Source organism: Patiria miniata, unplaced genomic scaffold (assembly GCF_015706575.1).
Source record: "Patiria miniata isolate m_02_andy unplaced genomic scaffold, ASM1570657v1 HiC_scaffold_8, whole genome shotgun sequence".
NCBI classification, from domain to species: Eukaryota; Metazoa; Echinodermata; class Asteroidea; order Valvatida; family Asterinidae; genus Patiria; species Patiria miniata.
Genome location: NW_024037075.1, coordinates 13,697,312 through 13,769,400, shown reverse-complemented (window position 1 = coordinate 13,769,400; position 72,089 = coordinate 13,697,312). Strand labels below are relative to the sequence as shown.

Sequence of the window (72,089 nt, the reverse complement as noted above, 5' to 3'; positions counted from 1 at the left end):
GATAAACTGACTAGGGGTATTATAACAATTTTTGAAAAGTTGGACAAAGAAACTGACTGGAGTGTGGCTTGAACCCACGACCTCCGAATAATTATTCCGGTGCTCTACCAACTGAGCTATCCAGCCCTATGTTGGCGGTGCCCCAATTTGTCAACATCTTTGTTCAAGGGACGCTAGTCAGAAGCCATAAACCGGTCGCAGCCAGGGATCACATCCAAAGTCATGAAACAGACCCAGGAATGGTTATCTGGATATCGCAGGTTTAAACCCTGCTCAAGTCAATTTCTCTGTTCAACTTTTCAAAAGTATAGTATAAAAGAAAAAAAAGTGTTTTTCCTAATAATTGTAATTTCCATCATACGAAAAGTAAGCAAATGTCCAAACAATGACTGACACCTCTAGTGCAAGAATGTGGTCCAAAGCGACATTTACTGAGTTCAGCTGAGTTGAGTTGAGCATATGTAGCTTGTGAAGAGATCACATGCTGTGCATCGCAAAATGTGTGCATGTGTGACATTACGTCTCTCGCTGAGCTATGTGTATTTATTAATTTGGTGTACGTAAACGATATGTGTCATCACTTTTCGTGATATTGTTGACTAGAGAGTAGGCCAATAGAAAAAAAATCATCTTTTTCAGATCACTTGCTGTTTCAAATTAGTGCAGGCAGGCCAGGATTTGTAACTTATATACAAAGACAAAACCAGAAAAGACAAACCCAGCAAAGTGAGATCAAGCTTTGTGAATTGATCACACAGAAACCTGTTTTCTAAAGATGTTTTCGTGACCTTTTCATGATGAAAAGATTTGACTTATGTTCAGTGCTGTAAGCTGCTCCTACTTCTTCCAGCATTGGCTATTATCTTTACAGTGGCAGGAACCATACATCCTGCATGTACTGGTACGGAACATGCTTTCACCTAGGCAAAGGAAAGCTTGCAAGTCTTGTCAGAAAACTGAGTTTCAAGTAAACAAACCGGAAAGTCAACATACGGGCGGCAGAAGTGTTGTCTTTTTGTGGTTACTGAGAAGCATGCTTGTTGAGACGAAATGGACATAAAGGATTTTTATGTCGGTTTTAACTTTTTTTTGCAATGTGCATCAGCCCGATACGCAATTGTACGGCAAGAACTTGCAACATACGGTAGTTTGCAAATATATATATTGAATATAATCCAATTATTAGCTTTCAAAACGACATACATCGAAAATCAAAATTGAATGACCCTAGGAGTCAATTTATTTAGAACAATTCAATCAATTTCACTCATAAACTGTACTTCAAATTCATTACTTCAAATAATGCCGTGTCTTTCTCGAGCATTGATGGTACTCACCATGTAACGATGTATTGCAAGTGTTCATTTCGCAGGGTGACCTTTGTTTGACCTCCAACTGGACCTCCAGGTACGTCACATGCTGGAATGATAAAACCAACAAATCCACAGGAAAATTAGATGCAAGATTCTAGAAGAAATGAACAAAAGATATGGAAATGTTTCCACTGTGTTATTATCGTACAGCTTATCAAACAAGAAAGATAATGTTGGTCCTCACTTTTCACACCTTTGTTCATTTGCAAACCTACTATGCCCCAACTTGGTCGTCGGACCCAGCTTATGTTGGGACTGTCCCAACTTGAGCCAAACTAGATCACTCAAGTTGCAATGGGCAGGCCTAACTTGGGTTGGGCACTGCTACTCATACATGGATGCTATAGAGGGCGCGCATTTACCAACGAGCGTACGTGATGAGCACATCCACGGCCATGTGCTACAAAGTGTCATCAGACAAACCGAGTCATTTTCTACAAGGCTACCCTGGAAGTTGCTACAAAAAGACGACATGTTTGATCTGCCTCTGAGCTCCCAGGCCCAGCCTGAGCAAGTGCCCTTGGTCCTCCCGTCTGAATGGTACAGGACCAAGCACCTTAGCCCTGTCCCACCAAACTTTACTTTTATCATGATCGTTTTGATGGGAATAAGGTTCCTGCACAAGTTGGGCCCTCCCAACTGATCACCCATGTTGATGAGACAGTCCCAGCATGTGTTTGGACTGATAACCAAGTTGGAATGTTTAACACGTATCAGTTGGCTAAGCAAACTGATGCGGCTATTGTAAATGCTATTGAAGATCAAAACACCCTTTACTTTCATAACCTTCATTTGTTCCTAACAATTTACACAATTTATTTTGATCATGTAATTTTTTTTTTCAAAGTTCTCCCAGTAATTCAAAAGTCATGCATGGATAATGCAATTTATGAATATAATGTTGCAGATAAAGTATTGTAACAGGTTCAGCTCCTGTGACCTTTGACATTTCTTAAAGGTCAGATTACCACAAAATATGTTCCTCAGTGAAACTCACTTCATGGACCCTCCCAACCTTCATGATTTGAAGGTCAGCATTAATTTAGCACGAGTAGGCGGACAATTTACGTAATCAGCATGCAAGGGTGAGATGGGCCATGGGAGATATGCACCATCACTGAGGACTTTATATTTATATTATTATATTTATTTACTTCGACATTTCTGTCGCGGGTTGTGGAAAAGGTTATATAACCCAAATAAAATCCATTAATCGCGTTAAAAAATTAAAACAGGATTAAAAATTAAAACTCTGTGTTGAAAGGCAGGTGGATACATGTACATGTATGCATGGTGTTGAATCCTGCATGATTATGATTATCAAGTGGCAGTTATTGTGATTTGTTCATGTCTTCTCAAAGTAAAACATTCTGGATGTGCTTCTATGCAAACATACATTGTTCCAAGATGTCCTTCAGTCAAAATCAATCAAGTGACTGTTTTCAACAGTTAAGAAATCCCAGCCTACATATTAAAAGCAGGATTGACTGGCTGGGACTGTTTATGTAACTTGATACAGCTATGCCTTCACTGTAGGTGATTGATAAGCCAGCTGTGCCTACTTCCTGCCTGTTTATGCTGTTGACTGGATTTGACAAGTCAGAGTGCTTGCTTGAAATATGATCTGAATATTATTGACTAGCAACGCATGTAAAACGCATGGCATACATGTAGGAAGATAAAACAGTATGTCTGGATGTGCTCTTTACACCCGAAACTGTCCCAAGAGGGTTTTCACATATACCATTTATAGAACAATGGAACTCATCAGTGGAGTATGCATGATCACAGGAATGCATCCAAGATGACAATTTTGAAGCTAACTGGTCCTAGTTCATGATAAACCAACAGTCATAAGGCCACAAAAAAAAAAGTCGGTCTCTGGTCAGCGCGTGCGTTGATTTTAATCATGCGCGTCGATTTTTTTCCCCCCAAAATGTTCTGCGGTAGCTCCAACAGCGCCCTCTATTTCCTCACCTCCTCAATTTTTTTTACCAAAGAGCACCAAGGAATGGGAAATTGCACCAAGGCAAATGATCGAAAGCACCAAGGCAAATTATGGAGGACACCAATGTACATGAGGACACCAAAAAAGCAAAATAGTACCCCACCTTGTCTGTACAATTCAAGCTTGAAGAAAAAAAAAAAAGCGAAAAAAAAAGGCCGCGTGGCCGCGTCAATTCCGGAACTTTAGTCTGACCAGAGACCGAATATTTTTTTTTGGCTTAAAATACCCGAGACAGTTCACCCTTTCCTAGGCTACAGACCTTCTTTACAAGAAGACCACTTTGATCGTTCCCTGAATGTGTTTTAATCAATTGTACATTGTGGAATGAATGGTGAAAGACTATCACTTTCAATTGTTTTTTTTTTAAATGTGGCTTTTAACATTAGGACCTGTTCAATCACAAATTTTAAATTATTCATCAGAGCAGACTAATAATTTGTGATTTACTTTAAGTCATTGCTTTCATTTCTGTTTGCAAGTTAAAAACATGAGGATTTGACCTCACTTTCAATTTAATATGGCCGACTCATGAATAAAGCCTATTGGTCGAGAAATGTCATGTGGGTGGTTTAAGCTACTGACAACACATCAGTTAACACAATTCCTGTGTTCTGCACCACATCACCTAGTATGCGCAGCGTGCGCGCCAATTTCCATAGGAGATTCTGAGCACTGCATGGACAAGGCAAGTACACAGACATGGCCAAGGGGGTGTTTCACTAAACAGGAAGTAATTTGCTGAACAAAATAGTTGGACATTCGTGAATTTTTGAATTCTTATGACTTTTTGACCAAAAGTTATTTATGAATGGGAATAAATAATGTGCTTGGCAGGTATGAAACAAGTATGTTTAAAACCGGCTACGTGGGCCTGGTGGAGAATAATGGCCTTAGTCGATTGGCAACCAGGTCCCTAGCTGGTTTTAAACACACCGGTACTCGTTTAAAACCGGCTAAGCACATATTTATTCCCTTAATAATGGTTATTAAGTTCACTCCTTGTTCATAATTTCCTTTTGTTTGTGGGTGACCTCTTTTTTGGGGGGGGGGACACACCCTCAAAATAAATATTGGAGAGATACCTACAATGAAGGTACTTTTTTTTTCAACCATTTTGGTCCAACATGTAAAAGTCAAAAAGAAAGTGCTGAAACAAAACAAGATTGTTGAAGGCAATAAACTATGACCCATCTTCATTGAAGTAGGGCTGTGAATTTACAGATAATACGGTAATCGGGTATCAGATAAACACATGGGCTGGATTGTGTTTGTTTGAATATCCGTAAAAGAGGACAGGGACGATGGTGGGTTTGAACCATTCAATTCTGAGCAAACCAGAAAGTCACACACTATACACTCTTCCTCACATACTCATCTTAAGGTAAAATGCAATACAACAGAATGTGACTGACACAAAATGATCACACCAGAAACAATTGTGAGATACTAACATCATGTATTTTAATATGGAACCTGAATGCAATCCATATGTCTACTCCATCAGGCTATTACTGGGCAAGTCCAAGAATTTGCACACGTTACGTCCCAGGAACGTTTAACCCTCTTGAAAGCAATTAGATCAGTGGGTTTTTGTATTCTACTGTCGAGCATCTGAAAAGAAAATACCGTACCCACAAGATTTTGTGTTTTGAGTCTTTGGGATAAAGATGGTAGGTTACATATGGAACCTTTTCTTGGATTTGCCTACTTGCACAAAAATGAGAATTTTCTAGTTATGTTTAAGAGAGTGGGTCTATTAATGTATGATTACAGATTTAAATGTAAGAAAAATTGTGTAATCGACAGTGAATTGACATCACACTCTATCAACTTCCAAATATGTCCTAATATTCTTTGGTTTGAAATATTTCTGAAAACAATTCTAATGCACCTTGTGAGTTGCCCTTGTGGATTATTTGAAAAAAACAAAAACAATTTGTCTTCATTTGTCATTGAGTAGTTTTGATTTTCAAGGAATACAATCCCAAAAACAATTGCTCAGGTACCCCCCCCCCCCTTTCAATGTTGAGTCAAATCAGTTATATCATCTTTTGCAGTTTTTAAAACTGATCTTCCCACCAACCTCTGCACCAAAGTTTAAACAAAATATAAATAAAATATAACATAAACATTCTTTTCAAAACAAATATTTACCAAAAAAGTCATTAATTGGTGGATGGAATAATCCCAAAACTACTTTTGGTAATACTTAATTGTTTTTAACCGTATTATAAGTCACACATGCAACTGGGAATTTAGAACCCCAAAAAACGAGGACATTCCAAACCACACGAGACTTTGTGCAGTGTTTTTCAATTTGTTACGGCATTCGTGAGAAGTAGTAAAAAACAAGGAAATCAGTGGATCCGAGGAAAAGTCACATGCCTGTTAAGTACAATAAAGCAACTTGGCTAATGAGTCTCCAAAAATATAATTTTATTTACAAAATGTACATGGATTTTCCATCTTAGGTTGAATTAATCACAGCAAACATCATTGTTTTAACGTGATGCATAAATACAACTGTTGTCAGGCCAACAAGTCTCAACTTGGAAATGGACCAAACCACCCATACAGCCTCAGAAATCAACAAATACCATATATCCACTGGGTTTTCAAATTAGTGATGTTTCCATGCACACGCGTAGAGATTTGAGGTCTACAGTCATTGTTTGTTGCCACTTCAAAAGTTTCCAGATGTGGAATCTACACTTATTGAACATGAGATTGTGGTCAACCAGGGATCCTATTTGCATAAACTGTTGTTTTAAGAAATAGTTTAAGTCAGAGGATATAGACTTGGAACTGTAGATTTGTGCCAGATTCGCCCCGTCCATTCTTAGCATGAATCTACAGTTCCTTGTCCATTCTCATTGACCCAATCGGCAAATCATAGACACTCTAAAAAGTCTGGGGTCAAATTCAACCCAAATCTGGGTCAGATTTGACCTGACAATTTTCCGGGTCAACATAACACTTCTCTTGAGTCACCTTTCTTGCCATTTGACCAAGAAATATGTCATTTTGACCCAGAAGAGTGTGAGGTTCAATCTGACCCGGATGCAGGGTTATATCTGTCCCAGGGCTTTAAAAGTGTCAGTTTGACTTTGATGACAAACTACGGTGTTATATGTACAGTAGAGGGTGAACAGCTAATTGTCTTAAACGCAGTGCAACGCTAATGATGATCTGAATCGAGAATGTGTTATATGATGTTCATGTTTCAATAGACCTAAGACCTAGTGTAATGGCTTTGTTTACATATATGCGCTTTCCTATGGGAGCGAAGTCGGGACGCCAGACGAAGTAAGGACGGTCTACCACATAGGAAAGTGCACATGTAAACAAAGCGTGACGTCATTAGGTCTCAAGCCTATTTGCAAACAGCCATCCTGGAATGACACATTTTTAATTATCTGTTTTGTTTTGTTCAATGGTTATTTTTGGATTTTGCACAAGTACCGGTATCCGATATCAGGGTATTTATTATTGTTTTATGTAGATGTTGAACAGCTAATTGTCTTACATGCATGGTGACCCTACTGATGATCTAAATTGAGAATGTATTACAATGTTTTGCCTTTCAGAATCGTCCTGCTTAGGATTGAAACATTAGACCCTCTAATTTCGTTGATTTTCTTGTAAAAGTTCATTTCCTTTTATTGAGAATGTTATCATTTTCATTTTGTTATACCTTGTGCAAATACCTACTGTAATTCTGAACGGCCTTAAGAGAGAATGACATCCATGTATAACTCTAAGTGATGGGAAGAGGGACTTTAACTTATCCCATCCATCCAATGCCTCGTTGCCAATTAGCTTCAACTTAGTCAGTCTTGGCATGTTACCTACAGCCGAGGCAATGGGTGGAATGTCTGATCGTGTCAATTCGCAATCCCCCAGGCTCAGCTCATTCAAATGCGTCATTTTTGGCAATTCCTTGGCCCAAAATGCAGCACATCCACCCAATGGATCGTTGCCATGAAGATTTAACTCAGTCAGTTTGGGCATGTTACCTACAGCCGAGGCAACATGCGGAATGTCTGACTGTGTTAAATCACAAAAGCTCAGGCTCAGCTTATTTAAGTGCCTCATTTTGGGCAATTCCTCGGCCCACAAGTCATTAGATCTGCCCAGTGTCCAGTTGCAAGCAAGCATCAAGTAAGTCAGTTTGGGCATGTCATGTACAGCCGAGGCAATGAGTTCAATGTCTGTGCTCTGAAGTTTGCACCAGCTTACTTCAAGTTTCTCAAGGCTTGTCAATTGTTTGATATGAGGGGCCCATTCTACAGCTCCACCTTCCAATGTATTGCAACCACATATGTCAAGACTGGTCAAGAGATAGTTGCATTTCAGTGATGACAGGATTTTCTCAAGCTCACCCTTCACTAAAGGACACCAGTAGAGCCTCAGAACCCTGAGGTTTTCCATGTAACCCAGGGCAAAGGCTAAACCACTGACTGAAGACACAGAATGAATCCAAATGGTTTCAATGCGTGACAGTTGTGGCACCTGGACTTGTGGCACCTGGACTTGTGGCACCTGGACTTGTGGCACCTGGACTTCTGACCTACAGATGATTTCAAAAAGGTATATGAGAATGCGGAATTCATTATTGCAAGCCACCATGATATCTGATGGGATGAGTGAGTTGCTGGTGAGACACACTGGGACCTTATGGCATTGGCTTTCAAAAAAACATTCTTTACTAATCGCTAGTGTAACAGCTTTTCGGCACATTTTTCCGGGCTTATCTCGCTTCTTGAACTTACCAACAAGCAATTTTACGATGTCAGTCATACACTTTTCATTGTCACCACAACAAAAACGCAAAAGGAAATCATTTGAAACAACACCCTCAATTGTCTGACATAGTTGCCTTAAATTGTTTTGAAATTCTCCGAATGGAACAACTGTGTGCACTGAACGCTTTACAAATCCCTGGTTTGACATATGTACACTTTGTAAGTATTTACCAGCACAGTATTCCTGAATAGTCTTGTGCATGAATTGTATGTTGTTGTGGCATTTGAGGTTTTTGATAACTCTCTGCTGGGTTAGGATGCCTGCTTTCAGTGCCAGGTCCAGCGCATTTTGTTCAAACTCATCTTTTTGAAATGAGAAATTCTGGTCGGCACTTACGAAACCACTCAGTGCAGTTTTTCCTATAGCAATCACTGTTTTTGATGCATCTTCGGAGCTATATCCTTTTCTTGTGAACATGTAATCAACTGCCTCAGTAAAGAGGCGTGAAGTTGTTTCAGGGAGTTGTTTTTTCTCCCTCCACAACAAACACATGAGAAGGAGAAGCATCGGATTTGTTGCAATATCACTCAATGTGTTGGACTTCGCAATCTTTTGGATTAGTGCATTGCCACTATCAGGATCTTTGTAACAGAATTTCAGAATGTATTCATTAACATCTTCCTTGGTAAACCCCAGAACCTCTACGTGTGTGCAAGGATTTTGGACAAGTGATTTTGACATCAGTGTCTCAAGATGAGAGGGGCGGGTTGAGACAAACATGCAACACTTCCTGTAATCTGTTCTATTGAGCGCTTTTAGGATAGAGCCGAATGAGGCTGCATCAAGTGTTTTGGTCCTCATTTCATCAAAACCATCCAAAAGTATCAAGACCTTATTTGAGTTGTCCTGAATATATTGATCAAGTTCATCTTTGGCTACTCCTGATTTTACGCCTAAAAGTTGATCAAAAATGGAATCAACAAGATCAGATTCTTGGAACAGGGCATACATCTTTAAAAGAAAAACAAGCTTGAATCTTTTCAGGATTTCACATACCTCATCAGCCCAGTCATATGCAATTTTGTCAAAAGTGGTTGACTTCCCGACACCCCCAATGCCAAATAAAATAGCACGATTGAACTCAGTCTCAGGCCAATCTTTCAATATTTTCTCATACTCTGTGGAATCTACAGTTGCCTCAGAGTACTCTTCCTCTAAAGTACCTTTCTTTGTTCTAACCCGCAATTTAGTGTAAATGCCAACAATGGGTCTTTGATCACTAGGAGCCCCAGGGTTCAACTGAACATAACTCCCCGTTGTCTTGTAATATGTCCTCAAAATGTCCCTGGTCTTGTTACCGACTTCTGGGTTGAGATCCCGCACTCTTGGATCTTGGTCTGGTCTCTGACTCTGCAGAGGTACTCCTATTGAGGTAAACAACAAGCAACATGTACATGTTAAAGCAGGAGGTCATAGGTTCAAGTCCCACAGGAGTGATTTTTTTCTCATTATCACTCAGGAAAACACTGAGTATATAGTGTTTATATAATATGTCGGTTGAGGGTAAAACCCAATATTGAATGTACATGTATTACTTCCACTAAACATTGTTTCTGAAACGGATTGCATATATTCTTCCTCTATGGCGGCAAAACAAAAATGATGGCTCGGGATTTACAGTTTGTTAGTAAGGCAGTGTGCAAATACATTTGCCCCCCCCCCCCCAAAATGAAAAAAAATAAATGAATGTGTGGCTTTTGAACTTTGTTTGTTTGGCTTTTGTACTGTTTGACTTTTCAGATGTTGGTTGATAGTACTTTTACACGGACTATCTGGTAACGGCAGGTGTAGGCCTAAAACAATTGATTCCATTATTCCAGTCATTAAGATATCAATGCAAAAATTAATGTGTGACTTCAATAAAGCTATCCTCACTTTTTTTTCTTCAAATGTGTCACACATAATGGGGGTGCCATTTGTGAATCGTACTCTCTCGCATTACCAGCAATCTGCCTATTGTGTCCATGTTTGTGTAGTATATCACCTACAACCCCCAACCCCACTCCACCCTAAATGAAAATACATTTAACATTTGATCTAAGATATCAATTAGTGTGATGAACAAGATTATATTTACCTGCTGCATCCGACGGCAAGCTGTGAGTGAAACTAACTTCACTTGAACCTGCAATGATAGGGCAGTGGCTACCGCTGACTGTGCCTACATGTATGTTGACAATGGCTCCAGTTCGTTGTGGGGAATCTAAAATCAGAAGAATTCAAATATCCTTTTAAAAGATACTGATAAAATGATTCATGTACTGGATTTCTTCATGTCGTCTGTGCTTTGAAAACTGTGACTTTTAATGAAGATATATAAGGCCAAACAAAAACCACATTGATGTGTTTACGGTAACCCCACCGACCTGGACTTTGCAGCCAAACTGCCGACCTCAAACTTTTTGCAAGTTGATAATTTAAAATGAGAACTATTTTCAATGATTTGCCATGACAATATTCCACACTTGAAACTGCATGGCCATGATCTGACACACACACATAAACGTGCGAAAATCATGATGACGTCAAAACTTGAATAACGCTAGGCCTACAAAAGTACATATGTTTTTGATTTCACGTACAAGCTGATATGTATCCTTTTATAGGAAGCTGGTGCGCGCAGAACTCATGTGAACCTACATGATGAATGAGAAGCGTGCGACACCAGCCAATGGAAAGGCCGGCGTACACTTTATTACGCTTTAAGAGCATCACATTTCGATGGTGTATTTTTGTCCATGATATATTCTTCTTCTGTTTTTTTTTAGACGAACACAGATTGATCCAGTGTATAGCGCTAGCTGGTCCTAGCTTGGGCTTGATGTACGTGACGATGTCATATTGACAGCTAGCTAGCTAGCTGGCAGCGCAGGCACGCAGTCCGTGATGGTGATGGCCGGGTTCACTGTATCTGTATGGATAAATAGTTCGCTGTTTGGGTCTGAGTCGACAAAGCAGAACACTTGCAGCAGCTGTGAGCAGTGCTGTTAGAATTATTGATTCACGATCCCTCATAGATACATGTAGATGTGATTCGGGTTTTTCCGTTGACTGATCCGACTGACTGGATACGATGGAGCTTTGATATGATCAGCATTTTTGCGCAAAAAACTTGATGAGCACAGAAAAGGGTACTAATTTTATTTTAAGGTATTAATAATTTTTTTAAATTAAAAGAACTTAGCAGATTCGAACCTGCAATATTTGAATTTGAAAGCACCCTTTTTCAAACTTCCCCACACTAACTGAAACTCCTGGTGAGACTGCTGTTTGTTTTACCTCCACAGTTACACAGAACCTAAATTGGGTCTATGATCATATCCTTGCCTGAATGTCAAGTTTTTATATATTGAATGTAAACCTACAAAATATAACACTGGATGGCATATTTCCTATATTTCTTTTTAAAGAGGAATTAATTGTAATTTATTGTATTGAAAATAAATCCTTGAATAATTATTTCCTTTTCTTTTGGGTATGGAGTACTGTGGCCTGTGTGGAGTACTGTGGCCTCGTGGTTAAGGGCACTGATTTGTTGTCTGCGGGTAAAGCTGCAGGTTGTGGGTTCGAGTCCTGGCGGGGTCATGGTGTGTGTGTGCCCTTGGGCAAGGCACTTTGTCACTCATTGCTTCTCTCCACCCAGGAGTAAATGGGTACCTGTGAGGGCAGAGATGGTTATTGTGATTGAATTAGCTTCCTTGGGCCTAACAGGCTGCATCGAGCTGTATACTCCCCAGGGAGCTGAGATGGTATTTGGAATGTTTCATGTGCCCAATGAGCAGGGATAATGATGTAGCGCCTTGAGCACCAGTCTTGGTGGATACGTGCACTTTATAAATATCCACTATTATTATTATTAAATAATTCTTTGGGTATTCGTAAAAACAGTATTATTGGGTACACCACCCATACGGAACCCCTGGCCAATTTGTTTTGTTTAAATGCACAATTTTAATTTGTATTATTGTGAGGAATTCATTGAATTTAATCAATGATTCTGATGTCGAAATAAAATTAAAATCAGTGCCAACTTCCAATTCTAAATTTTAAGGTGTTTTATTATTGAACTGTTATGCTGTGTATCTTGAAGACTGAATAGATGAACTTCAACTCTGGGTCAGTCTGAAGTTTTCTTTGGAGTATGATCACCCATTATGCACTAGCTCGACTTGGAATCAGGAAGCTCTTTTTTTCTCAATACATTTCTAATACCCAGAGACTCACAATACACTCCGACAGGCTGGCATTATTCAAAACAGATTAACCTTGCGCAAACACTTTTATTTATTTTCTAGTTTTGTTTTTTGGTTTTTTTTAAACATGAATTGTGAGTTTGGGCTCTGTTGTTAATGTTATGGAACACCTTGCAACACTGAGCCTACTGAGTGAAAAAAACATTGACCCAGCAACCCGGAAGGTTCATCAGTCTGGGTAAAATGCAAGTAAATGTAAAACAACTGAATGCAAGATGAACATACATGCAATAGGCCTATACCGTCTCAATTTGAAAATTGCTGAAATACATGCACTGATCTATGGAGGTCAAAATTGTGCCTGCTCTTGAGGGGGGGGGGGGGGGGTCACCTCTGACAAGTGAAGTGTGGGAGATTTGACCCCCTGATCTGTATTGCCATGTTATGATATTTAAAATTATTTTTAGAATCAGTACAACTCTGATTTCACCAGTTTACAGCTTGAGTCTTTTATGAATTATGAACAGAACAGAAATCAGAACATGTACATGTTTAGCATGGGCATCGCGGGATGTACCCGATGTTCCCCAATACCGATGTTCCCCACTACCGATGTTCCCCGAAATCCTTAGGATTAGGGTTAGGGGTAGGGCTAGGGTTAGATTGGTAGGGTTTTTTGGGAACATCGGTATTGGGGAACATCGGTATTGGGGAACATAGGTATGCACACGGCGTTGCGAGGGGGGGGCAAGGGGGGCAAATGTTGGGGGGAATGTCCCTGCCTACCTCAAAAAATGATCAATCGGGAAAATGCTGGAAAATATAGGGACTTTGGGGAAAAAAATGTGCTTTGTCCCCCTCTAGAAAAAATCCTTGAGACGCCCATGATGTTTAGTGAGTTTCAAACATTGCAAAAAAACACACAAATTCAAGAACTGAAATGAAAAAAAGAAGAAGACAAAATAACATTATTTTCGCACCTACCTATCTGGCATTTTTTTTTTAGGCTGTTACCGTAAACAGGCCATTTATTTTGTTTGGCCTAACATGTATAATTATGAAAAATCTGACTGTCCCCAAAACAAGTTGAAACCTGTCGACATACAAACAATTTATCCTGGAGTGAGGTGAGGTACGTAGGTGAGGTAGGATTGGGGGGGGGGGAGGGGGGTTGAGTTGGAAGGGACGAGGGGGACTTCATGCCCCTCCCTCCTTCATAGATCCCATGCAAATGCTCTAGCTACTAAATGTACTCACCTGTTGTAGCTGAGGGGGTGGGTACCTGTGCCTCCTGTTGCATCATGGTAGGGACATCAGTCTGGCAGGCTGCTTCAGATTGTGCAGCCATGGTACTTTGGATCACCCAGCCACAAATGGAAGTCCTGTTTGTCAATGATAAATGAAAAGCTGTAACACACTGGTCTTCATATTCCAGCTTCAATCTCATTCTTCAGCATGAAAACTTGTACCTACAATGTCGTTTATGTTTAGAATAAAGACTATAAGTTTGTATGTAATTCAGCTTGCACATGAATAAAGCCATGCGTACATGGTACATTTTGTGGTCTCGATGGATCACGAGGGTAAAATCTGCGACCTTGGCATCCGAGACCGAGACCAGCACTTTCAAGACTGAGACCAGCCCATTCGAGACCAAGACTCTGATAGGATGAGACAGAGACAAGATCAAGACAAGACCGAGACCGAAAAAAGTGGTCTTGAGTCGCTGGTAGAAACTGCTCCAGACTAATGCACAGTTGACCATCAGTCAGTGAGAGAGGTAAAATGCGACAGTGAAACCTCTTAATTATAGGTTACCCTGATGTTTAGTATAATCCATGAAACCAACAAATTAAGAACCCAAAACGAAAGAAATGAACCATTGCTGTGGCAAAACTTACAGTTAAGTTTGAAGCAGGTTGATTCAGAGACATCCAAGGCGACACTGAAGCACTGCAGCTGCCACACCCAACAATCGCATGACCAATTGACGGAACTACATTATGCAAATTAATCTCTCGATAAGTGTCCATATATGGCATTGACTCAAACCTTACAAGTAAATGATTCACAGCTAACATTGATATTCTGTCACATGCAAGCAGGTTGCACCCAATGAAACAAAACATGCACTTTCCATATTTGTATCTTGTCCTTATAAGTCTATTTTCGTACTTTCAAAAAAATAAAAGGATGTTTTAAATTCTGGCAAATCGCGCATTGATATTTTATATTTAATATATATAAAAACTACATTTGTACCAGTAGGCCTACAGAAACACACATGGGTTTTTCCAAAATATTCTTAGTCAACACTGAAGTCTGTTTACATGTAGTTTGGTCTGCTGTCATGGAATAGGCCTAATACAAAGTTAATAGGTCAATGGATAACTTTCTCTATCAAATGACGCACTTTCATGTGTTTACAAGTGTTATTCTTAGCTCAGCATCATTCAATGCAAATTGATTAACCTTTGAGCCTTTAGTCAACACGTATCGGTACATGTTATGCCTACACAGCTTGGTACACGTATTATAAAACATGTGATACAGCAAATACATTTCGAGTGACATATTTAAATACCAGCATTATGAGAAACTATAAGAAAATGCAATTACAAACTGCTGAAATGATTATTTGAAAGTAGGCCTACATCCTAACACTGGCACTAATGTCTGGACCAACTCTACAAAGGCATCAAGCCTTTCACTTATTAGGAACCATTTTAATTAATAGCCAATCTAACGGTCCAATTAAATTGTTACATATATGTTGAAAAAAAAACTTACCTAAAATTCATCTTCAACCTGTCACTTCCCTGCACAAAGCTCTGATGCTTTCACCAAGAAATCCAGCCACAAATTAAAGAGGGACAACAGTTTTAAAACGTAGATTTCAATTCCTCAAGTTGGAGAATCCAGCGGTTGAATAGCAGGAGGTCGTGGGTTCGAGTCCCACTCTAATCAGCTTGCTGGCAAAGTTTTTTTTTTTAGAATTCTTTATTTTACTGACAGTTTGCGAAGATTTTTTTTTAATTGAGAAAGGTAGAGGAAAATGGGCCTTTCATGAATTGTGTCTTTTGGTTTCCTGCTCAGAGCCAGGTTTCAAGAAATCAGGAAGGCCCCTTATGAATAAACTAAGACATTAGGGTTCAATGACTGCAAACTGCAAGCCTGAAATGTCACCTGGGTGATTGCTGATGTCTATCAGGAAAGATTAAAGGGCCCATGTAATGTAGTTTGTTTTAATGCAATCCTTGAAAATCCACCTTTGTGTCCAATTTAACCTTACTTTCAATTTTTGTTTCGACATATTCCAGGGTATTTTTGTGTCTTTTTTTGTTTTTATGCTATTGCGAATTTCCATAGGGCCTATAGATTAAAACTGTGATATCATACTGGGCAGAAAACTCAATGTTACAGCTACAGTTGCTGGAATTTTGGATTTTGCTGGGGTAAATTTTCTTTCGTGATTCGTTGTTGTATCATACATGGCAGTAAGCCAATGAGCAAATTTTGGGATTCGTAATTTGAACAGAAAACCCATTTAGTTTAGAAACTGAAAAGTGTCTTCCAGAAATGACATCACAGCAAAAGCGCCCTCAGTTGTCCAAAAATATGGACAATTTTAAATGTTTAAAGAAGCGCACTTTTCAAAAGAATTAACCAAAAAGGGATGTCAAATTGTATTCATACATTTAAGTGAAGTAGAAAGTTGCACAAAATGTGTCCCCAAGAAAAGTCATTGTGTGGACCCTTTAAAGTACATGTATAATATTGAAACAAGATTTAATTAATTACACTGAACATTACTTGCCAGTGACGATTTCAGAACCAATTTGGAATCTACTTTGGAGTCAATATTACTCAAGTGCCCAAAATCAATGTGATATTGACCACTGTTATCGTTACAGTGGAGTCTCAATAAGTCAAACCTCGGGGGAACTGGCTCACATTTTGAGGTAAGCAGAGTTTTGAGTTATCCAATGGATTTTCTATTCAACAAAAATTGATGGGAATAAGTTTGTATTTTGAGTTATAGAAGGGTTTTTGAGTTAACAGGTTTGAATTATTGAGATTTCACTGTATTTTAAAAAAAGTGTCTCTGTGTAAGGGAGTGTGGTTGGGCTGCTGAATGAAGCTTTGTGTCAACAAATGACAAAGTGAAAATAACTTTGTCCAAAAAAATAAATTACACACAAAAGAGCTTCCTTGACATGGCAAGGTTGTTTAAACTAATTCCTTTCAGTAGTTTGTGATGTCAAAATATGTGTTTATTGCAACATCAACTTATTCAGTTCAAAAGGCACCGCCATTTTGATTGTGTGGAAAGTCCAATTAAAAAAAAAAAAATTAGGGGGGTAGGGGAGCTGAACAAATCTTGCATGGACCAAAAGCGTAGTTTAAGCAAGTATTATTGTGATACGTCAATGTCAGGCATTCTGGCAAAATGAGACAGAACTGGGCAGAGGTCGAAATGAGGGTTTGGGGGCAGTAGAAAAGAGAATACAATTCTGCTTACAATATTGTTTGCTGCACTCCAATCGGATATTATGTTGACAAGTTATGACTGTTTAAAATTCACGTTTCTCGACACGTCAAAAAAGTAAAATACTGAGAAAAGGCCTTAAAAGTTTCAAGTTTTGTATTCGTGAAAATAAAACATGCCAATTTGTGTTGGTTTCTTTGCTATTCCACAATATTTATACTATTTCTTTAATATCTGTGTAGCAGACATATAAGGGATTACAACTGTGCCCACTTCCGTTGCATTTTGCCAGAATGCCTCACAAAAATTTTAAATGTTACGAACAGTAAGCAAATGTCCCAATGACTGACACCCCTCGTGCCATGTGGTCCAAAGAGGCATAACTGGGCTGAGCTGAGCATGTGTAGCTTGTGAAGAGATCACTTGCAGTGCAACACAAAATGTGTGCATGTGTCTCTATGTGAACCATGTGAACTCATCAATTTGGTGTACGTAAAATGTAATACATTTGATAACTTTTCATAACATTGTTGACTACCGGTAGGCCAAGAGTAAATATTCCCCCGTTTCAGATTACTTCCTGTTTTAAAATGGCGTAGGCAGGCCAGGATTTGTAAAGACAGCACCAGACAAGACAAACCCAGAAAATTGAAATCAAGCTTTGTGCATCAACACACAAAAACACCCATACTGAAATTTGTATCCTTGTGGGGACATTTCTTTGTTCTCATGTAGTAAGGTTTTCGAGTTTGAAAGTGCAGTTTCAAAATGCTCTTATTTTAACCAGAATTAATTTCCTTGGCTGAAATTTGGACTTAATATCACTTTTCTAAAATTCTTCCATTTGCGACACATCAACCCACCTTGAAAATTCCTAGTTTTTGAGTAAAATCCATATATCTATTTCGTGAAAACCTTGTGGAGACGTATTCATCTAGATAGAATTTGCCCTATGGAGACGTATACAATCTTTTGTTCCCTATTGTGCACACGTCTCCAGAGGGCACGGTGTATCAGATCCTGTTTTCCAAAGGTGTTTTCGTGACCTTTTTATGATGTAGAGATTTGACTTTATGTTCAGTGCTGTAAACTGCTCCTACTTCTTCCAGCATTGGCTATTATCTTTACAGTGGCAAGAACCATACATCCTGCATGTACTGGTACGGTGCATGCTTTCACCTAGGCAAAGGAAAGCTTGCAAGTCTCGTCAGAAAACTGAGTTTGAAGGTAACAACCAGAAAGTAAACATACGGACGACAGAAATGTTGTCTTTTTTTGTGGTGAGAAAGTTGCTGAGAAGCATGTTCTTTGAGACGAAATGGACATAAACGATTTTTTACGTAGGTTTTAACTTCTTTTGCGACGTGCACCAGCCAGATACGCGATTGTATTGCAAGAAATTGCAAAATTATTTTAACTGAACAATATATAAAGTGCATCGATAATCAAACATTCTGATATCGAACAACCCTGGGAGTCAACTTATTCAGAATTTAAATCAATTTCACTTATACATTGTACTTCAAATTCATTACTTCAAATAGTGCCGTGATTGATGGTACTCACCATGTAACGATGTATCGCCAGTGTTCGGTTCGCAGGGTGACCTTTGTTTGACCTCCAACAGGACCTCCAGGTGTGTCACATGCTGGAATGATGAAAAACAACAAATCCACAGGAAAATTAGATGGATGATTCTAGAAGAAATGAACAAAAGATATGGAAATGTTTCCATTGTGAATTATCGTACAGCTTATCAAACAAGAAAAATAATGTTGGTCCTCACTTTTCACACCTTTGTCGATTTGGAAACATTAAGAGATTAGACCACAAAATGACTTCACGAATCCTCATTCATGTTATGCCCCAACTTGCAATGGTCGTCAGACCCAGCTTATGTTGTGACTGTCCCAACTTGAGCCAAACTAGATCATTCAAGTAGCAGCAATGGGCAGGCCTAACTTGGGTTGGGCACTGCTACTCATACATGGATGTTAGAGGGCGCCATTTACCAACGAGCGTAGGTGCCGGTGATGAGCACATCCACGGCCATGTGCTGCACAGTGTCATCAGACAAACTGAGCCATTTTCTACACAGCTTTCCTGGAAGTTGCTACAAAAAGATGACATGTTTGATCTGCCTCTGAGCTCCCAGGCCCGGCCTGAGCGTGTGCCCTTGGTCCTACTGTCCTGGCGGTAGGACCATGAAGGCATCCTGGCCCTATCCCGACAATCCTCATCCCAAGGGCCAACTTTACTTTTGTCATCGTTTTGCTGGACAAAATCATGGGAAAAATGTTGCTGGATCAACCAAGTTGGGACAGTCCCAACACAATTGGGACCGACGAGAAGTTGGGGCGTAACACACGTGTCAGTATAGGCTAAGCAAACTGATGCGGCTATTGTAATCCATTAAACATCAAAAAGTCATTAACTTTCATAACCTTCATATTTTCCTAACAAATCAACTCTATATACACAATTCATTTCGATTGTGTAAACATTTTCAAAATTCTTCCAGCAATTCAAGTCATGCATGGATAATTCAATTTATAAATACAATGTTGCAGATGTATCATAGCAGGTTCAGTGAACTTTGATGTTTCTTAAAAATAAAAAAAATATGTTCCTCAATAAAATTCACTTCATGGACCCTGCCAACGTTCAGGATTTGCAGGTCAGCATTTGAGCGTGAGGTAGGCAATTCGTTACCAACACCGTGACCACGAAGTAATCCTCAGTTCTGCATGGGTGCCAAGCACGCATGCTTTTTTTTTTTTTTTTACAGAACCACGTTATTTTCGTTTTCACGAAGTAACAGCCGGCACATTGTGGCACCGGATGCGTGCAATCCATACATTTTCGTTTTCACAAACTAACACTGATTTGTGATTTGTTGACTTGTTTTGCAGATTTTTTGATTACAAGGTATTTATGAGTGGGAATTTCTTGGTGCTTGGCTGTATGTTTCAAACCGGCTAGGGGCATGGCATGGCCCTCGCCTTCGGCCGGGTCATTATTGGCAACCAGACCCTAGCTGGTTTCAACGTACTTGTTTCAAACCGGCCAAATACATATTTATTCCATTAAAATGGTCATTAAGTTCAAGGCTTGTTCATATTATCCCTTTATTTGTGCGTGCCTTTTTTTGGGGGGGGGGGGGAGGAGGAGGGCGGGGAATGAATAATTGAGAGTGACCTACAATAAAGGCATTTTCATTAAACTGATCCAGTCCAACGTGTAAAAATCAAAACATATACATGTAGTGTAAGGTCAGAAACAAAACAGGTTTGTTGAAGGCAACTGCTAAACTAAGGCCGCTTCTTGACTGGCCTTTTACTTGTGCCGTGAATGAACAAGCCTTGGTCAAGGTGTTCTTCAATAGTGCTTTATACAGTGCATAGCGCATGCCCAGCGCATGTCGGATACCATCACGGACAATGTCAACAAACGGCTTGACCAAGGCTACATGTAGTTCCGTCGCGGCGCAAGCAAATCGCAGGTCCACCGAGAGGCCGGCCTATGACCCATCTCCCTCATTGAAGTACTGGGCTGTGAGTTTACTGATAGTAGGGTAATCGGGTATCTGATAAACACATGGGCCGGATTGTGTTTGAATATCTGTCAAAGAGGACAGATACATACTCACATACTCATCTTAAGGTAAAATGGAGTACAACAGAATGTGACTGACACAAAATGATCACACCACAAACAATTGTGAGATACTAACATCATGTATTTTAATATGAAACCTGAATGCAATCCATTTATATGTCTACTTCATCAGGCTATTACTGGGAAAGGAGAATATACCATACTCAAACAAATTATTTGTTAGTCTGAGAGATAAAGCAGACATGGTACGTTACGTATGGGTCCATAAGGGGACATTTTCTTGGACCTGCCCTACTTGCAAAAAGGAGAATTTTCTAGTTATTTTTAAAAGTAGGTCCATTAATGTGTAAATAAAGATGTTAATAAATAAAGAGAAATTTGCAGCATTTTCAGCCACTGCAAAATACAGACAGTGAATTTGACATTACACTCATTTACATGCAAATATTTCAAATTATTCTTTGGGTTTTTTAATAATAAAAAAAAGAAAAAAAAATGAAAACAATGTAAAGCACCTTGTCAGTTGCCCTTTGTGGTTCATTTGATAATTTGAAGAAAACAGAAGCATATCCTTTATTTTCATATTTCATTGAGCAGTTTTAATTTTTAATGAATACAATCCCGAAAACTATCAAAATTTGCACCAAACTTTGTTTAAAATATAAGCAAAATATAACATAAACTTTCTTTGAAAAAAATTATGTACAAAACCGTTACTAATTTGTAGTTGGAATAATCCCCAAAACTACTCCGGGTAAAACTTCAATTGTTAACGTTTGACATATTGTACAATAGTCTTCAGACCATCCGGCCAATGAGGCTCCAAAAATATAATTTTCTTTACAAAATGTACATGTATTTACCATCTTAGACTGGAACGATCACAGAACTTCTCATTGTTTTAACGTGATGCATAAATACAACTGTGGTCAGGCCAACAAGTCTCAACTTGGAAATGGACCGAACCATCCATACAGCCTCAGAAATCAACGACATGGGCGTCGCCATGATTTTTTCTAAAGGGGGGCAAAACATGTTTTTCCCAAAAAAATCCTGTATTTCTCAACATATTCTCGATTTCTCAGTATAAGGGGGGCAGGGACATTTTGCCCCCCCCCCAAACTCATTAAATTAACACCACATGACTTCGCGCCTCTTTTTTTTTTTTTTTCCTGCAGTCAGTTGAATATTGTCAGTGCAGAGTGCAGTATAGGCTGCACATAGTTTTGCAAGAAATTGTAGAAAGCATGGACATTACCTTATGGCATGAATGCTTGTGGATATAATTTCATGTTCACATGCATGCACTCAACCTGTACATTGTTGTACATGTACATGACAAAATACACTGGATGACTGGCTGAAAGTCTTTGGAATTGACAACTTAAAAGCAACAGTTGAACCAAGCAATATGGAGCCTCCATGCCATACACATGTATGCAACACACTCACAAACTGCTTGTATTTGGTAAGTCTACAGCTTGTACTACCAATGGGTCTATATTCCTACATGGTGGGTATTCAGTTTTTGGCTAGATAAAGACAATTTTATTCTGGCTTTGAGTATGTTAGTGTTCATGGTGTATGTGATGTTGAACATTCCTTCATCCAATTGATTGAATTTTTGAATCAGCTGGATATCGGATGATAACTGTTTTTAATTGTGATGCCAACTGGCATAAAAGTGACTAATGGTTGCTTCAAAGATAATTCAAATTATAAACAGAGAATTGTTGCATTAAATTTCTGGCCATTGCTTTTAAAAGCATAACAATGTTAAACAAAAACAAAGAGTGTCCCCATGTTTGTACAGCAATTCTGAGGCTGATAAAGTCTTAAAGAACAATTTTCTTATTTCATATATTTTGATCACAGTCTGTATGTACATAGGTCTATTAAATTTCAAAATGGTGTTAGCTGTGTTAAATATGGTTCAATACATGAAATTATTAAAGCTGATATAACATAAGTAATTTTTGGTATAAATTGTGACATTGAAAATGTATGTTGTAGGATGCCCGTGTCCATGTCACGATAAAGCAGTCATGATAGCATTCACATAGCATGCATCATAGCATGCGAATGCTCTTCTCATAGCATGCGAATGCTATTCTCATAGCATGCGAATGCTATTCTCATAGCATGCGAATGCTATTCTCATAGCATGCAAATGCTATTCTCATAGCATGTGAATGCTGTTATAGCATTCACATTTGCATGCCTAAATAGCATTCTCCATAGCATGCGAATGCTATAGCTCATTTACATAATTCGGGCTTCTGACATGCTATAAAACTGCTATCTGATTGCTATCCTCAAGGAATGCTATGAAAAATGCTTTAGGAAGTACAGACATGGCTTTTTGTGAATGCTATCAAATGGCAGTTCTCATAGCATTCGCATGTTAATTGCATGCTAAAGGAATGCTAAATGACTGCAGTCAAGTTTGGTAAGGGATATAACCCTGAATGATGGGAAGAAGGACCATACCTTATCCCGTCTACCCGATGCCTTGTTGCCATATAGGCTCAACTTAAATTTCAAACAGGCATCCTGGAATGACACATTTTTTAATTATCTGGTTTTTTGTTTTTTGTTAGGTTTCTTGGGGTGTTTGTTTGTTTGTTTGTTGGTGTTTTTTTTTTCATTGCACAATTCCTGAATATTTCACATTCTTCGTTATTGATTTATGTAGATAGTGAACAGCTAATTGTCTTACATGTTGTGCGACCCTACTGACCTACATCAAGAATGTCTTACAATGTTTGCCCTTGAGAATTAGGATTGAAACATTAGGCTCTCTAAGTTTGTTGATTTTCTTGTAAATTTCATTTCCTTTTATGGAGAATGTTATCATATTGATATTGTTATGCCTAGCACATGTAATTCAAGAGTGGGCTTGGCAAGAGAGAATTACAATGTAACCCTAAGTGATGGGAAGAGGGACTGTAACTCATCCCATCCATTCAATGCCTTGTTGCTACCAAGATCCAAGTCAGTAAGTCTGGGCATGTTACCTACAGCTGAGGCAATGTGTGGAATGTCTGACCGTGTCAAATCGCAATAGCCCAGCTCCAGCTTATTTAAGTGCATCATTTTGGGCAATTCCTTGGCCCACAATGCAGCACATCCACCCAATGACTTGTTGCTACCAAGATCCAAGTCAGTCAGTCTGGGCATGTTACCTACAGCCGAGGCAATGTGTGGAATGTCTGACTGTGTCAAATCGCAATAGATCAGGTTCAGCTTATTTAAGTGCATCATTTTGGGCAATTCCTTGGCCCACAAGTCAGCAGATCCGCTCAATGTCCTGTTGCCATCAAGGATCAAGTCAGTCAGTTTGGGCATGTCATGTACAGCTGAGGCAATGTGTTCAATGTCTGTGCTCTGAAGTTTGCACCTGCTTACTTCAAGTTTCTCAAGGCTTGTCAAGTGTTTGATATGAGGGGCCCATTCTACAGCTCTACCTCCCAATGTACATGTATTGCAATCAAGTATGTCAAGACTGGTCAAGAGATAGTTGCATTTCAGTGATGACAGGATTTTCTCAAGCTCACCCTTCACTAAAGGACACCAGTAGAGCCTCAGCCACCAGAGGTTTTCCATGTAACCCAGGGCAAAGGCTAAAACACTGACTGAAGACACCTTAGAGACCTTCATGGTTTCAATGCATGCCAGTTGTGACACCTGGAATTCTGACCTACAGATGATTTCAAGAAGGTATATGAGAATGCGGAAATCAGTATTGTTATTCACCTCGATATCTGATGGGATGAGTGAGTAGCTGGTGAGACACCGTGGGACCTTTCTGGATTGGCTTTCAAAAAAACATTGTCTACTGATAGCTTGTGTAACAGCTTTTTGGTACATGCACCCGGGCTTATTTTGCTCCTTGAATTTACATTCAAGAAAGGTTACAATGTCTGTCATACACTTTTCATTGTCACCACAACAAAAACGTAAAAGGAACTCATTTGAAACAATGCCCTCAACTGACCCGCAAAGTTGCCTTAATTGTTTTTGAAATTTTCTCAGTGGTACAACTTTGTACACTGTACTCTGTACAAATCCCTGCCTTGACAAACGTACACTTTGCAAGTATTTCCCAGCACAGTATTCCTGAATAGTCTTGTGCATGAATTGTATGTTGTTGTGGCATTTGAGGTTTTTGATAACTCTCTGCTGGGTTAGGATGCCTGCTTTCAGTGCCAGGTCCAGCGCATTTGGTTCAAACTCATCTTTTTGAAATGAGAAATTCTGGTCAGCACTTACAAATCCACTCAGTGCAGTTTTCCCTATAGCAATCACTGTTTTTGATGCATCATTGGAGCTATATCCTTTTCTTGTGAACATGTAATCAACTGCCTCAGTGAAGAGGCGTGAAGTTGTTTCGGGGAGTTGTTTTTTCTCCCTCCACAACAAACACATGAGAAGGAGAAGCATTGGATTTGTGGAGAAATCGAGCAGTGTGTTGGACTTTTCAATGTTTTGGATCAGTGCACTGCCACTATCAGGATCTTCATAATAGAATTTCCGAATGTATTCATTAACATCTTCCTTGGTAAACCCCAGAACCTCTATGTGTGTGCAAGGATTTTGGACAAGTGATTTTGACATCAGTGTCTCAAGATGAGAGGGGCGGGTCGAGACAAAAATGCAACACTTCCTGTAATCTGTTCTATTGAGCGCTTTTAGGATAGAGCCGAATGAGGCTGCATCAAGTGTTTTGGTCCTCATTTCATCAAAACCATCCAAAAGTATCAAGACCTTATTTGAGTTGTCCTGAATATATTGATCAAGTTCATCTTTGACTACTCCTGACTTTACGCCTAAAAGTTGATCAAAAATGGAATCAACAAGATCAGATTCTTGGAACAGGGCATACATCTTTAAAAGAAAAAGAAGCTTGAATCTTTTCAGGATTTCACATACCTCATCGGCCCAGTCATATGCAATCTTGTCAAAAATGGTTGACTTCCCGACACCACCAATGCCAAATAAAATACCACGATTGAACTCTGTCTCAGGCCAATTTTTCAATATTTTCTCGTACTCTGTGGAATATACAGTCTCGTCAGAGTATTCTTTTTCTAAAGTACCTTTCTTTGTTCTAACCCGCAATTTCGTGTAAATGCCAACAATGGGTCTTTGATCATCAGGAGCCCCAGGGTTCAACTGAACATAACTCCCCGTTGTCTTGTAACATGTCCTCAAAATGTCCCTGGTCTTGTTACCAACTTCTTGGTGGAGATCCCCCACTCTTGGTTCTTGGTCTGGTTTCTGACTCTGTGGAGGTACTCCTATTGAGGTCAAAGAAGCAACATGTACATGTTATAGTAAGCAGAAGGTCATGGGTTCGAGTCCCACCAGAGTACTTTTTTCTCATAATCATGAGACAACACTAAGTATGCAATGTTTAAAACCCAATAATAAATGTACATGTACATGTATTACTTAAACACTGTTTCTGAAACAATTGAAAAATCTTCTTCAACAGAGGCAAATATGTAAAACAAATGGTGACTTGAGATTTACATTTCGTAAGTAAGGCAGCGTACAAATAAATTTGCCAAAAACAAAATTAATTGAATGAATGTTTTGGCTTTTGTACTTCTGTTGGACACAAAATGTCAGATGTTGGTTTATAGTACTTCCACATATTTTTGTTACACCAACAAAAAAAAATCAGACAAAAAACAGGTAACTGCAGGTGTAAGCCTAAAAATGATTCCATTATTCCATTAAGGGCTGTCCATTTTCGAGTAACTTAGTATCTGATTACTGGAAACTGCGTTTGACCGAATATTCAGATATTTGGAACTGCCAGCTGCAACTGTGTGCTGTACCGGCACAAAGTTGCATGTGCCAGTTAATGGCGTGCAGCGATCAATATGGGGCGCTGGAGTGTTTTGCAGACTTGCAGTAAGTGTTTTATAACTATCTAAGGGCTTTAACCTGCTAAAAGGATGTTAACAATAATCCGCCGTCGACAAAAAGTGGCACCTGACAATGAAGCACCAGTATAATGAAATAACAAAACAGTCGTTATAATGTGCATAGTTTGTTTGTTTACGAATACCCCAACTGGCAAAAAGCTATTTCGAATATACAGTTGATGACCAATTGAAAATGGAGTACTCGATGTTTTCGGACAGCCCTAATTCCATTCATTCAAGTATAAATGCAAAATTAATGTGTCACTTCAATGCTACATGTATATTCACCGTTTTTCACCTTTTAAAAAAAAATGTGCACACACAATAAGGGGCGTCATTTGGCGTGGGTACAAATTACAAGACTTTTTACCCGCTATAAAATAGCGCCCTTCTAATGTGCTCACCATTATATTCTATTACAAACTGGTTTATAGTTGTAGCAAAGAAATTGGAGACTCTCTCACAGAATTGGCAATCTGCCTTTTGTGTCCATGTTTGTGTAATAGATCACCTCCCCCCCAAAAAAATACATTAACATCTGATCTAAGATATCAATTAGTGTAACAAACAAGATAATATTTGCCTGCTCCATCCGACGGCCAGCTGTAAGTGATACTAACTCCACTTGAACCAACAATGGTATGGCAGTGGCTACCACTGACTGTGCCCATGTTTCCAATGGCTCCAGTTCGTTGTGGGGAATCTAAAATCAGAGGAATTAAACTATCCTTTAAAGGATACCGACAAAACGATTCATGTACATGTACTTGATTTCATCTCTCGTTGTCATCTGTTTTTGCAAAACTTTGACTTTTAAAGGTAGAGTACCAGTAGATCATTTGTCATTTTTGCATTTGTTTCTTTTGAAGTAACAAAAGTCCTCAAAATCTAAAGACAGGTGCTTAACAAAAATAACAACTAACCTGATGAACTTTTAGCTCTGTGAATGCTGTATATTCTGAGAAAACAAACTGGTAGGATCTCATTTTCAATTCAAGAGTTGCAGTGCCATGTCATGAATTGATTGCAGCCGATTGCAGCCACGTTACATCATGAACTGAACCAACAAATCATAGCAACCGCATGCGCATGTGCAGCCATTCACGGATTCGCCCAATTATATACATGTACCAACTACTAACAGAAATTTCCAAAAATGCATCAATTCACCATCTTTGGTAATGACCTTCTTTTAGTGTTTTCTTCAAAATGACAGCATGCCACAAGGAATTTCACAGGGAGTTTAGTGCCATTACTATCTTTAAACTACCGGTAAGTAAGCTTTCAAAAAGATTTGGTCAGTTACATTTTGGATAGCTGCAAATGATCTATTCTACCTTTAATGAAGATATATAATTAAGAGAAATCTGATTGTCCAAAGTTGAAACCTGCAACTTCAATAAAAATCTTGGGGTGTGTGTGAGTGTGTGAGTTGAGTGGGTAGGGGGAGTTAACGCCCCTCCCTCCCTTCCTCATTGACCCCATTCAAATAATCTAGCTACTAAATGTACTCACCTGTTGTAGCTGAGGGGGTGGGTACCTGTGCTTCCTGTTGCATCGTGGTAGGGACATCAGTCTGGCAGGCTGCTTCAGATTGTGCAGCCATGGTACTTTGGATCACCCAGCCACAAATGGAGGTCCTGTTTGTCAATAACAAATGAAACGCTGTAACACACTGGCCTTCATTCCAACTTCAATCTCATTCGTCAGCATGAAAATGTGTACTATAAAAGTTTCAGTGTTTAGAAAGCGAGTAGCAGTAGTTGTCTCAATGTACCATTTATTTGTTAATAAATTCGTGTTTGTCACTCTAATGCTTGGAACTGTCCTCCACAAGTTTGTATGTTATTCAGCTTGCACATGAATAAACCCATACATAATAGGGACATTTTGTTGTGGTCTCGACGAGTCTACCAAGACCGACACCGGCGCTTTCAAGACTGGACCAGCCCACCCGGGACCGAGACTTTAGGGCCAGGCTGAAACAAGACCAAGACCAAAAAAAAAGTGGTCTCGTGTCACTTATAGCAACTGCACCAGACTAATGCACAGTTCACTGTCATTCAGTGAGATCAGTAAAATGGGACTGCAAAACTTATTAACCCTAACAATCCCATACTAAACTAGTAAATTGGGTTAGGCATACCTATATAATCAGAGTCCAAAAGTTTGGGTGTAGGGTTTGCCATATAGTGTTGGAATTTGCAAGAGTGACATAGGTTCCTAGTAAATCACTCAAGGGGGTTAGGGCTAATAGGCTACCCCTGACATTTAATACAATCCATGAAACAAAAACAAGAAACCAAAAAACAAAAAGAAATGAACCTTTGTTACGGCAAAACTTACCGGTACAGTTAAGATTGTAGCAGGTTGATTCAGAGACGTCCAAGCATTACAGCACTGTACATGAAGCTGCCGCACCCAACAATCCCATGACCACTTGACGGAACTATATTATGCAAATCAATCCCTCAATAAACTTCCATATATGGCACTGACTCAAACTTTACAAAAGTTACAAGGTCATGATTCACAAGTGCTTTGAAATTCTGCCACATGCAAGCAGGTTGCATCCAATGAAACAAAACATTGCACTATCCATATTTGCATGCTGTCCTACTTTGTCTGTAGAATATCTTAATAAAAAATAAAGGCTATTTATATAATCCTGGAAACCCGCACATCGATACAAACATATATACTACATTTGTCCCAGAAGGCATACAGAAAAGGTGTACATCTGGGTTTTCCCAAAATGTTTTATTGTCACCACTAGCCTGGAGTCAAGAATGGAAAGTTTTGTGTGGTCTGCTGTTATGCAAAGATCTACAAAGTTGACGGGTCAATGGGTGACCTTTCTTTTCAAATAACCTGATTTTGAACGTTCACAAGTGTTATTTTTAGCTCAGCATCTTTTCAATGCGACTAATTCACTTTTGAGGCTTCAGTCAACACGTAGGTGTATATTGACCTCAACAGCTTGGTATACAGCAAATGTATATCTAGTGACATATTTGTAATACCCGCATTATGAGGAACTACACTCAACCAAAAAAGAAAGACCTCCCTAATATTTTGTTGTCTTACTCAAAAACTACTGAGCACATCTTGCTCAAATTACAACTAATCAGTACAGAAGATCCTTAGCAATCCAGCCATACTCTTTGTTTGGCCAAAACAGTGATAATGGGTACACAATTATGCAATTTATGACAAATGCTACCGCACAAACGTTGCATTTTTGTATAGGTGCAAGGTGAGTGTGAACCACAACTTGCACGTATACAAAAGTGCAACTGTTTTCGGTATCATTAAAAAAAAAATTTTGTCATAAATTGCATCATGTCGTACACATTATCACTGTTTTGAGCCAAAAAAAGAGTATGGCTGGATTGCTAAGGAATTTCTTTGCTGATTAGTTGTTATTAAAAAGTATTGGAAGGGGGGGGGGACTTTCCTTTTTTGGTTGAGTGCATGATACAATGCAATTCGAAAGTGCTTGAATAAGTATTTGCAAGTAGGCCTACATCCTAAAGCTGGCACTAATGTATAGCCCGATTCTATAAAAGCATCAGGCCTTTTCAATAGCCAATCCAACAGTCCAATTAATTGTTACAAATATATTGAAAAAAAAAAACTTAGCTAAAGTTCATCTTCAACCTGTCAATTCCTGCACAGAGCCCTGATGCTTTCACCAAGAAATCCAGCCGCAAATTAAAGACAGAGAACAGTTTTAAGACGCAGATTTCAATTCCTCAAGTTGGAGAATCCAGCGGTTGAATAGCAGGAGGTCTTGGGTTCGAGTCCCATAAGCTTGCTTGCCAAGGGTTTTTTGATAGAATTCTTTATGTCACTAGCAGTTTTTTTTCTTTTTTCTTTCTTTAATGGGTCATTTCTTTACGCCGTCTCGATTCTTCATAAGAATAACTACGCAAATCGTAAACGAACAAGAAATTAAGGGGAGCCGATGGTGTAGGATCATCATTTCTTAACCCTAAAAGGGCCTGCAACTGTTTTCGGTATCATTAAAAAAAAAATTTTGTCATAAATTGCATCATGTCGTACACATTATCACTGTTTTGAGCCAAAAAAAGAGTATGGCTGGATTGCTAAGGAATTTCTTTGCTGATTAGTTGTTATTAAAAAGTATTGGAAAGGGGGGGGGGGACTTTCCTTTTTTGGTTGAGTGCATGATACAATGCAATTCGAAAGTGCTTGAATAAGTATTTGCAAGTAGGCCTACATCCTAAAGCTGGCACTAATGTATAGCCCGATTCTATAAAAGCATCAGGCCTTTTCAATAGCCAATCCAACAGTCCAATTAATTGTTACAAATATATTGAAAAAAAAAAACTTAGCTAAAGTTCATCTTCAACCTGTCAATTCCTGCACAGAGCCCTGATGCTTTCACCAAGAAATCCAGCCGCAAATTAAAGACAGAGAACAGTTTTAAGACGCAGATTTCAATTCCTCAAGTTGGAGAATCCAGCGGTTGAATAGCAGGAGGTCTTGGGTTCGAGTCCCATAAGCTTGCTTGCCAAGGGTTTTTTGATAGAATTCTTTATGTCACTAGCAGTTTTTTTTCTTTTTTCTTTCTTTAATGGGTCATTTCTTTACGCCGTCTCGATTCTTCATAAGAATAACTACGCAAATCGTAAACGAACAAGAAATTAAGGGGAGCCGATGGTGTAGGATCATCATTTCTTAACCCTAAAAGGGCCTGCAACTGTTTTCGGTATCATTAAAAAAAAAATTTTGTCATAAATTGCATCATGTCGTACACATTATCACTGTTTTGAGCCAAAAAAAGAGTATGGCTGGATTGCTAAGGAATTTCTTTGCTGATTAGTTGTTATTAAAAAGTATTGGAAAGGGGGGGGGGGGGGACTTTCCTTTTTTGGTTGAGTGCATGATACAATGCAATTCGAAAGTGCTTGAATAAGTATTTGCAAGTAGGCCTACATCCTAAAGCTGGCACTAATGTATAGCCCGATTCTATAAAAGCATCAGGCCTTTTCAATAGCCAATCCAACAGTCCAATTAATTGTTACAAATATATTGAAAAAAAAAAACTTAGCTAAAGTTCATCTTCAACCTGTCAATTCCTGCACAGAGCCCTGATGCTTTCACCAAGAAATCCAGCCGCAAATTAAAGACAGAGAACAGTTTTAAGACGCAGATTTCAATTCCTCAAGTTGGAGAATCCAGCGGTTGAATAGCAGGAGGTCTTGGGTTCGAGTCCCATAAGCTTGCTTGCCAAGGGTTTTTTGATAGAATTCTTTATGTCACTAGCAGTTTTTTTTCTTTTTTCTTTCTTTAATGGGTCATTTCTTTACGCCGTCTCGATTCTTCATAAGAATAACTACGCAAATCGTAAACGAACAAGAAATTAAGGGGAGCCGATGGTGTAGGATCATCATTTCTTAACCCTAAAAGGGCCTGGTTATTTTAACCATCTCTCAGCCGGGGGGCGGATTCCGCCCCCCCCCCCAAGATCTTGGCCATCGAGTGACGAAAAATTTTGAAACTCAGTACATGCATGGAGCAACTCTTCATGGTTTTGGAATTATCGCTAATTAATTATTAATATGTATGAATAGTAATTCTGGTCCGTGAACACAACGTTTATGGGAAAATTCAGTTTTCACGGCACAAAGCGCCGGAAAATTTTTCGCTGCGCGACAACCCCTGGTCTGATTTTATATTTTTGGTGTCAAAAGATGCGTTAAGGCTCGAGGCTAAAAAGTCATAACAGCTTGGGTCGCGAAAACATTTTTTTTAAAGGCTATCGTATAAAAAGTCGAGGGGGGGGGGGTGGATTCCAACCAACCCCCCCCCCCCCCCGGCCTTTTAGGGTTAAAGCGATTTGGCATTCTGGAGTCTGGACTAATTGAGAAAGATGAAGGACAACGGGCCTTTCATGAATTGTGTCTTTTGGTTTCCTGCTCAGTGCCAGGTTTCACGAAATTAGGAAGGCTCCTTACGAATAATATACAAATTATATTGACTGCCTGGAGTTATGTAGTAAAATTAGCCTCCCGAGGTGATCCATGAAGCATTCTATTTTTCCCGAGGCTTCATGGATCACCGAGGGAGGACAGTTTTACTTCATCACGAGATAAAGCAGTCATTTTTTTTGTTTTATAACACCTCTCCCACAGATTATGCTTGATTTTAGGTGATAACTGATTAATTTAATCTGAATATAATAAAAATTAACTTTTATTTAAATACAAAATTAGTTGAAAATTAACTTGCACTTTTTGTAACTACCCCTTCGCAAAATGTTTGAACCCCATCTGTAGTGCATGCTTGGAAACAATATGCGCAACGGGCAATGCGCAACGGGCAACACAAACACCCGTATGGGCAATTCCACCGTTACTCACGTTACATTTTCGTAACGTGAGTAACCGATTTTGAGTGTTTTGTTTATCATACATAACACACTTTTCTGGATGTCATCTTTGGTGCTTAGGTAGGTCTAGGTCTGCTCTATCTACCATGGGGATAACAGCTATTAAACATTTTCAGTAAGGTAATTACAGCGCAAGGAAACTCAAAAGTACATCAAAAATGTAACGTAACCCTGAAATTGCTCCTATGCATTTTTGCACACAGTGCGTATAGTACTTTGGTTACTACGGTAATAGTAAGGTACTTTGGTTGCTATGGGTACAGTAGGGAGGGCGGCTATTGGCATGGCTCAAGAGCATAGTTTAAGCAAATATGTAAATTCCATTCAACTATTTAAAAACCATTTTTTGAAAAACAAAGATACAAAGATAAATTGACTAGGGGAATTATAACAATTTTTGAAAAGTAGGACAAAGAAACTGACTGGAGTTTGGCTTGAACCCACGACCTCTGAATAATTATTCCGGTGCTCTACCAACTGAGCTATCCAGCCCTATGTTGGCGGTGCCCCAATTTGTCAACATCTTTGTTCAAGGGACGCTAGTCAGAAGCCATAAACCGGTCGTAGCCAGGGATCACATCCAAAGTCATGAAACAGACCCAGAAATGGTTATCTGGATATTGCAGGTTTAAACCCTGCTCAAGTCAATTTCTTTGTTCACTTTTTCAAAAGTATAGTATAAAAAAAAAAAAAAAAGTGTTTTTCCTAATAATTGTAATTTCCATCGTACGAAAAGTAAGCAAATGTCCCAACAATGACTGACATCCCTAGTGCAAGAATGTGGTCCAAAGCGACATTTACTGAGTTCAGCTGAGTTGAGTTGAGCATATGTAGCTTGTGAAGAGATCACGTGCAGTGCATCGCAAAATGTGTGCATGTATGTGACATTACGTCTCTCGCTGAGCCACGTGTGTTAAGTAATTTGGTGTACGTAAAATATATGTGTCATCACTTTTCGTAATATTGATGACTAGGGAGTAGGCCAATAGAAAAAAAATTCCTCTTTTCAGATCACTTGCTGTTTCAAATGAGTGCAGGCAGGACAGGATTTGTAACTTGCATGTATATAGACAAAGTCAGAAAAGACAAACCCAGAAAAGTGAGATCAAGCTTTGTGAATGATCACACATAAACCTGTTTTCTAAAGATGTTTTCGTGACCTTTTCATGATGTAAAGATTTGACTTTATGTTCAGTGCTGTAAACTGCTCCTACTTCTTCCAGCATTGGCTATTATCTTTACAGTGGCATGAACCATACATCCTGCATGTACTGGTACGATGCATGCTTTCACCTAGGCAAAGGAAAGCTTGCAAGTCTCGTCAGAAAACTGAGTTTCAAGTAAACAAACCGGAAAGTCAACATACGGGCGGCAGAAGTGTTGTCTTTTTGTGGTTACTGAGAAGCATGCTTGTTGAGACGAAAAGGACATAAAGGATTTTTATTTTATTTTTAGGTTTTAATTTTTTTTTGCAATGTGCATCAGCCCGATACGTAATTGTATGGCAAAAACTTGCAACATACGGTAGTTTGCAAATATATATATTGAATATAATCCATATTTGCTTTCAAAATGACAAACATCGAAAATCAAAATCGAAAGACCCTAGGAGTCAATTTATTTAGAACAATTCAATCAATTTCACTCATAAACTGTACTTCAAATTCATTACTTCAAATAATGCCGTGTCTTTCTCGAGCATTCATGGTACTCACCATGTAACGATGTATCGCCAGTGTTCGTTTCGCAGGGTGACCTTTGTTTGACCTCCAACAGGACCTCCAGGTACGTCACATGCTGGAATGATAAAAACAACAAATCCACAGGAAAATTAGATGGATGATTCTGGTAGAAATGAACAAAAGATATGGGAATGTTTCCACTGTGAATTATCGTACAGCTTATCAAACAAGAAAGATAATGTCCAGGTCCTCACTTTTCACACTTTTGTTCATTTGCAAACCAACTATGCCCCAACTTGGTCGTAGGACCCAATTGTGTTGACTAGATCACTCAAGTTGCAATGGGCAGGCCTAACTTGGGTTGGGCACTGCTACTCATACATGGATGTTAGAGGGCGCGCATTTACCAACGAGCGTACGTGATGAGCACATCCACGGCCATGTGCTGCAAAGTGTCATCAGACAAACCGAGTCATTTTCTACAAGGCTACCCTGGAAGTTGCTACAAAAAGACGACATGTTTGATCTACCTCTGAGCTCCCAGACCCAGCCTGAGCAAGTGCCCTTGGTCCTACCGTCTGAATGGTATAGGACCAAGCACCCTAGCCCTGTCCCACCAAACTGTACTTTTATCATGATCGTTTTGATGGGAATAAGGTTCCTGCCCAAGTTGGGCCCTCCCAACTGATCACCCATGTTGATGATACAGTCCCAGCATGTGTTTGGACTGATAACCAAGTTGGAATGTTTAACACGTATCAGTTGGCTAAGCAAACTGATGCGGCTATTGTAAATGCTATTGAAGATCAAAACGCCCTTTACTTTCATAACCTTCATGTGTTCCTAACAATTTACACAATTTATTTTGATCATGTAATTTTTTTTCAAAGTTCTCCCAGTAATTCAAAAGTCATGCATGGATAATGCAATTAATGAATATAATGTTGCAGGTAAAGTATTGTAACAGGTTCAGCTCCTGTGACCTTTGACATTTCTTAAAGGTCAGATTACCACAAAATATGTTCCTCAGTGAAACTCACTTCATGGACCCTCCCAACCTTCATGATTTGCAGGTCAGCATTTAGCACGAGTAGGCGGACAATTTACGTACAATTTACAGCGTGCAAGGGCGAGATATGGGAGATATGCGCCATCACTGAGGACTGAGGGGTTGTGGAAAAGGTTATATAACCCAAATAAAATCTACAATCGCGTTACAAAATTAAAACAGGATTAACAAGTCAGGTGTGTTTACAAACACAAATGCCCTGCAACCATGACTGTTTCCATGACATATAACACCACTCTTTTAACATCAACTTACATGTACCTTGGTCACATGGAATGTTCATTGACAGCATTAGTACGTGTCTTCTGTAGGTTTTATATGAATTAATCCCTAATCCGTATGATCTCAGAATAAATACTAGATTTCTATTGTTTTAGTCACTGTGACCTTGACCCTTGACCTTTTGGTCCCAAATGCAAATGGCTTCTTAGGATTGCCAAGGACAATCCACAAACCAAATTTGAAGTTCATATGTAAAGTATATCTCAAGTTATCACGCTGACAAAATTTCTTTTGTTTTTGCCACTGTGACCTTGACCCTTGACCTTTCGGCCCCAAATGAAAAAGGCTTCTTAGGATTACCAAGGACAATCCACAAACCAAATTTGAAGTTCATATGGTAAGTATTTCTCAAGTTATCGCGCTGACAAGATTTGTCCGGACACACCCAACCACCCACCCCACACACCCACCCACACACCCATACTGACAGACAGACAGACAGCCAGACACACACACACCCACCCACGGAAGGACAAGGCGGAAACAGTATGCCCCTTCGGCTTCGCCGCGGGGCATAAAAATTAAAACTCTGTGTTGAAAGGCAGGTGGATACATGCACATGTATGCATGGTGTTGAATCCTGCATGATTACGATTATCAAGTGACAGTTATTGTGATTTGTTCATGTCTTCTCAAAGTAAAACATTCTGGATGTGCTTCTATGCAAACATACATTGTGCCAAGTTGTCCTTTCAGTCAAAATCAATCAAGTGACTGTTTTCAACAGTTAAGAGATCCCAGCCCACATAAAGCAGGATTGACTGGCTGGGACTGTTTATGTCACTTGATACAGCTATGCCTTGACTGTAGGTGATTGATAAGCCAGCTGTGCCTACTTCCTGCCTGTTTATGCTGTTGACTGGATTTGACAAGTCAGAGTGCTTGCTTAAAATATGATCTGAATATTATTGACTAGCAACGCATGTAAAACGCATGGCATACATGTAGGAAGATAAAACAGTATGTCTGGATGTGCTCTTTACACCCGAAACTGTTCCAAGAGGGTTTTCACATATACCATTTATAGAACAATGGAACTCATCAGTGGTGCATGCATGATCACAGGAATGCATCCAAGATGACAATTGCTAACTGCTCCTAGTTCATGATAAACCAACAGTCATCAGGCCAAAAAAAAAAATAAGTCGGTCTCTGGTCCGCGCGCGCGTCGATTTTAATCATGCACGTCGATCTTTTTTTTCCCCAAAATGTTCAGCGGTAGCTCCAACAGCGCCCTCTATTTCCGCACCTCCTCAATTTTTTTTTTACCAAAGAGCACCAAGGAATGGGAAATTGCACCATCACCAATGTACATGAGGACACCAAAAAAGCAAAATAGTACCCCACCTTGTCTGTACAATCCAAGCTTGAAGAAAAAAAAAAGCCGCGTGGCTGCGTCAATTCCGGAACTTTGGTCTGACCAGAGACTGAATATTTTTATTTTTTGGCATAAAATACCTGAGCCAGTTCACCCTTTCCTAGGCTACAGACCTTCTTAACAAGGAAACCACCTTTGATCGTTCCCTGAATGTGGTTTAATCAATTGTACATTGTGGAATGGGATGGTGAAAGATTATCACTTTCAATTGTTTTTTTTTTCAAATGTGGCTTTTAACATTAGGACCTGTTTAATCACAAATTTTAAATTATTCATCGGAGCAGACTAATAATTTGTGATTTACTTTCAGTCATTGCTTTCATTTCTGTTCGCAAGTTAAAAACATGAGGATTTGACCTCACTTTCAATTTAATATGGCCAACTCATGAATAAGGCCTATTGGTCGAGAAATGTCATGTGGGTGGTTTAAGCCACTGACAACACATCAGTTAACCCAATTCCTGTGTTCTGCACCACATCACCTAGTATGCGCAGCATGCACGCCAATTTCCATAGGAGATTCTGAGCACTGCATGGACGAGGCAAGTACACAGACATGGCCAGAGGGGTGTTTAACTAAACACAAAGTAATTTGCTGAACAAAATAGTTGGACATTTGTGAATTTTTGAATACTTATGACTTTTTGACCAAAAGTTATTTATGAATGGGAATAAATAATGTGCTTGGCAGGTATGAAACAAAGTATGTTTAAAACCAGCTACGGGCTTGGTGGAGAATAATGGCCTGAGTCGATTGGCAACCAGGTCCCTAGCTGGTTTTTAACACACCGGTACTCGTTTAAAACCGGCTAAGCACATATTTATTCCCTTTGTTTGTGGGTGACTTTTTGGGGGGGGGGGGGCACCCTCCAAAAAAATATTGGAGAGATACCTACAATGAAAGTACCGGTACTTTTTTTTCCAACCATTTCGGTCCAACATGTAAAAGTCAAAAAGAAAGTGCTGAAACAAAACAAGATTGTTGAAGGCAACAAACTATGACCCATCTTCATTGAAGTAGGGCTGTGAATTTACAGATAATAGGGTTTCAGATAAACACATGGGCTGGATTGTGTTTGATTATCTGTCAAAGAGGACAGGGATGATGGTGGGTTTGAACCATTCAATTCTGAGCAAACAACACTATACACTCTTCCTCGCATACTCATCTGAAGGTAAAATGCAATACAACAGAATGGGACTGACACAAAATGATCACACCACAAACAATTGTGAGATACTAACATCATGTATTTTAATATGGAACCAGAATGCAATTCATATGTCTACTCCATCAGGCTATTACTGGGCAAGTCCAAGAATCGCACACTTACGTCCCAGGAAAGTTTAATCCTCTATGAAGCAATTAGATCAGTGTGTTTTTTGTATTCTACTGTTGGGCATCTGAAAGGAGAATACTGTACCCACAAACAATTTTGTAAGTATTTGTGATAAAGAAGACAATTAAGGTATGTTATGTATGGGACTACAAGGAGACCTTTTCTTGGACTTGCCCGACTTGCAAAACAGGAGAATTTTCTAGTAATGTTTAAGAGTGGGTCTATTAATCTGTGATTACAGATATAAATGTTAAAAAAAGTCTTTTATTTAAAAACTTAATAAATAAAGAGAAACATTCAGCGTTTTCAACCACTACAAAATACAAAGGGTGAATTTGACATCAAACTCCATTTACATCCAAATGCCAGAATATTGTGTTTTTTCTAAATAACGAAAACAATGTAAATGAACAAAATTATAACACACCAATCAGTTGCCCTTCGTGGTTTATTTGAAGAAGAAATAAAGGATATCCTTTTTTTCATATTTCATTTAGTAGTTTTAACTTCTAATGAATATAATCTCGAAAACAACCCTCGCACCCCTTCAATGCTGGGTCAAATCAGTTATTCCTTCATCTTTTAGCAGTTTTTAAAACTGATCTTCCCACCAACCTTTGTACCAAAGTTTGTAGCAAATATAAACAAAATATAACAAATTTTCTTTAAACAAAACCACCTATGTACAAAATCCCAAAACTACTTTGAGTAATACTTAATATTTCAACCATTTTACTTAAGTACAATTAATTAAGCCACTTGGCAAACGAGTCTCCACAAATATAATTTTATTTACAAAATGCACATGTATTTACCATCTTAGACTGGAATAATCACAAAACTTCTCATTGTTTTAACATGATACATATATTCAACTGTTGTCAGGCCAACAAGTCTCAACTTGGAAATGGACCAAACCATCCATACAGCCTCAGAAATCAACAAATACCATATATCCACTGGGTTTTCAAATTAGTGATGTTTCCATGCACACACGTAAAGATTTGAGGTCTACAGTCATTTTGTTTGCCACTTCAAAAAGTTTCCAGATGTGGAATCTACACTTATTCACAAACATGGAGATTGTGATAAACCAGGGATCTTATTTGCATTAACTACTGTTGTTTTAAGAAATAGTTTACTGAAGATCTGAAATCAGGAATGTATTATGACGTTAATGTAAAATTGCAAAAAGGCATCCTGGTTGAACAACACATTTGTAACTATCAATTTGTTGTTATTGTTGTGGTTTTTTTTAGGGGGGGGGGTTGTTTGTTTGTTTGTTTTGTTTGGAATTTGCACAATTCCCTGGTTTATCAAAGTATCAATTATTGTTTTATGTGGATAGTGAACAGCTAATTGTCTTACATGCAGTGTGACCCTACTGACAATCTAAACTGGGAATGTGTTACGATGTTTTGCGGCCTTTGAAAATGGTAATGCTTAGGATTGAAAAATTAGGCCCTTTGATTTTGTTGATTTTCTTGGAAAATTTTATTTCCTTTTATTGACAATGTTATCATTTTTATATTGTTATGCTTAGTACATGTAATTCTAGAGTGTGCTTCGCAAGGGAAAATAAAATAAAACCAGAAGTGATGGAAAGAGGGACTTTAACTTAGGCCTATCCCATCCACGCAATGCCTTGTTGCCATATAGGCCCAACAGTGTCAGGCTTGACATGTTACCCACAGCCCAGGCAATGTGTGGAATGTCTGACTGTGTCAAATTGCAGTAGCTCAGGCTCAGCTTATTTAAGTGCTTCAATTTGGGCAATTCCTTGGCCCAAAATGCAGCACATCCACCCAATGACTTGTTGCTACCAAGATCCAAGTCAGTCAGTCTGGGCATGTCACCTACAGCCGAGGCAATGTGTGGAATGTCTGACTGTGTCAAATCGCAAAAGCTCAGGTCCAGCTTATTTAAGTGTGTCATTTTGGATAATTCCTTGGCCCACATGTCAGTGGACCCGCCCAATGTCTTGTTGCTATCAAGGTCCAAGCCAGTCAGTTTGGGCAAGTCATGTGCAGCCGAGGCAATGTGTTCAATGTCTGTGCTCTGAAGTCCGCACAAGCTTATTTCAAGTTTCTCAAGGCTTGTCAAGTGTTTGATATGAGGGGCCCATTCTACAGCTCTACCTCCCAATGTATTGCATTTCTCTATGTAAAGACTGGTTAAGAGATAGTTGCATTTCAGTGATGACAGGATTTTCTCAAGCTCACCCTTCACTAAAGGACAGCAGTAGAGCCTCAGTTTCCTGAGGTTTTCCATGTAACCCAGGGCAAAGGCTAAACCACTGACCAAAGACACAGAATAAATCCAAATGGTTTCAATGCGTGACAGTTGTGGCACCTGGACTTCTGACCTACAGATTATTTTAAGAAGGCATATGAGAATGCGGACATCGGTATTGTTTTTCACCTTGATATTTGATGAGATGAGTGAGTTGCTGGTTAGACATTGTGGGATCTTTTTGGATTGGCTTTCAAAAAAACAGTGTTGACTAATTAATTGTATAACGTCTGATTGGTACATGGGCTTATGTTGATCCTTGTTGAATTTACGATCAAGCAATCTAACAATGTCAGTCATGCACTTTTCATTGTCACCACAACAAAAACGCAAAAGGAAATCATTTGAAACAACACCCTCAATTGTCTGACATAGTTGCCTTAAATTGTTTTGAAATTCTCCGAATGGAACAACTGTGTGCACTGAACGCTTTACAAATCCCGGGTTTGACATATGTACACTTTGCAAGTATTTACCAGCACAGTATTCCTGAACAGTCTTGTGCATGAATTGTATGTTGTTGTGGCATTTGAGGTTTTTGATAACTCTCTGCTGGGTTAGGATGCCCGCTTTCAGTGCCAGGTCCAGCGCACTTGGTTCAAACTCACCTTTTTGAAATGAGAAATTCTGGTCGGCACTTACGAATCCACTCAGTGCAGTTTTTCCCATAGCAATCACTGTTTTTGATGCATCTTCGGAGCTATATCCTTTTCTTGTGAACATGTAATCAACTGCCTCAGTGAATAGGCGTGAAGTTGTTTCGGGGAGTTGTTTTTTCTCCCTCCACAACAAACACATGAGAAGGAGAAGCATTGGATTCGTGTAGAAATCGAGCAGCGTGTTGGATTTTTCAATGTTTTGGATCAGTGCACTGCCACTATCATGATCTTCGCAAAAGAATTTCAGAATGTATTCATTAACATCCTCTTTGGTAAACCCCAGAACCTCCACGTGTGTGCAAGGATTTCGGACAAGTGATTTTGACATCAGTGTCTCAAGATGAGAGGGGCGCGTTGACACAATAATGAAACAATCCCTGTATTCTGTTCTACTAAGCGCTTTTAGGATAGACCCGAATGAGGTTGCATCAAGCGTTTTGGTCTTCATTTCATCAAAACCATCCAAAAGTATCAAGACCTTATTTGAGTTGTCCTGAATGAACTTATCAAGTTCAACTTTGGCTACTCCTGACTTTACGCCTAAAAGTTGATCAAAAATGGAATCAACAAGATCAGATTCTTGAAACAGGGCATACATTTTTAACAGAAAGACAAGCTCGAATCTTTTCAGGATTTCACATGCCTCATCAGTCCAGTCATATGCAATCTTGTCAAAAATGGTTGACTTCCCCACACCACCAATGCCAAATAAAATAGCACGATTGAACTCAGTCTCAGGCCAATCTTTAAACATTTTGTCATACTCTGTGGAATATACAGTTTCCTCAGAGTATTCTTCTTCTACAGTACCTTTCTTTGTTCTAACCCGCAATTTAGTGTAAATGCCAACAATGGGTCTTTGATCATCAGGAACCCCAGGGTTCAACTGAACATAGCTACCCGTTGTCTTGTACCATTTCCTCAAAATGTCCCTGGTCTTGTTACCGACTTCTTGGTTGAGATCCCCCACTCTCGATACTTGGTCTGGTTTCTGACTCTGTGGATTTACTCCTGTTGAGGTCAAACAAGCAACAAGTACATGTTATAGTAAGCAGGAGGTCATGCATGGGTTCGAGTCCTACCATAGTGATTTTTTCTCATGAACACTCGAGACAACACTAAGTATAGTGGAATCCAGTGATTAGAATCAGAAGCTTTTACTGCGGTGGTGTCACGCTCACGCGCATGCTGCTCGCGTTCTTAAAGACGAGGCGTGCGCATTTTGGTATTCCAATTGGTCGAAGGAGCCCGAAGTGTGGGTATACATACCTGAGCGCAACTTGCGCGAGCCTTTTTTGACACTGCAGTAAATGGCTGCAGCCAGATTTGTCTATACAGTGTTTATACAATACATGTATGTCGGTGGAGGGCAAAACCCAATATTGAATGTACATGTATTATTTCAGTTTAACATTGTTTCTGAAACGGATTGAATAGTCTTCCTCTACTGAGGCAAACATTTACAAGAAATGGTGACTTGGATTTACAGTTCGTTAGTAAGGCAGTGTAAAAAATAAATATGCCCCCCTCCCCAAACAATAATCAAATGAATATTTTGGCTTTTGTACCATCTGTTGGACACAAACTTGTCCGATGTCGTTTAATAGTATTTACACATTGTTTTTTTACACTTACAACAATAAATTCAGACAAAAAAACTAGTAACTGTATTTGGAGGCCTCCAAAACTTGATTCCATTTTTCCCCACTTTCTTTTTTCCACATGTGATTCACACAATACGGGGTGCCATTTGGGGTATATAAAGAACACATTACGAGACTCCTAATGTGGTCACCATATCTTATTACAAACTGGTTTATATCGTACATGTAGCAACAAAAAATGTAGACTCTTTCGTGGAATTGGCAATCCGTCTTTTGTGTCCATGTTTGTGTAATATATCATCTCCATCCCCCTCCCCCTCCCCTACAAAATATACAATAATATCTGACCCGAGATATCAAGTAGTGTAACAAACAAGATCATATTTACCTGCTCCATCTGACGACAAGTTGTAAATGACACTAACTTCACCTGAACCAGTGGCAGTAATGATAGGATTGTTTCTACCGCTGACTGTGCCCATGTTTCCGATGGCTCCAGTATGTTTTGGGGAATCTAAAATCAGAAGAATTCAAACATCCTTTAAAGGATACCGACAAAATGATTCATGTCCTTTAGTACATCTCCAGTTGTCCGTTTTTGGAAGGTAGAGTAGATCATTTGTCATATTTGCATTTGTTTCTTTTGAAGCAAAAAAAGTCCTCTAAATCTAAAGACTGGTGCTTAACAACTAACCTGCTGAACTTTCAGCTCAGTGAATGCTGTATATTCCGAGAAAATCATTTTTCAGGATCTCGATTTCAAATCAAAGTTGCAGATTCTTGTTTTGAATTGATTGCAGCCGATTGCAACGACGCTATGTCACGCACTGACCAAACAAATAATAGCAACCACGCACGCATGTGCATCGTGTCAATGCTCACGCGCACCCATTCACGGATTCACCCAATTACAAACCAACTACTAATGGAAATTTCCAAAAATTGTTCAATTCCCAGTCTTTGGTAATGACCTTCTTTTATTGTCTTCTTTGTCCAATTACTATCTTTAAACCAAAGTAAGCTTTCAAAAATAATTTGGTCAGTTACTTTTTGGATATAGCTGCAAATGATCCACTCTACCTTTAAGGAAGATATATAGAGAAATCTGATTGTCCAAAGTTGAAACCTGCAACTTCAAAAAAAATCTTGGGGAGTGTGTGAATGTGTGAGTTGAGTGGGGAGGGGGAGTTAATACCCCTCCCTCCCTCATTGACCCCATGCAAATGGTCTACCTACTAAATGTACTCACCTGTTGTAGCTGAGGGGGTGGGTACCTGTGCCTCCTGTTGCATCGTGGTAGGGACATCAGTCTGGCAGGCTGCTTCAGATTGAGCAGCCATGGTACTTTGGATCACCCAGCCACAAATGGAAGTCCTGTTTGTCAATGATAAATGAAACATTGTAACACACTTGTCTTCATTCCAGCTTCAATCTCATTCTTTAGCATGAAAACTAGAATGCCATTTATGTTTGGAATAAAGACTAGAGGGAAATGCCACGCGGAAGTGGACATGGCTGACAAGTGGGAAATTTATGAAATCTTTAGAACTACATGAATCACAAGCTCAAATGTGGTATGAAATTAAAGGAAACAACAAGACCTTTTATTTTAATGGTGTGCCAGTGAGTTGGAATTGGAAAGTTAGAAACTGCACTAGAATAATTCACAGTTGACTATCAGTCAGTGAGATCAGTAAACTGCGACTGAAAAACTTCTTAACCCTAACAATCCCCGTCCAGTCAAATACCTACCGCAGGATTTGTTGGAGTCTGTTGGAGTGAGTACTGCACTAGTAAATGCTTTACATGGGGTGTATAGTCATAGTCATACCACCATAATCAGAGTCCAACAGTTTGGGTCCAGAGTTTGCCATATAGTGTTAGAATTTGCAAGAGTGAGGAAGGTTCCTAGTAAATCACTCAAGGGGTTTAGGGTTACACCTGACATTTAATACAATCCATAAAACCAAAATAAGAACCCCAAAACAAAAAGAAAAGAACCATTGTTCTGGCAAAACTTACAGTTGAGTTCGTAGCAGGTTGATTCAGAGAAGTCCAAGCATTACAGCCCTGTACATGAAGCTGTGCCGCACCCAACAATCCCATGACCACTTGACGGAACTATATTATGCAAATTAATCCCTCAATAAACTTCCATATATGGCATTGACTCAAACTTTACAAAAGTTGCAAGGTCATGATTCACAAGTGCTTTGAAATTCTGTCACATGCAAGCAGTTTGCATCCAATATAAAACAAAACATTGCACTATCATATTTGTCCTAATACGTCTGGAGAATATCTTAATTAAAAAATAAAGGCACTTTTTTTTATCCTGGAAACCCCGCGCATCGATACAAATACATAAACCACATTTGTCCCAGCAGGCCTCCAGAAATTGTGTACATCTGGGTTTTCCCAAAATGTTTTATTGTCAACAGCTAGCCTGGAGACAACAATGGAAAGTTTTGTGTGGTCTGCTGTCATGCAAAGATCTACAAAGTTGACGAGTCAATGGGTGACCTTTCTTTTCAAATGACCTGATTTCATGAGTTCACAAGTGCTATTTTTAGCTCAGCATCTATTCAATGCAACTTAATTCACTTTTGAGCCTTTAGTCAACACGTAGGTGTATATTGACCTCAACAGCTTGGTATACAGCAAATGCATATCTAGTGACATATTTGTAATACCCGCATTATGAGGAACTACACTCAACCAAAAAAGAAAGACCTCCCTAATATTTTGTTGCTTAACTCAAAAACTACTGAGCACATCTTGCTCAAATTACAACTAATCAGTACAGAAATTCCTTAGCAATCCAGCCATACTCTTTGTTTGGCCAAAACAGTGATAATGGGTACACAATTATGCAATTTATGACAAATGCCACCGCACAAACGTTGCACTTTTGTATAGGTGCAAGGTGAGTGTGAACCACAACTTGCACGTATACAAAAGTGCAACTGTTTTTGGTGTCATTTGTCATAAATTGCATCATGTATTATCACTGTTTTGAGTATGGCTGGATTGCTAAGGAATTTCTTTACTGATTAGTTGTTATTTGAGTGAGAGGTCAGTAGTTTTTGAGTTCGACCAAAAAGTATTGGAAGGGGTGGATTTTCTTTTTTGGTTGAGTGTATGATACAATTTAATTCGAAAGTGCTTGAATAAGTATTTCAAGTAGGCCTACATCCTAAAGCTGGCACTAATGTATTGCCCGATTCTATAAAAGCATCAGGCCTGTTCAATAGCCAATCCAACAGTCCAATTAAATTGTTACAAATATATTGAAAAAAAAACTTAGCTAAAGTTCATCTTCAACCTGTCAATTCCTGCACAGAGCCCTGATGCTTTCACCAAGAAATCCAGCCGCAAATTAAAGACGGACAACAGTTTTAAAACGCAGATTTTAATTCCTCAAGTTGGAGAATCCAGCGGTTGAATAGCAGGAGGTCGTGGGTTCCAGTCCCATAAGCTTGCTTGCCAAGGGTTTTTTGATAGAATTCTTTATGTCACTAGCAGTTTTTTTCTTTCTTTAATGGGTAATTTCTTTACGCCGTCTCGATTCTTCATAAGAATAACTACGCAAATCGTAAACAAACAAGAAATTAAGGGGAGCCGATGGTGTAGGATCATCATTTCTTAACCCTAAAAGGGCCTGGTTATTTTGACCATCTCTCAGCCAGGGGGGCGGATTCCGCCCCCCCCCCCCCCCCAAGATCTCGGCCATCGAGTGACGAAAAATTTTGAAACTCGGTACATGCGTAAGGCTCGGGGCTAAAAAGTCATAACAGCTTGGGTTGCGAAAACATTTTTTTTAAAGGCTATCGCGGAAAAAGTCGAGGGGGGGGGTGGATTCCAACCCCCCCCCCCCCTCGACCCCCCCGGCCTTTTAGGGTTAAAGCGATTTGGCATTCTGGAGTCTGGACTAATTGAGAAAGATGAAGGACAACGGGCCTTTCATGAATTGTGTCTTTTGGTTTCCTGCTCAGTGCCAGGTTTCACGAAATTAGGAAGGCTCCTTACGAATAATATACAAATATTGACTGCCTGGTGTTGTGTAGTAAAACTAGCCTCCCGAGGTGATCCATGAAGCATTCTATTTTTCCCGAGGCTTCATGGATCACTGAGGGAGGACAGTTTTACTTCATCACGAGATAAAGCAGTCATTTTTTTTGTTTTATAACACCTCTCCCACAGATTATGCTTGATTTTAGGTGATAACTGATTAATTTAATCTGAATATAATAAAAATTAACTTTTATTTAAATACAAAATTAGTTGAAAATTAACTTGCACTTTTTGTAACTACCCCTTCGCAAAATGTTTGAACCCCATCTGAAGTGCATGCTTGGAAACAATATGCGCAACGGGCAATGCGCAACGGGCAACACAAACACCCGTATGGGCAATTCCACCATTACTCACGTTACATTTTCGTAACGTGAGTAACCGATTTTGAGTGTCTTGTTTATCATACATAACACATTTTTCTGGATGTCATCTTTGGTGCTTAGGTAGGTCTAGGTCTACTCTATCTACCATGGGGATAACAGCTATTAAACATTTTCAGTAAGGTAATTACAGCGCAAGGAAACTCAAAAAGTACATCAAAAAATGTTACGTGAGTAACCCTGAAATTGCTCCTTTGCATTTTTGCACACAGTGCGTATAGTACTTTGGTTACTACGGGTATAGTAAGGTACTTTGGTTGCTATGGGTACAGTAGGGAGGGCGGCTAATTGACTAATTGGCGTGGCTCAAGAGCATAGTTTAAGCAAATATGTAAATTCCATTCAACTATTTAAAAATCGTTTTTTAAAAAACAAAGATACAAAGATAAACTCAGCTGACTACGGGAATTATAACAATTTTTAAAAGTTGAACAAAGAAACTGACTGGAGCGTGGCTTGAACCCACAACCCCCGAATAATTATTCCGGTGCTCTACCAACTGAGCTATCCAGCCCTATGTTGGCAATTGCCCAATTTGTCAACATCTTTGTTCAAGGGGCGCTAGTCAGAAGCCATAAACTTGTATATGCCATGCAGCCAGGGATCACGCCCAAAGTCATGAAACAGACCCGGGAAATGGTTATCTGGATATCGCAGGTTTAAACCCTGCTCCAGTCAATTTCTCTGTTCAACTTTTCAAAAGTATAGTATAAAAGAAAAAAAAGTGTTTTTCCTAATAATTGTAATTTCCATCGTACGAAAAGTAAGCAAATGTCCAAACAATGACTGACACCTCTAGTGCAAGAATGTGGTCCAAAGCGACATTTACTGAGTTCAGCTGAGTTGAGTTGAGCATATGTAGCTTGTGAAGAGATCACATGCTGTGCATCGCAAAATGTGTGCATGTGTGACATTACGTCTCTCGCTGAGCTATGTGTATTTATTAATTTGGTGTACGTAAACGATGTGTGTCATCACTTTTCGTGATATTGTTGACTAGAGAGTAGGCCAATAGAAAAAAAATCATCTTTTTCAGATCACTTGCTGTTTCAAATTAGTGCAGGCAGGCCAGGATTTGTAACTTATATACAAAGACAAAACCAGAAAAGACAAACCCAGCAAAGTGAGATCAAGCTTTGTGAATTGATCACACAGAAACCTGTTTTCTAAAGATGTTTTCGTGACCTTTTCATGATGAAAAGATTTGACTTATGTTCAGTGCTGTAAGCTGCTCTTACTTCTTCCAGCATTGGCTATTATCTTTACAGTGGCAGGAACCATACATCCTGCATGTACTGGTACGGAACATGCTTTCACCTAGGCAAAGGAAAGCTTGCAAGTCTTGTCAGAAAACTGAGATTCAAGTAAACAAAGCGGAAAGTCAACATATGGGCGGCAGAAGTACTCTTTTTGTGGTTACTGAGAAGCATGCTTGTTGAGACAAAATGGACATTAAGGATTTTTATGTAGGTTTTAACTTTTTTTTGCAATGTGCATCAGCCCGATACGCAATTGTACGGCAAGAACTTGCAACATACGGTAGTTTGCAAATATATATATTGAATATAATCCATATTAGCTTTCGAAACGACATATATCGAAAATCAAAATCGAAAGACCCTAGGAGTCAATTTATTTAGAACAATTCAATCAATTTCACTCATAAATTGTACTTCAAATTCATTACTTCAAATAATGCCGTGTCTTTCTCGAGCATTGATGGTACTCACCATGTAACGATGTATTGCAAGTGTTCGTTTCGCAGGGTGACCTTTGTTTGACCTCCAACAGGACCTCCAGGTACGTCAAATGCTGGAATGATAAAACCAACAAATCCACAGGAAAATTATACGGAAGATTCTAGTAGAAATGAGCGAAAGATATGGAAATGTTCCCATTGTGTATTATCCTACAGCTTATCAAACAAGAGAGATAATGTTGGTCCTCACTTTTCACACTTTTGTCGATTTGCAAACAAGAAATTAGACCACAAAATGACTTCAAGAGTCTTCATACATGTGTTATGCCCCAACTTGGTCGTCAGACCCAGCTTATGTTGGGACTGTCCCAACTTGAGCCAAACTAGATCATTCAAGTTGCAATGGGCAGGCCTAACTTGGGTTGGGCACTGCTACACGTACGTGATGAGCACATCCACCGCCATGTGCTGTAAAGTGTCATCAGAGAAACTGAGCCATATTTCTACAAGGCTACCCTGGAAGTTGCTCCAAAAAGACGACATGTTTGATCTGCCTCTGAGCTCCAAGGCCCAGCCTGAGCGTGTGCCCTTGGTCCTCCCGTCTGGATGGTAGGAAAAAGCATCCTAGCCATGTCCCACCAAACCTCATCCCAAGGGCCTACTTTACTTTTATCATTGTTTTGCTCGTCAAATTCATGGAAATAAGGTTGTTGCCCACGTTAGGCATGCCCAACTGGATCACCCAAGTTGGGACAGTTCCAACATTATGTTGGGATTAACGACCAAGTTGGGGCATATCTGTAGGCTAAGCAAACTAATGTGGCTATTGTGAGTGCTAAATCTATTGAACATCAAAAAGCCCTTGACTTTCACAACCTTTTATATTATCCTAACAAATCAACTCTATTTACACCATTCATTTTGATCATGTAAAATCTTTCAAAATTCTTCCAGCAATTCAAAAAGCCATGTAGTTTTTTAATATAATGATGCGGATAAAGTATCATAACAAGTGACCTTTGACATTTCTTAAAGGTCAGATACCACAAAATATGTTCCTCAATAAAATTCACTTCATGGACCCTGCCAGTGTTCAGTGTTGCAGATCAGCATTTAGCATGAGGTGGACAATTCGTTACAGAAACCAAGAAGTAATACCCTCAGTTATGCGTGGGTGCCCAGCACGCACGCGTATTTTACAGAACCACGTTATTTTTGTTTTCACGATGTAACAGCCGGCACAGTGTGGCACTGGATGCGTGCAATTAATCCATACATTTTCGTTTTCACAAACTAACGCTGATGTGCCCCTTAATACCCCAAACTGTCCAAAGAGGGTTTGCACATACCATTTTCAAATCAATGGAACTTGGTGATGTATGACCAGAGGAATGCATCCTAGATATCAATGGAAAGCTTAATGCTCCTAGTTCATGATAATTCATAAATACCTGAGACAGTTTACCCATTCTTATTGGTCAAGAGCCCGTAATGTGGGTGGTTTTAAACTTAATTCCTGTGTTCTGCACCACATAGTGCAGTCCGTGCCAAGCGCGCCAATTTCCATAGGAGATTCTTAGCACTGCGGGCACAAGACATGTACATAGACATTGCCAGAGGGGTGTTTCACCAAACCTGAAGTAAATTGCTGAACAAAGTTGCTGGAAATTTGTGACTTGTTTTGACTTTTTGACCAAAAGGTATTTATGAGTGGGAATTTCTATGTGCTTGGCTGTATGTTTCAAACTGGCTAGGGGCATGGCATGCCTGGAAGCAGATAATGGCCCTCGCCTTCGGCCGGGTCATTATTGGCAACCAGACCACAGCTGGTTTTAAACATACTAATGTTTCAAACCGGCCAAGCGCATATTTATTCCATTAAACTAAGTTCATTGTTTGTTCATATCATCCCTTTGTTTGTGGGTGATTTTTTTTTGGGGGGGGGGCACCTGTATAACTAAATATTTGAGAGTAACCTACAATAAAGGCATTTTCATTGAACTGATTCAGTCCAATGTGTAAAAATCAAAACGTTTAGTGTAAGGGCAGAAACAAAACAGGTTTGTTGAAGGCAACGGCTAAACTAAGGCCGCTTCCTGACTGGCCTTTTACTTGTGCTGTGAATGAACTAGCCTTGGCCAAGGCATTTGTCAATAGTGCTTCATACAGTGCATAGCGCATACGCAGCGCATGCCAGATACCATCACAGACACTATAAATGAAATAGTTCCGTCGCGTTGCAAGCAAATCACAGGTCGACCTGAGGCTAGAATCGACTCAAGTCGGAATTGCTTTAAGGCGGTATCTTAAAAAAGTTCACAAAAATCACTTAGTTTTACAAGAACGACAATGCACACTTCATTGTACAACACGCGTGCTAGTACAAGTGTGTGCATGTATTGCAGAGCATGTGCATACATGTGGTGCAAAAGTGAGCAATTCCGACTTGATCAATCTGCCATCTGCACCCCCCCCCCCCCCCCCCCCCCCCCCCCCGCGTGCACGCGCCTGTATTCATCAATGCATATGCAACACTATCTCTATGCATAAGCAGCAACATCGCTTGACCAATCAAAGTAACCAATTTTTGAAGACTCGTTTATTATTTTCAGTAGGTATGGAAGCTTGGATAACAATCTGCAAAAGTTTTTAAAACGTTATCTTAATCTGTAGATTTCAAACACATTATATTGGGATGATAATGCTAAGATCAGCTGCTCTTGGATTGAATTAGTAAAGAATACGACATTCAAATGTTATTCAAAACAAAAGGGAATTTTTATTGGGGTTAACCTGTAAAGGATGTTGAGATCCATTGATACCGCTTCGTGTTGTGCGTACCCAGAGCCGTTTCAAAGCATTTGAACGTACGTGTGCGTGTATCGGTTTCTACTCCTCACCATGGGATGCGTGTGCGTTCTCCGCGAAACTTTGGCTGCGCAAATACACGCAGACAAGGCTAATTGTGTGTTAGGAATAATATTAAAAAAATTTAAGAAAGCCAATCACAGCAAAAATTAATTTCCATAGACTGCGTACAAACGTGGAACAAACCAGCGCGTACGCTTGGCCAATTGACCGTGTCTGGGTTGCTGCATCACTTGAAAATAACATGTACATGTACGTTTTTAACATGATGGTCCGGATTCGATGCATGAGGGCGCGCGTTATGTACTGTAAGGACGTATGCGATATGCGCTGTGAGTGGATTTACTATAGGCACCGCCCGAGCGCAACCCAGACTTGGCCAAGTCTGCATTAAGCCCTGCATACTGCACACATGGGCACCGTGCATAAATACCAAATTTCATTGTAACAAAACCCAATGAAAATTAGCACTCTATCACCTTTGTTCAATTCCTCAAGCCATTTAAAAATATTAGTGTTTTTAAATTTGTTAAACCATTTTATAACTTTTTGTAATATATGTGTATCTTTTTCAGAATACAAGTTTATGAAACAGTTTTGTAACGTAATAGGTTGTGTCAATAATCTGGTGGTTTTAGTACTCTCATATATGCAATGGACCGCTTGCAGACGCGTTCGATAATTGACGCGCTAAGGTGAGCGACGCCATGTTATGGGACAAAATGGCGTCGCGCGCCTTCGCGCGTCGATTATCGAACGCGTCTGCAAGCGGTCTATTGAACCTTCTCCATCCTTTTTTTTTGTGGACTGTAATTCATGTTATGCTGCAAAATGTGGATTTTTAATTAATAAACCACACTTGAACTGAGTACAATGTCTCTTTGTGGTGAATCACGCCTATTCCTTGGTTAGCAGAGCAAAGCACTTTACAAAAAGGGTCAACCTTTGGGCCTAAAACCTTACTCCAGGTAGCTTGAGCAGTGTTCCCAGGAGTCCAATCCTTTGTGTTGAGGAACTTATCTTGGATTCTTCATGTGCAGCATGATTGATGTCCTCTACTAGAGATATCTCATGTACGTCTAGTACACACAGGCCCTGAATGCAACATGAATGCAACACTGCATTACTCACCGTGGGTTGCTTGAGCAGTGTTCCCAGGAGTACAATCCTTTGTGTTGAGGAACTTATCTTGGCTTCTTCATGTGCAGCATGATTGATGTCCTCTACTAGAGATATCTCATGTACGTCTAGTACACACAGACCCTGAATGCAACATGAATGCAACACTGCATTACTCACCGTGGGTTGCTTGAGCAGTGTTCCCAGGAGTCCAATCCTTTGTGTTGAGGGACTTATCTTGGCTTCTTCATGTGCAGCATGATTGATGTCCTCTACTAGAGATATCTCATGTACGTCTAGTACACACAGGCCCTGAATGCAACATGAATGTAACACTGCATTACTCACCGTGGGTTGCTTGAGTAGTGTTCCCAGGAGTCCAATCCTTTGTGTTGAGGGACTTATCTTGGCTTCTTCATGTGCAGCATGATTGATGTCCTCTACTAGAGATATCTCATGTACGTCTAGTACACACAGGCCCTGAATGCAACATGAATGCAACACTGCATTACTCACCGTGGGTTGCTTGAGCAGTGTTCCCAGGAGTCCAATCCTTTGTGTTGAGGAACTTATCTTAGCTTCTTCATGTGTAGCACGATTGATGTCCTCTACTAGAGATATCTCATGTACGTCTAGTACACACAGACCCTGAATGCAACATGAATGCAACACTGCATTACTCACCTTGGGTTGCTTGAGCAGTATTTTCAGGAGTCCAATCCTTTGTGTTGAGGAACTTATCTTAGCTTCTTCATGTGCAGCATGATTGATGTCCTCTACTAGAGATATCTCATGTACATCTAGTACACACAGACCCTGAATGCAACATGAATGCAACACTGCATTACTCACAGTGGGTTGTTTGAACAGTGTTCCCAGGAGTCCAATCCTTTGTGTTGAGGAACTTATCTTGGCTTCTTCATGTGCAGCATGATTGATGTCCTCTACTAGAGATATGTACGTCTAGTACACACAGACCCTGAATGCAACATGAATGCAACACTGCATTACTCACCGTGGGTTGCTTGAGCAGTGTTCCCAGGAGTCCAATCCTTTGTGTTGAGGAACTTATCTTGGCTTCTTCATGTGCAGCATGATTGATGTCCTCTACTAGAGATATGTACGTCTAGTACACACAGACCCTGAATGCAACATGAATGCAACACTGCATTACTCACCGTGGGTTGCTTGAGCAGTGTTCCCAGGAGTCCAATCCTTTGTGTTGAGGGACTTATCTTAGCTTCTCCATGTGCAGCATGATTGATGTCCTCTACTAGAGATATCTCATGTACGTCTAGTACACATAGGCCCTGAATGCAAGATTAAAAAAAAAGAATTATGAATTATATCACAATAATACTCTCAAATCTTGAAATACGCATATAAATATTCCCAAAAGTCAAAATATTTTCTTCAAATTTGTTCCTTTTTTGGGGGATGGGGGTGGAAGGGGTGCATTTTAATCTCTTAAAAAATTTTTTGGTATTGCTACAATAATTTTAAGGTAGAGTATGTCATTTGTCATTCGAGCATTTTTTTCATTTAAAGCAACAAAAGTGCCCCAGCTACATGATGTCAAGTACTGAACCGAAGCATTACAGCACCCGCGCAAACGTGTGCGTCATGTCAATGCCTGCGCGAACCCATTCACAGCTTCGCCGAATTCGAAACGAACTACTGACAGAAATTTCCAAAAATACGCGTCTTCAGATGCATCTTTGCAAAAGACGACCTTTTAGTGTTTTCTTCAAAAAGACAGCATGCCAGAACGAATAATTTCACAGGGAGTTTAATGCCATTAATATCTTTAAACCAAGTAAACCATCAATAGTTTTGTCAGTTACTTTTTGGATAGCTGTAAATGATACACTCTACCGCGAAACTAGAATTCTTCCCAAACTAACAGACAGTGATTCATTCAGTTAGATGTGCCAAGAAGATAGGCCCTCATCAATTTCGTCAGTTACTTTTTGGATAGCTCATACTCTGCCTTTAACTAGAATTCTTCCCAAACTAACAGACAGTGAGTCATTCAGTTAGATGTGCAAAGAAGACACTAGATAGGCCCAATGGAACCAGCAATGAAACAAATAGTATTGTTTCACCTAACTAAGCATACAAGCTGGCACATACCTTGTCCTGTCTGACCCTATTGACAGCATCTCCACCTTTCTTGGTCTCCTCACTGACCACAATGCACCTCATGTCTGGATCCACCACGCTGGGGCCGTAAGGATCCGTGATGGGCACGATGGAGTCTGACTGTAAGATGCGTGGTTTGATATCGTGGATGAAGTCACGGACAGACGCGATGCGTGCATCCATTGGCTGGATCAACTTGATGGTGTTTTCCCTGCAATCAGATGAGGGGGACATATTCAGGTGTTGTATTAATAATAAAATACTGAGCACCATACATGACCTACTCGCAGCCAATGAAGAGAAAGAAAGTAATAAAGGTTGTTTTATACTTGATTTGATGCCTTCTTACGTTGCAGCATGGATATGTCTGTCACACCAACTGTAATCTTCTCTTCTGCTCTCATCGCCGACTCGCTCAGCAGGATTTTATGTCCAACTGGATGCGATCGAACGTTCCCCCTAGAACCACACTTCAGTAGCTCTTAACCGGTGAACAGTCCACTTCGTTAGGCTTAGCATCAGCATCCATCGGTGCAGAACTGTTAACATTCAACCAGACAGACTCTGGTATGATTTCCACATCAGGATTTGTTGGGAATACAAACCACGACTTGAGTAACGCTTGGAGTTTGTTTGGAGAGGAGCAGTCAGTCAGTACCAGACCGACTTCTCCTTTGAGAATTCTAGTGGTAGGCAAGGTGCCAGACCGGTTACTTATATTGTTTACGAGTACTCCGACATCGTGCCCTTGTAGCTGCGCCGACTTGGCGTAGATTGCAGTGATGGTTGCGCAGACATCTTGCTAACGGGAATCAGTCTCTGTTTGTACGGTTCCAGTTCGTGGTCAAGGCCAGGATGCAGCTGTACGTAGAGTGTTTCCAATATGCAGCTGGCGGCATGGCACAGTATGGGACTGATTCGTTTGATGAGTTGGTTTATTGGCGAGGTTAAGATGAGAAACCCTGTTTTGCAGCTGGGGAGCATTTTGGTTCACTGGAAAGCACAGCTCAAACCTGCACTCAATAAAAATGGAAAGAACAAAAATCAGATATTCAATAAAATTTTAACCATGGAGGAATAAGCAGGGATGAATACCGGCAGCTGTGTTTGAATCATTGGCAAACTCATGAAAAAAAAAAAAAATAGTTTAGCATTTCTCTTCTGGGGTACCGTTTTACAAAGGCTGTGTTTACCACTGTTCACCGGCGGGGCATAAAAATACAGACCTGTTAGGGGCGGATCCAGAAATTTTTGCAGGGGGGGGGTTCAGATTTTTTTATATCAGTTAAATCAGTGCTGAAATGTATAGACAGCTTTTTTCCTCCGGACACTCCGGGGGCTGGTACCATTCTTCCAATGGGGGCGCTGTTCAATTCAGACAAGCAGGCACACTATATCACACAATAGTGTACAAATACCCCCCTTACCCCCGCTGGCTATGCCTCTGTGTTCGAGTGTTGCAGACAGGCGGACATATAGGTAAATATTATTAGTCACGTTGTTTCTGTTTTTTGGTGTGAGTGGGAGGGGGGGAGTTTTAACCCTAACCCCCCCCCCCCCATGGATCCGCGCCTGCCTAGCTGTAGCTTATTAAAGTTGTAATAAAAGTACTAGCATTGTAACGTTTCCCTCTGTACATCAACCCCACACTGAACACTCCACACATACGGCAATCTTGTTCCGTAGCTGTGGGGACCACACACCTGTTGAGCGATAGCTATTATGGGAACTGAAGACACTATACGGGGAGCAGAATTAAAGTCCCCATAACTCAGTCCTAATTTCCCCGTTAGGAAATTTCCCATAACTTTGTGCCGGTTAGGGCACAACACTCAGCTGAGAGTAAATGTGTACGTCAGCACTAGGGCCCAAGCACTGTTAGAGAACTGTAAGCTGTACAGGGTGATTCAAAAAGATCAGTACCATGTAAACAGATTGTTTTATTTCTCGTCAATTTAAAGATAAATATGAACCAATTTAAAGAAAGAAACACAAACTACAAGGTTTTAGCAATCATCTCATTTTTGTTTCATCAACTTTGCCTTTGTGGTTCGGGAGATAGAGTTTTTTCCCAACATTCAATGAAAATCAGTTTGTCCACGAATCATTGAATCAGGCTTAAACACATCTGTGCACTTCACACCTTACACATGATTGAGAATCCCGGGACATACCGTTATGTTGTTTTACAGTTTTGTAAAACGGCCAAACGGTTTTAAGATAAATACCGTTATTTCGTTTTGCAGTTTAGTAAAATTCATTACAGCATAACGATCAATGATTTTTGTTTTTCAGTTTTACACAATTAACTTTGAAAAACAGCAAAACGGTCAGTTTTGAATACAGACTGTTTTTATTTTTTATTTCAGTGTCATAGTTAACAGTCTGTGGTGCATTTTGTGGCGGTGGGCAAGGGGGAGGAGGGTGGAGGCCGGGGGACCATGCCGTGCACGAAGAAGTGTTACCTCAGCATAATTAATGCGTGGTGTGATTCCTGGCATAACCCTGACCCCCATCTACTGAGATTAATTGGTGGGGCTTAAAGAGTTGCAAGCAAAAATGGCACTGGAAAATTTCAAGGAGGAAATTTCAGAATGGATACAGGGTGGTAAGACGTATGAAGAAATTGCAGATATTTTGAAGGAAATTGGAGTTTGGCGCGGCTCTTCAATAGCCAATATTCGCAAATTCTGTCATGAGAACGACATAATTGTAAGACGGACAACTTTCCAGACAGTGAATCGATCACAAGGTCGACACATTAACATTAATGTTGGTATGAATTCATTGCATGGTAGCATGTCCAGTTTTGATCTTGTTACTGAGGAGGAATTAACTCAACTTATTATGCACTGTCCATCTAAATCATGTGATCTCGACCCCATGCCCACTTGAAGAAAGTCCCTCACTGAAGTAGGGCTGGGAGTTTACGGATAATAGGGTAATCGGGTATCCGATAAACACATGGGCTGGATTGTGTTTGAATATCTGTCAAAGAGCACAGGGACGATGGTGGGTTTGAACCATTCAATTCTGAGCAAACCAGAAAGTCACACACTATACACTCTTCCTCACATACTCATCTTAAGGTAAAATGCAACACAACAGAATGTGACTGACACAAAATGATCACACCAGAAACAATTGTGAGATATCAACATCATGTATTTTAATATGGAACCTGAATGCAATCCATGTCTACTCCATCAGGCTATTACTGGGCAAGTCCAAGAATTCACACACGCTACGTCCCACGAAAGTTTAACCCTCTAAAAATCAATTAGATCAGTGCATTTCTTAATGTATTCTGTTGGGTGTCTGAAAGGAGAAAACTGTACCCACAACCATTTTTCTTTGTGATGAAGAAGACATGGTACCCTACGTATGGGACCACAAGGGGACCTTTTCTTGGACATGCCCTACTTGCAAAAAAAGAAAGTTTGTCTAGTTATGTTTAAGAGTACTAGGCCTTTTAATATGTGATTACAGATATAAATGCAAAACCAGTCTATTAATATAAAAAGTATGCAAATAAAGAGAAACTTTCAACATTTTCAACCACTGCAAAGCATAGAAAGTGAATTTGACACCACACTTCATTAACATCCAAACATGTCAGAATATTGTTGTTGTTTTTTTAATTATATGAAAAAATATGAAAACAATTACAATGCACCTACATGTAGTCAGTTACTCTTCGTGCTTTATTTGAAGAAAAAAAAACAACCATTGGTTTCATATTTCCTTTAGTAGTTTTAATGTTCAATTAATATAATTCTGAAAACATTTTCTGTAACCACCCACCCCCCCCCTTCAATGCTGGGTCCAATCAGTTATTCCTTCATCTTTTTGCACTTTTTAAAATTGATCTTCCCACCAACCGTTGCACCAATGTTTATGGGTCATTCCATGAAGTTCAAGAGGAACAGGCCATACTTTTCTGAGGTCTGATTATAAAACAGTTTTTTCTTTGTTATGGAATGGTTATTTCTAAAACAAATATCATTTGACAATAAGGCTATAAGATAAGCTTTTAAATGATACCATGCTTGATGATATTCAAAAATAACTTTCATACCCAAATTCTGTAAATGTTATGGCGTCCGGCATAAAAAAAATGAGGAAAAAGTGTGACAAAGCAACCTACAGTTCAAAAATAACTCATTTTGAAAAGAAAACAAGTGGACTGGAGTTGAGGTTTTACACAAATTATAGCAAGCAGATGTACCCTTTCTATTGAACAAAAATATCAGGTGTTAAAATGTTTTGCCAAAATGGCATGCACAATTTAAAATGGGTTGTGGATGTAACATATGGTGTCCCTTGTTTCAAATTATGTTACATCCACAACTGGCCTTTGCAAATATTTCTTTTTGCAGCAATTTTGGTCGGATTGACCCCAATATTTCATGATTGAACTGGTATTTGTAAAATAATGTGATCGTAGTCTATGCAAATAAATGTTTTGGCCAAATATGAAGAAATCTTATGCCTGTTGGCACATGGTGTCCATGTTACATCCACAACCGGTTGACATGGTCATGCCTAAAATAAGTATGAAAATCATGACCTGCAATCTGCAAGTGCCCTTGAAACAGAGATTTGGAAACAACATTTCTAAACACAAACAACATTTAGTTCCATTCATATCGAGGTGAAGAATACCGCATTGTGATGTAGTGATGTCCCACATGTTACATCTTCAACCATTATTTTTTTTGTTATTGTTGGAAATAACAATTTTAGCATTCTTTAAAAGTATATAAGTATGGATATTATTAAATGAAGCTATTTGATGATAAACTCAAGTTTGGTGTGAATTTGAAGCATTTGAAGTATTATTTAAGAACAAAACAAGGTTTGGATGTAACAGGACGGTAGCCTCCGGTTACATCCACAACTTCTCCATAGTCATTACATGTAAATACATATTGTGTACAAATTTACCAACTTTCCAAAATCATGTGACTTAAATTTGAATGAATTGTTAAACCACAATGTATGGGCCATCAAAAAATGCATAATCAAAACTTGTACAAGTAATTTGAAAATTTGACCCCAATGTCACACTTTGTATCTCAACTTTGTGGAATGACCCATATACAAATATGAACAAAATATAAAATAAAAAATTCTTAAAAACATTATTTTCAAGAAAAGTCACTATTTTGTGTTTGGAATAATCCCAAACAACTCTTTTAAATGTCTGACATCAGTACAATAATATTCAGGCAGCCTAATAAACAAAATATAACATAAACATTCTTCAAAATTTTTTTTTACAAAAAAGTCACTCATTGGTGGTTGGAATAATCCCAAAACTACTCGGGGTAATACAGTTTTGGAACCATTATACAGGCACAATTAATTAGCCACCTGGGCCAATGAGTCTCCAAAAATAAAATATTACTTACAAAATATACATGTGTTTTCCATCTTGGAATAATCACATAGCTTCTCACTGTTTGAATTTCTTATTGTTTCAATGTGATACATCGATTACAACTGTTGTCAGGCCAACAAGTCTCAACTTGGAAATGGACCAAACCACCCATACAGCCTCAGAAATAAACAAATACCATATATCCACTGGGTTTTCAAATTAGTGATGTTTTCATACACACGCGTAGAGATTTGAGGTCTACAGTAATTTTGTTTGCCACTTCAAAAAGTTTCCAGATGTGGAATCTACACTTATTCACAAACTGGAGATTGTGGTCAACCAGGGATCTTATTTGCATAAACTACTGTTGTTTTATGAAATAGTTTAAGTCAGAGAATAGACTTGGAACTGTAGATTTGTGCCAGATTCGCCCCCTTCCATTCTCAGCATGAATCTACAGTTCCTTGTCCATTCTCATTGACCCAATAAGCAAATCATAGACACTCTAAAAAGTCCCAGGTCAGATTTGACCTGACATTTTTCCGGGTCAATATCGTGGAATCTCCAGTTATTCACAAATAGTTTAAGTCAGAGAATAGACTTGGAACTGTAGATTTGTGCCAGATTCGCCCCGTCCATTCTTAGCACAAATCTACAGTTCCTTGTCCATTCTCCTTAACCAAATCAACAAATCATAAAGACTCTAAAAAGTCCAGGGTCAGATTCGACCCAAATCCGGGTCAGATTTGACCTGACATTTTTCGGGGTCAAAATCATGCTTCTCTTGAGTTACCTTTCTGGCCATTTGACCAAGAAAATTGGTCGAAAATTCGAGTCCCGCCCGAGTGATTTTTTCCAACTTTCACTCGGGAGGTAACACACTGAGTATTTTGAGTCCCACCCGAGTGATTTTTTCCAACTTTCAATCGGGAGGTAACACACTGAGTATACAGTGTTTAAAGGGCAAAACCCGATTTGATTTATATCACCCCGACGCAAAAATTCCATCTTATAAAAGAAAATTGTCATTTTGACCCAGAAGAGTGTCAGGTCCAATCTCAGTCTGAACCGGATACAGGGTTATATCTATAACCAGGCATTGATGACAAACTACAGTGTCATATGTAGAGGGTGAGCAGCTATTGTCTTACACGCAGTGCAACACTACTGACCACCTGACATGAGAAAGTGTTATGATGTTTGTTTAAATTGCAAACAGCCGTCCTGGAATAACAAATTTAAATTATCTGTTTTTGGTTATTTTTTAGAATGTGCACAAGTCTCTGATTTTATAGTATTTTTTTATGGTTATGACAGCCATTTACATATTTCTCCTGCACAGCGCCCTCGCTTGACCCTTAAGGTAAAGCTCTCACTTAGCCAATTGTCTTGAGTGAGTCATTCCACCACTAGCTCTGTCACTGTTAACGGGTCCTACTAAAGCGCGTCAACAAGCGTCAACAAGCGTCAACAAGCGTCAACAAGCGTCAACAAGCGTCAACAAGCGTCAACAAGCCTCAACGGTTGTCAACGGGCATCAACAAATTTTGTATAGGCTTTTGAACATTAAAAACAGCTTTATATGGTAGAAAAAGCAATAAAGAACATCTTCTGCATATCAATTACAGTTAAAATTATTTTAAAACTTGGTTTTTTTTTACGCGAAATGTACACCGAATTTGTCGATAAAAGTTGGCCGCCATCTTCTTTGGATGGCGCTGTACACTTCGCGCATGCGTAGTATGGCTCTGTACACTTCACGCATGCGTAGTACGGCTAGCTACACATAAACAAGATGGCGGCCAACTTTTATCGACAAATTTGACGTACATTTCGCGTTAAAAAAACCAAGTTTTACAATAATTTTAACTTTAATTGATATGCAGAAGATGTTCTTTATTGCTTTTTCTACTATATAAAGCTGTTTTTAATATTCAAAAGCCTATAGTTTGTTGATGCTCGTTGAAGACCGTTGAGGCTTGTTGACGCTTGTTGACTGTTGTTGACGCGCTTTAGTAGGACCGCTGTTAACACCACACACAGTGTCCTGCTTCCTTCTACATATTGTGGCGTGATGGGGTGGGCCGACACCAGTCTAATTCCCCTTATTTGGTAGTGTTTACTTGTAATTTCTTGGCAAGGAAGTCAGGTCGTGTCAGCGGACAATGTCTCGTGGTTTTGGCGGGAGTGGCCGCCAATCGGAGCGCGCTCGCTGTTGCTGGGCGGGGCGAGGCAGGCCGTGACCGCACTGCGATCTGTGTTTCCTGTACCCGCGTATGCGTGATTGGTGTTACCGGGCAGAGGTGAAGGGTTGGCGGCCAATCACGGCGTGATTGGGCGTGGCCCCGCTACCCTTGCCGTGGTACTTGAGCGCATGGTCGGCCGGGCGTGCTTCAGTGTTCAGTTCAGTTGGTTCAGTCAGTTCAGTTGCGTGAGTTGCGTAAGTTGTTCCTCAGTTCTGTGTATGGAGCGGGTTCAGTAGTAGTGTACGAGTGAAATTGCCATTGTCCGTGACGAAGCTAGCGTTTGCTTTGGCGAGGCCGTGTGTGGTGCAGTGTACCAGTGTTGACGCTGTTTCGGCCTGACTTCTCGTACCGTGGTTGAGCGATTGTACGGAGCGCAGAGCCCCGTGGTGTGACCCAGTTAGCCTGGTAGGACCGAATTGCTTTATTGTGTAATTCAGTGCATTTTTGTACCATTGTTGCAGTTGAGTGTTTGACTTACAGAGTAGGGTGACTAAGTACAGGCATAAGGATTGTTGTCGTGGGTTCACAGAGACGTGCGATAACATAGAGGGTCGTCCCAGAGGTTGACATAGAGGCCTGGGAGGAATAGTCACAGGTAGTCAATAACTGTACTCGGTCAAGTTTATTGTCACACGGGTTTTGTCGTATACTGATCAGCTAAGGCGCTCAAACTTATATAATCATAACAATCCAACGATAATAAATCAAAGAGTTCCCAATCAAGTCAGAATTGTCCGTGATTAAATAAACCAATCATTTCCTTTCCACAAAGAGAATTGTGTATCCCAGTGTCCAATATTTCTGCAGTTTCTTCGTCTGTTTGTTCTGTTCTGTACTAGAGTAACAGGGCCTGGTAATCAGTATCCAACTGGGCGGTATATTTCCACCAAAACGAGCTTGCATCCCTGGGCCTAGAGGCTGCTCGAAAACTTCCCTAGGTTCGAGGCAGAAAACATAGTTTGAGGTTAGGGGAACTTTCACCTCAGTCGGTGATTGCCTTCCCTGACCTCTGGTTTCAATTGACCTCGGGAGATTCCGCCACAAATGGTGTCAGAAGTGGGATAGTTGGTGCTGATTAAAGAGTTGGCAAGTAGAAACAAATTGCGTCTTGTTCTAGAAATCAAGCAGGATTTTGAGTACAGTGATTTCTGTGGTTGAAGAGTAATCATAGAAAGAGACAAACATGAGTCAAGAGAATACTTCGAGTATTGAGAGTGAACTGCAGAAGCTGAGATTAGATGCTCAATTTTTGCAATGGGAGAAAGAGTTGATGGCTAAGAAATTAGAAGCCATGAGAGCCAATTATGAGGAACCTTCCCCGGTGGGAAGTATAGACAAAAAGAGCCAAGAACAGGGGCCAGTGCGGATCGATTCGGAAATCGAGTTCCAGATGCCAAGAGAGAGTTCTGGTTATTTTTCCCAGGGAGGGGCGAGTCCCTCGGTGACCGCACGGTCGCCTGAAGTTGAACTTGGACCGAGGATGGGAAAAAGAGTGAAGTTTGGGGAAAGTACACCCCTTAAGAGTAGTGGTGTAGGAAGTACCCGACCAGAGATCTTAACGGGGAGCAGTGCAATAGAGGAGCTCCAGTCCTTTCTGTTGAGCACAGATAGCACTGTAGAGAACCCGAGTAGGGGAGAAACAGTTTCTCCTGAGAAAGTAAATAGAGATTTGCTGAGTTTCGCCCCGAGTTCAGTGGGCACAGGTGCCAACAGTTTGGCAGGTAGTTTAAAGACCTCAGCAGGGCCCTTAACGCCGACAAGTGAGCCCAAAGTAGTGGCAGAGAAAGAGAGGAGTGTCGAGCGGCCAATTAGTGGACGGCCAAATATCACTCCTGATAGATACAATGGCAAGGTGCTATGGAAAGAGTATTTCAGGCACTTCGAGTCTTGCCGGTTGGTGAATCAGTGGAGCGAAGAGCAAGCGGCTAAATATTTGGTAGCTAGTTTGCAAGGCAATGCCCTAAGATTGTTGGGTGACGTTCCCACTGAAAAGACACAGTCCTACAGTGGGCTGTTGAAGTTGTTAGAACAGAGATTTGGCTCAGGCCGCCAGAGTGAAAATTACCTTGTCGAGTTGCGGCATCGCCGACAAGGCCCAAAAGAGTCATTGCAAGAGTTAGGCCAAGCCATACAAGAGTTGACGGTTAAAGCGTACCCTGACATACAGGAAGAGTCACGTGACCGGTTGGCTAAGAACCATTTTCTAGATGCGGTCGAAAGTAGGTCAACTCGGGAGGGCATAAACAGGGCTCGTCCTGAAAATTTAGATGAGGCCATTCGAGCTGCAATAGAAACAGAGAACTTCGAAAAAGTCGAGCAACAGAGAATGCTCGATGGAAAGCCTCCGAGGTTGGCTAGAGTGTTAGATACCGGGGTGGAACAGAGGATCCACGAATTGGAGAATGGAATGAAAAGTTTGGCTGGACTGTTAACAGAGTTAACGAAACAAATCCAGGAAAAGAGTGACCTAGTGGGGAAACCTGCTGATCAGAAGTCACAAAGGAGTGAGCAAAGTGTTAGGAAATGCTTCAATTGTGGGGAGCGAGGTCACTTTGCGCGAGAGTGCAAGAAACCAAAGAAGAGTAGTCCAAAGCGTGATGGCTGGAAGTGTTTCAATTGCGGAGAGCACGGCCACATTGCCAGAGACTGTAACAGACCCTCAGGGGGAGAGCCTGGGGCAGGAAAAGTCGAGCCAGCTGCTCGAGGGGCCCGTAGGCACCTCGGAAGTGCTAGAGGGGCAAAGAGACGATGGAGAGATTGCAAGGGGGCCATAGGAGAGAAGCGGCGAAAGTATGAGGAGGGAAAGGTAATTACGTTACCGAACCCAAAGAGTGATGCCCGCTTTGGTTTGTTTGTAGAGGGTGTAGTGAGAAAAACAAAGTGCCAATTTTTGGTTGACACTGGTGCCACAGATACGTTAATTAGTAGTACAGTGTATTATGAGATACCCAAGGAACAGAGACCAGTCTTAGAGTCAGAAAATGTGAAAGTGAAACAGGTGGATGGAAGTTCCCTGTCGGTGTTAGGAGTCGCCTGGGTCGAAGTTCAAGTTGGACGAACAACGCACCCAGTCAGGGCGATTTTTACAGAGATGAAGTATCCCGGAATTCTGGGGATGGATTTCTTGTTGCCCACAGGGGGTAACTTGGATTTCCACACCAAAGAGTGGAGAATAAATGGCGAGAGAATTAAATGCACTAGTAGTGCTGGAGAGCCATTTGTTGGGAGAGTGGTAATTGCTGAAGCAACCGTGATTCCATCTGGTTCTGAGGCAGTAGTGCCTGGCACTATTGCTCACAGAGGAAAAGAGTGGGCTGGCCCAGCCATAGTGGAACCGCTAGAGGGGGGCGGAGATTTAGCCCAGAAAGGCTTGGTGTTAGCCAGGTCACTAGTGGAGTCAGGGAACCAAATTGTTCCGTTGCGGCTGTTCAACCCAGGAAAAGAGAAAAGAGTGGCGCGAAAAGGGACCACTGTGGGATTAATTTCCACCGTGGACCCTGAGACAATAAGAGGTGAGGCACATGAGTCTGAAGAGGCAAAGGAGGGCTTGCCCCCATATTTGCAAGACTTGTATGCAAGGAGTAGAAACCATGTAGAGACCAATTATCATGGTCAAGTTAAGGAGTGCTTGATAGAGTTTCAGGATGTTTTCTCCAGCAGTGAGCAGGATATTGGTGCAACTGATGCCGTGAGGCATCACATTGATACTGGAGAAGCGAGACCAATAAAAGAGAGACCGAGACGACACCCCGACTGTGTCCAGAGAGAGATACAGAGACAGGTCATTGACCTGGAGAAAAGAGGTGTGATAGAACCCTCGGATAGTCCGTGGGCAGCAAATGTAGTGTTGGTAAACAAGAAAGATGGTACCAAGCGTTTCTGTATCGACTACAGAAAGTTAAACGCGGTAACCATCAAAGACGCGTATCCGGTACCTCGCATTGACGAGACTCTCGATGCGTTAGGAGGTGCCAAGTGGTTTTCAACACTTGATTTGGCCTCTGGATATTGGCAGGTCGCCTTGGATGACGACGCCAGCCAGAAGTCATCATTTGTTGTTAGAAATGGTTTGTACAGATGGAAATGTATGCCATTTGGGCTCTGTAATGCCCCGGCTACATTTGAAAGACTAATGGAGAAGGTGATGGCAGGACTCCAATGGGAAATCCTGTTGATCTACCTGGATGACATTATTGTCTATGGTAGAACAGTCACAGAGATGATAGATAGGCTCAGGCTTGTGTTCAATAGATTGAGGAATGCAGGACTGAAGTTAAAGCCAAGCAAATGCCATTTGTTTGAAGAGTCAGTGGCCTATTTAGGGCACATAGTGTCATCCGAAGGCGTGGCCACGGATCCAAAGAAAGTTGAGGCGGTAGCCAAGTGGCCTGTTCCCAAGAGCGTGAAGGATGTAAGGAGCTTTCTTGGCCTTGCATCCTATTACAGAAAGTTCATTCAAGGTTTTGCAGAGATAGCCAGTCCTTTGCATGCCTTGACAGAGAAGTCAAGGGAGTTTGAGTGGAGCGAATCATGCCAAAGTGCGTTTGATGACCTCAAGAGTAGACTTCAAAGAGCCCCCATTTTGTCCTACCCCATTCCAGAGGGAGACTTCATCCTCGATACTGACGCAAGTGGCGACGGTATCGGAGCGGTGTTGTCCCAAATACAAGAGGGAGAAGAGAAAGTGTTGGCGTATGCCAGCCGTAAGTTAACCAGACCAGAGCGAAACTACTGCGTCACACGCAGGGAGTTATTGGCAGTAGTGGTGTACTTAAAGAACTTCAAACAGTTCTTGTACGGTAGGAAAGTCACTGTCAGAACCGACCATAGTGCGTTGAGATGGATCCTTAATTTTAAGAATCCGGAAGGACAGATGGCGAGATGGCTTGAGGTGATTTCAGAGTATGACATAGAAGTACAGCATAGAGCTGGAAAGAAGCACGGCAACGCGGACGGGTTGTCTAGGCAACCCTGTAGACAATGTGGTCGAGAGGAAGTGACGTCACAAGAGGACAAGACATTGGTTAGAGGCATAGAGGCCAAACCAAGTTTCCCACTAGAGGCTGTAAGGAAAGCCCAGTTAGAAGATGAGACGATACGTTGGGCCTTAGAGGCCAAGGAAGAGAGCAAAGATCGCCCGGAGTGGGTAGAGATTTCCCACTTGACGGCGGCCCATAAGACATATTGGTCCTACTGGGACCAGTTAAGTGTGAGAGAGAAGGTGTTGCATAAAAGGTGGGAGTCTGATGACGGTAGAGTCGTGATATGGTTACTAGTGTTGCCACAGAGTTTGAGGAAAGAAACCCTGAGGGAGGTGCACGGTGGACTGCTTAGTGGTCATTTGGGCATAAAGAAAACCCTTGCCAAAGTAAAGAGAAGATATTTTTGGCCAGGTATGTCCGCAGATGTTCGCTCCTTCATAAGGGGTTGTGACCTCTGTGCAAGAAGGAAGTCCCCTGCGAAGAAAGGGATTGCATCCTTGCAACAATATAGAGTGGGAGTGCCTGTAGAGAGAGTGGCCATAGATTTGCTCGGGCCACTACCCAAAACGGAGAGTGGGAACCAGTGGATTCTCGTAGTGGGTGATTACTGTACAAAATGGATGGAGGCCTATCCATTGCCTGACGCAACGGCGGGTACAGTAGCACTCAAACTGGTGCAAGAGTTCGTGTGTAGATTTGGAGTACCACAAGAACTCCATTCTGATCAGGGCACCAATTTTGAGTCAGAAGTCTTCACAGAAATGTGCAAGGTCTTAGGAATCACAAAGACAAGAACGACAGCATACAATCCTAAATCGGATGGTATGGTCGAACGGTTTAACAAGACACTAGTAAACATGGTGGCTGTGCTGATTGACCCACAGAAGAGGCATAGAGACTGGGATAAATTCCTCCCTTATGCAACCTTTGCGTATAGATGCACCCCACAAGACTCCACAGGGGAGTCCCCCAATATAATGATGTTGGGGCGAGAAGTCAGTATACCAGTTGACCTGGTCACCGGTAGTCCAGAGACAGGGTTTGACACTCGGACAGACTTTGCAGAAGAGTTGCGAAGAAATTTGCAGAGTGCACATCAGAGGGCTAGAGACTGTCTAGGGAAAAACTCCCAAAGACAGAAGAGAAACTATGACAGAAGAGCCACCCATAAAGGGTTGAAAGAAGGAGAGTTTGCCTGGCTACACAACCCGGCTAAGAAGAAACAGTTGTCCCCTAAATTGCAGTTGAGATGGGAGGGACCGTGGCTGATAGTTAGGAGATTGTCAGATGTGACCTTCCGAATACAGATACGGAAAGGGGGAAAAATGAAAGTGGTGCATTCTGACAGACTGAAGCCATACCAGGGTGAGAAACTGGTACCCTGGAGTCACTCTCCAAAAGCATGTGAAGAAGCTCCTCAGATTGATAAAGCAGGAGAAAACCCTCCAGTCGAAGTGACAGAAGAGACTCCTCATGTTGAGGAAACAGAGAAAACAGAGAAGACAGAGCAAATAGAGCAAGAAGAACCGGAAATAGAAACTCCGGTAGAAAATGGGGATGTTCAGATAGAGGTTGACCCCATCAGAGTGCCAGAGAGGACCAGTATGTCTCGGAGGAACCCGAGGAGAGAGCATCGCCTGCCGGTAAGATACCGATAGAGTGGCAGACTTTGATAAAGATGTAGATGTGGTAGTAACAGTTTTGTTTTTGTTTTTGTTCTTGGTTACAGAGCCATGATGTCAAGCAGAAAGAGAAAGGCCAAGGAATTCAAGTGCCGAGAGTGTAGGGAGGTGTTCTCACAGGGAGACTCCCTATGGGACCACATCAGAGGGGCACATGGGCCGATTGAGTACCTCCATTGCCTACGGTGTAGATACAGAGCTACAGCCAAGCACACGCTCCAGAGGCACTACGAGAAATTCCACGGTGAGCACCGGGACGAGGCGGCAGCCATAAAGCCTCAGCTGGAAAGGCCAGCTGAAGATCTCCAACTTCTCAGAGTTGAAGCCAGAGGCGGAGAAGGGTCCGAAGAGGACCGAGCGCAGATAACAGAAGAGGAAGTGGCGGTGCTGTCACTGTCCCCCTGCCCCATTTCTGCCTTGTTGGCAATACCAGAGCCACAGGAAACTTCAGCTCCAGTCATAATAGCCCCACCTCTCGGAGGGAAACCTCGAGGCATGTTGGCCATGCAACCGCCAGCACCCCCCTCTCCGACCTCCACACACTCATCTATGCCACCCCTAGAAGAGATGACCCCCTCCCCCTCCCGAAGTGGTCGTGACTCACCTCCGTTGAAGATGAGGAGACTCGTCACAATCCGAGTAAGGACGACCACCGAAGTGATCTACCGCAACAGGGTCGTTAAGAGAAACGACGAGGTCATCGAGCATCTGCGAGAGACAGAGCTGGACGCTGCACTGGATGATCCTCAGGAAGACGGGACCCAACTAGCAAGTCCTTAGGGCCAGTTAAAGTTTATCTAGTGTTAGTAGTTGTTTTTAGTTTTAACAGTTAAAAGAAGTTTTGTCGGTGCTATTTAGTGTGTAAAAGAGAAGTTATTTTATCTTTAAAGTTTTAAAATCAGTGATTATTGCCTACATCTTGTTTGAAAAGAAATCCGTCCATTTGTTAAAATGATTCCCAGTTAATTTTGGATACTATTCGAGTTTAAGTGTGATTTTCCATCTGTCTTATCCCTAAAATTATCTGCATAAATTGTAATCTGTTGATACAAAACATTTCCTTGTATAAAAAGAAAAACAATCAGGAAAAGTGCTTTTATCTTTGCCGAGGATTCATGATTTCTAAATAAATTGTGTGGTTCAAATTCATTGTAAGGAAAACTTTACCATGTATAAGCTAAGTTTTGTATAAAGAAAAACAAAGACTTAGTTTTGTGTAAAGAAAAACATAACATTAGTTTTGTGTAAAGGAAAACATAAGATTAATGCTGTATAAAGGAAAACATAAGCTTCATTCTGTGCCAAAGAAACACATAGTTTGGTTTTTGTGTAACTGAAAAACATTAAGTTTATTTTTGTATAAAGGAACACATAAGTTTAGTTTTTGTATAAAGGAACACATAAGTTTGGTTTTGTATAAAGAGAAATCATAAGTTTAGTTTTCTATAACGAAAAACATAAGAGTGAATTTTACGTGAAGTTTAAAAAGCTTGTGCATATTTAATTAGCTAGACTGGTGCCGGTCACCCATCTCGTGACTGGGTTCGAGCTGGTTTGGACTGGGACAGTCCAAGCTCTGCTCGGGCCTGTGTGGCGTGATGGGGTGGGCCGACACCAGTCTAATTCCCCTTATTTGGTAGTGTTTACTTGTAATTTCTTGGCAAGGAAGTCAGGTCGTGTCAGCGGACAATGTCTCGTGGTTTTGGCGGGAGTGGCCGCCAATCGGAGCGCGCTCGCTGTTGCTGGGCGGGGCGAGGCAGGCCGTGACCGCACTGCGATCTGTGTTTCCTGTACCCGCGTATGCGTGATTGGTGTTACCGGGCAGAGGTGAAGGGTTGGCGGCCAATCACGGCGTGATTGGGCGTGGCCCCGCTACCCTTGCCGTGGTACTTGAGCGCATGGTCGGCCGGGCGTGCTTCAGTGTTCAGTTCAGTTGGTTCAGTCAGTTCAGTTGCGTGAGTTGCGTAAGTTGTTCCTCAGTTCTGTGTATGGAGCGGGTTCAGTAGTAGTGTACGAGTGAAATTGCCATTGTCCGTGACGAAGCTAGCGTTTGCTTTGGCGAGGCCGTGTGTGGTGCAGTGTACCGGTGTTGACGCTGTTTCGGCCTGACTTCTCGTACCGTGGTTGAGCGATTGTACGGAGCGCAGAGCCCCGTGGTGTGACCCAGTTAGCCTGGTAGGACCGAATTGCTTTATTGTGTAATTCAGTGCATTTTTGTACCATTGTTGCAGTTGAGTGTTTGACTTACAGAGTAGGGTGACTAAGTACAGGCATAAGGATTGTTGTCGTGGGTTCACAGAGACGTGCGATAACATAGAGGGTCGACCCAGAGGTTGACATAGAGGCCTGGGAGGAATAGTCACA

The 72,089-nt window shown here is 40.5% G+C and overlaps 2 protein-coding genes, 2 long non-coding RNA genes and 2 other non-coding genes across 6 annotated transcripts; all 6 read right to left on the bottom strand.

Moving 5' to 3' along the window:
• Nucleotides 1-53: 53 nt before the first annotated feature.
• Trnai-aau lies at nucleotides 54-126 on the bottom strand. The gene has a single exon. It is a non-coding gene; the product is annotated as a tRNA-Ile (tRNA).
• Nucleotides 127-10,269: 10,143 nt separating this feature from the next.
• On the bottom strand, nucleotides 10,270-14,506 carry LOC119719480. Its single transcript, XR_005269944.1, has 3 exons — nucleotides 14,282-14,506; nucleotides 13,638-13,762; nucleotides 10,270-10,390 (listed from the first exon to the last, which is right to left on the bottom strand). It is a non-coding gene; the product is annotated as an uncharacterized LOC119719480 (long non-coding RNA).
• A 12,485-nt stretch (nucleotides 14,507-26,991) lies between these two features.
• On the bottom strand, nucleotides 26,992-29,531 carry LOC119719481. Its single transcript, XR_005269945.1, has 3 exons — nucleotides 28,770-29,531; nucleotides 27,939-28,063; nucleotides 26,992-27,126 (listed from the first exon to the last, which is right to left on the bottom strand). It is a non-coding gene; the product is annotated as an uncharacterized LOC119719481 (long non-coding RNA).
• Nucleotides 29,532-34,509: 4,978 nt separating this feature from the next.
• Nucleotides 34,510-55,632, bottom strand: LOC119719764 (bifunctional coenzyme A synthase-like). The gene is made up of 3 exons (XM_038189253.1): nucleotides 55,424-55,632; nucleotides 54,469-54,600; nucleotides 34,510-34,638 (listed from the first exon to the last, which is right to left on the bottom strand). Exons 1-3 carry the CDS (start codon nucleotides 55,613-55,615, stop codon nucleotides 34,510-34,512), a joined length of 453 nt encoding a protein of 150 aa, XP_038045181.1. The 5' UTR covers nucleotides 55,616-55,632.
• On the bottom strand, nucleotides 38,548-43,657 carry LOC119719479 (NLR family CARD domain-containing protein 4-like). Its single transcript, XM_038188954.1, has 2 exons — nucleotides 43,536-43,657; nucleotides 38,548-42,554 (listed from the first exon to the last, which is right to left on the bottom strand). Exons 1-2 carry the CDS (start codon nucleotides 43,627-43,629, stop codon nucleotides 40,147-40,149), a joined length of 2,502 nt encoding a protein of 833 aa, XP_038044882.1. The 5' UTR covers nucleotides 43,630-43,657; the 3' UTR covers nucleotides 38,548-40,146.
• On the bottom strand, nucleotides 48,046-48,118 carry Trnai-aau. The gene has a single exon. It is a non-coding gene; the product is annotated as a tRNA-Ile (tRNA).
• Nucleotides 55,633-72,089: the final 16,457 nt, after the last annotated feature.

Excerpts from the sequence above, each read along its gene's own strand:
- LOC119719479 (XM_038188954.1), bottom strand. The coding sequence starts at position 43,629 with ATGGGCACAGTCAGCGGTAGAAACAATCCTATCATTACTGCCACTGGT. Across the intron at positions 42,555-43,535 it reads CTTGTCGTCAGATGGAGCAG|GAGTAAATCCACAGAGTCAG; the intron begins GTAAATATGATC and ends TGACCTCAACAG.
- LOC119719764 (XM_038189253.1), bottom strand. The coding sequence starts at position 55,615 with ATGGATGCACGCATCGCGTCTGTCCGTGACTTCATCCACGATATCAAA. Across the intron at positions 54,601-55,423 it reads ATAGGGTCAGACAGGACAAG|GGCCTATGTGTACTAGACGT; the intron begins GTATGTGCCAGC and ends TCTTGCATTCAG. Across the intron at positions 34,639-54,468 it reads CACTGCTCAAGCAACCCACG|CATGTGACGTACCTGGAGGT; the intron begins GTGAGTAATGCA and ends TTATCATTCCAG.